Below are 72,089 nucleotides of genomic sequence, written 5' to 3'. Positions count from 1 at the left end.
ATACTGTGTGAAATGCCATGCCAAATTGCGACATTATTAAAGTTTTATATAAGCTCAGCATTATTCTTGGCATTTAGATTCTACACATCCTGTTGTAAAATCTAATCTTCATGGACATTTTGTCTGCTTGATTGATCCTGGGAATCTATGCTCCCAAATATCTCATCTCACAGAAGCAAGCCTGCATCCATTCATTCATGACATAATTACTCCCTTCCACAAAGATATATAATTTCATATTTACTGATATTGGATGTCATATACTTCTTATAGTCCATCCCCTTCCACTTTATATTCTCCACAGAGATTCTGGATTTAATGTTACGTAATGAACCGGATTTAATAAGGGAAGTCAAGGTAAAGGAACCATTTAGAGGTAGGGACCACAATATGATACATTTTAAGCTGCAATTTGAGAGGGAGCAGGTGATATTGGATGTGTCAGTATTACAGCTGGGCAAAGGGGACTACAGGGCATGAGGCCTCCCGCTGGCCAAAGTTGACTGGAAGTGGACCCTAGCAGGGATGACAGTGGAACAGCAATGGCAGGAATTTCTGGGAATAATCCGGTAGATGCAGGATCTTTTCACTCCAAAGAGGAAGAAAGATTCTAGGGGGAGAAAGGGGTGACAAGGGAAGTCAAGGACAGCAAGCTTTTAAAGAACAACAAGAGGCTAACTAAAAAGACAATATGGGGAGAAAAGATGAAATACAAAGGCAAGCTATCCAATAATATAAAAGAGGATAGCAAGAGTTTCTTCAGTTATATAAAGAGCAAGAAAGATGCAAGACACTGGACCACTGGAGAATGATGCAGGCGAACAGATAATGGGGATTAAAGAAATGGTAGAGGAGATGAATATTTTTTTTTGCATCAGTCTTCTCACCAGCAACATGCCTGAAATTCAAGAGAGTCAGGGGGTGGAAGTTAGTGGAGTGGCTATTACTAGGGAGAGGATACTTGAGAAGCTGAAACGGCTGAAGGTGGATAAGTCACCTGGGCCAGATGGATTGCATCCTAGGGTTCTGCAAAAGGTGGCTTTAGAGATTGTGCAGGCATTGATAGCTATATTTCAGGAATCACTTGAGTCAAGAGTGGTCCCAGATGGTTGGAAAATTGCCAATATTATTACCGCGCTGCACAAGAAGAGAGCAAGGCAGAATCGTGGAAACTATAGGCCGGTTAGTGTGACTTCAGTGGTTGGTAAGATTTTACAGTCCATTATAAAGGTTGAGGCCACTCCCTTAACATTTTGTTCCCTTCACCATTATCATAAAGCATCTGCAGTGTTTACCACCAACAAAAGGCACTAGTCATTCATCCAGGCTACTCCAACATCACCTCCCTAACCACTAAGAAAAGCTTGGGTTGCAAGTGCACATGAAGACCACCACCTGCACATTCCCCTCCAACTTGCTCACCATTCTGATCTTGAAATGAGTTTAGTTTAAAGATACAACGCGGAAACAGGCTCTTCGGCCCAACGAGTTGACACCGACCAGAGATACCCGTACACTACCACTATTATACCCATTTTCCTGAAGCCAAATTAACCTACAAACCTACACGTCTTTGGAGGGTGGAAATCAGAGCACCTGGGGAAAACCTACACGGTCACGGGGAGAACGTGCAAACTCCATACAGACAGCACCCGTAGTCAGGATCGAACCCGGGTCTCTGGTGCTGTGCCACCCGATAGCCTCATGCATACCTGGTTTCAATCTCAAGGTCACACTTAGTGTGAGACTTTCTAGATGTCATTCGAGGAGGTCCTGCAAAATGCCAACGCTTCCCACCGCACCATCTAACCAGGAGAATGGAACAAGACAAACCCCAACTGCTCACAGATAACAAAACCATGCCCCAGGTTGTGCTGACAAAGCATTAGCTTTGAGGATGCTTCTGAACATCCATCACTCACAAACAAAAAGTATTGAAAAGTAAATAATCAAAAAATTATAAGTTATTTTTTGAAAATAACAAATCAAACACACACACAATAATTAAAATATAACTGCAAACATAAGGAATAGAGAGAACTGAAGCCTTTCATTTCTCCATTGCAAGTATATGGATTGGTGGGTATTGGATCACTAATCTGGTGAAGGATTAGTTACTGCAGGGGATGGGGAGAAACAGTTATGATCCCAGGTAGGGAGGGTGGGGGAGGGGGGGGGGGGGGGGGGGGGGCCAGGTTAGAAGTTACCTAGAATTTGAGAAAAATGAGGTGCTGTTTTGTGTGTGGCATCATTCTTACCCAAGATGTACTTGCGATTTAACGTTGGCAAAGATTACAGGAGCTCCTATAAGGAGACAGTGTGTGCATTAGGCCTGTAGTTTAGAAGAGTGGGAAGTGGTCTGACTAAAATGTACACAATTCTGGTGGCTCAATGAGCTGGATGCAGGGAGAATGTTTCCTCAGATACTGTAACTTCCAGTGTCTGAAACAACCCTATTCTTCTGCCACATTCTGATTTATCAGCTGCAACACTGGCAACGTCAACAGAAAGGAATTTTGGACATGGTATTGTCCACGGGAAACCCGATCATTCAGCTGCCAATTTCCCCAGAGATGCTGCCTGGCCCCGCCGAGTTACTCCAGCATGTTGTGTCTATCTTCGGTGTAAGCCGGCATCTGCAGTTCCTTCCTGCACACGTGTCTATCTTCGACGTAAACAATCATCTGCAGTTCCTTCCTGCACAGTGAGCTGAGCCGCTGGTTTAACCTGTAAATGTGCGGAGACACTCGTGGAGAATGATGAATAAATCTCCATCATTGAACAAAGAGACACAAACATAAATCACACGATTCGTTACTTTCTGCCCAGCGTTACCAGATAAAACAGCTGTGCAAACACAAGCCGGTGCACTCCAGCTGCTTTGCACCCTGGTGTCGTGTTAGGGCCAACGGCTAACATCAATTCTGGAAACAAGAGACTGGAGGGACATTGGCTCCTGACTCCGCCTCTGGGTCACAAGCAGCTGATTTCCGCTTTTCCTGCTTCAGCTCCTTTGTGCCAGAAAGAAAGCTGGAGCGAAACACCCAAAAATATCATCAACAAATCCACCGCCAGGATGAGGAGCCAGACGTTGCTGTTTGTGGGAGCTGTGCTGAATGTGTAACTGGTGCCAGGTTACTGCAGCAAACAGACACGCACACACCACACATGTTTACTTTTGCTCATGAATTGTGTTGTTTCTCCACAATCTCCCGACCGCAGCCATTCTTGTACAAGGTATTTGTTTACACTGAATGGCCGAGTTAATAATGAGGGGGACAACAAGCTATCAATCCCAGGAGCGGTGCAGCCAGCCAATTCTGGATGATATCCAGCTTTAACTCCATTTGTCATTATGTCCGCTACATTAACCCATACACTGCTGGGTTGACAGCAAGTCAGACTCCCTCTAACCGAGCATAGAAGTTGGCCTCTTCCTGCAACCTCCCCGCTCTTCCAGGTTGTAACACCCTCCCTTCCAGTCACCCACTCACACATAGGACATGGAGCCTCCAAACTGGTCTCACCTCACTTGGTTAAAGGCTGCTCCCCTCTGCCAACATTGTGCTGTACAGCATGGAAACAGGCCTTTGGGTCTACTGGCTAATGCCACCCAAATTGGCATTCTGAGCTAGTCCCACTGCCTGCAATTGGCCCATATCCCTCTAAACCCTTGTGTTCAAGGCTGTGGGTCACTCAACCCTTTCTTCTGAAGTATACCAATCCTTCCCAGTTGCGTTTGCACCCTTAAAAGTGTCAGCTTTAACGTTGATTAAGTTTATTAACCTCCTTTACTCCTACTTTTAGAGTGGAACTACCACACACGGGGAACCACAGATGCAGTGGCATTCTGCTCTCAACCCCCTCCACACCCATTCCTGACACCCACCCACCCACCGAGCGAGCGAGCGAGCACTCGACTGTCCACTTTGATCAGCAAACACAAAGACACAAGGACACAGTATTGAGAGTTCAAAACATTCCATATCTTCCTGGAAGACATTATTTAATATTTTAGCAGAAATCCTACTTGGTCCAGGTTGGGATAGCAAAAGAAAGAGAAAGAGAGAGAGAGAAGAGAGAGAGAGCTGTAAAGAGGGAAAGATAGAGTGAATGAAAACATTACAGCAGCAGACTGGCTGTGAAGCATTTCCTTAACAGTTATTGTGCATCCTTGCAACGTTCTGGTAATAACTGCAATCACATAAATAATGAATCAATGCACTGGACTCCAGGGAGAGGCAGCAGCAGGGAGTGATTCTCAGTCAAGGAATGATAGCAGGATGTGGACAAAATTCATGGGTCGACATAAGGGGGTGAGGAAACATTTTACATAAGGAAAGCCGTCTCACAGGGTGGTGAACAACCAGCCTGACTGGGTATCAACCCCAATGGAAGATAGCACTTACACAAACTGGAGGTCCAATTTAGCAAAGGTCATTTCAATGGTCCATGTACCTACCAGAGATGGTCAACAAGATGTCCGGGAGTCACCCCTGGAGTAACCATGATGGGCACCGCACAGAGTTGAATGAGAATGAGCCATCTCCCCAAATCCCACCCGTCCCTTTAAATTGAATATCACAGGAAGAATCTTGGGTCTCAATGGTGTAACATCCATTGTCCCAGCAGTCATCATGTGACATTTACAAGTGAGAAACTGAGGCAACGCCAATTAAATTATTTATTGGGGTACACGGCCATTAGCTGACCACCCAGGACTTCACCCACCACAGCCGACATCACCAGGAGCTCCATCCCTTACTCCTCCCATTGAACTCTACCCTTTAATTCAAGGACCTTTACTTTCCTCCAGCAACCTCCCCACCACAGTCCAACCCCCAGGTTGCCTCCCATTCCCTAAAAAACATAGCTCAGGACCCAGCCCTCAGGATTCTTCCCTTCCTGCTCTATTCATTTACCCTCCCATCCCAAATAGCTGGTGAGAGGGAGTAGAATATTACATTGGTGTAATTCAGTGGTATTCTGGATGCCCCCTTCCCACCACCTGCTCCACCTTCAGGCTTTCCCTAAGGCTCTGGTTCACTTAACCCCCGCCCCCCCCACCACCACCCCACCCCCAGATGATTTTGCATCCTACACATTTCCCCGAGGAATGACAAAGCTTTAATTCAGTTGTGGAATGACTAAGCTGAGACTCATTAATAGCTAGTGGAAGAATGACAATGGAATGGATGAATTGGCAACAAGCTTCCAATGAAGGAGCCAAAGCTGATATACGGAGAAGCTGTTACTGTTACTGGGTGATTCAAACATGGCCGTGTGATTGGGATCGCTCGTGGAGAGTGCGAGTTGCATGAGGGTCGCCTCTGCACTCTGCCTCTCGTCCATCTGGCACAGAGGGAGCTTAGTCGAGCTTCAGAAACTTCCGCACATCACTCGTTTCCACCGCCTCCACAAAATCCTCGTAACCCTGGGAGAAACAAGGGTCCATTGATTACAATACGACATGATAGAACTTTACAGTGCCCTCCATAATGTTTGGGACAAAGACCCATCATTTCTTTATTTGCCTCTGTACTCCACAATTTGAGATTTATAACAGAAAAAAAAATCACATGTGGTTAAAGTGCACATTGTCAGATTTTAATAAAGGCCATTTTTAGACATTTTGGTTTCACCATGTAGAAATTACAGAAGTGTTTATACATAGACCCCCAAATTTCAGGCCACCATAATGTTTGGGACACATGGCTTCACAGGTGTGTTTAAATGCCTCTCTAATGCCGGTATAAGAGAGATCTCAGCACCTAGTCTTTCCTCCAGTCTTTCCATCACCTTTGGGAAGTTTTATTGTTGTTTATCAATGAGGACCAAAGTTGTGCCAATGAAAGTCAAGAAGCCATTATGGGACTGAGAAACAAGAATAAAACTCAAAGACACCAGCCAAACCTTAGGCTTACCAAAATCAACTGTTTGGAACATCATTAAGAAGAAAGAGAGCACTGGTGAACTTACTAATTGCAAAGGGACTGGCAGGACAAGGAAGACCTCCACAGCTGATGACAGAAGAATTCTCTCTATAATAAAGAAAAAAACCCAAACACCTGTCCGACAGATCAGAAACACTCTTCAGAAACACTCTTCAGGAGTCAGGTGTGGATTTGTCAATGACCACTGTCCACAGAAGACTTCATGAACAGAATTACAGAGGCTACACTGCAAGATGCAAACCACTGGTTAGCCACAAAAATAGGATGGCCAGGTTACAGTTTGCCAAAAAGTACTTAAATGAGCAACCACAGTTCTGGAAAAAGGTCTTGTGGACAGATGGGATGAAGATTAACTTGTATCAGAGTGATGGCAAGAGCAAAGTATGGAGGAGAGAAGGAACTGCCCAAGATCCAAAGCATACCACCTCATCAGTGAAACACGGTGGTGGGGGTGTTATAGCCTGGGCATGTATGGCTGCTGAAGGTACTGGCTCACTTATCTTCATTGATGATACGACTGCTGATGGTAGTAGCATAATGAATTCTGAAGTGTATAGACACATCCTACCTGCTCAAGTTCAAACAAATGCCTCAAAACTCATTGGCCGGTGATAATTCTACAGCAAGACAATGATCCCAAACATACTGCTAAAGCAACAAAAAGCTAAAAAATGCTCAATTCTTGAGTGGCCAAGTCAATCACCCGATCTGAACCCATTGAGCATGTCTTTTATATGCTGAAGAGAAAACTGAAGGAGACTAGCCCCCAAAACAAGCATAAGCTAAAGATGGCTGCAATACAGGCCTGACAGAGCATCACCAGAGAAGACACCCAGCAACAACTGATGATGTCCTTGAATCGCAGACTTCAAGCAGTCATTGCATGCAAAGGAAATGCAACAAAATACTAAACATGACTACTTACATTTACATGTCATTGCTGTGTCCCAAACATTATGGTGCCCTGAAACATAGAAAATAGGTGCAGGAGTAGGCCATTTGGCCCTTTGAGCCTACACCATCATTCAATATGATCATAGCTGATCATTCAACTCAGTATCCCGTACCTGCCTTCTCTCCATACCCCCTGATCCCCTTAGCCACAAGGGCCACATCTAACTCCCTCATAAATATAGCCAATGAACTGGCCTCAACTACGGGGAGACTATGTATAAACACTGATGTTATTTCTACATGGTGGAACCAAAATGTCTAAAAATGGCCTTTATTAAAATCTGACAATGTGCACTTTAACCACATGTGATTTTTTTCTATTACAAATCTCAAATTGTGGAGTACAGAGGCAAATAAATAAATGATGAGTCTTTGTCCCAAACATTATGGAGGGCACAGTATTTATTGCCCCTTTGTGGTTCTGCTACCTCACCCACACATTTCTCCTGAATTAAGCAGTTTCTTGCAACTAAGTGCATGATCAGGCAGATTTTTTTCATCCTATACTGGTGACGTTTTGCATGGAAACCCACTTCTAGACAATAGGTGCAGGAGTAGGCCATTCGGCCCTTCGAGCCAGCACCGCCATTCAATGTGATCATGGCTGATCATCCCCAATCAGTACCCCGTTCCTGCCTTCTCCCCATATCCCTACCGCTATCTTTAAGAGCACTATCTAGCTCTCTCTTCTGAAGTATCTTGGGATGTTTTTTTTCACTTATTAAAGGCAAGACATAAATGCGAACTGTTTTCAAAGAATGTACAGTTGGGAGGAATTTGGCAAAAAGCAGATTTGGGAGTAAACTCTAGGGTTGCTAATGCAATCCTGAGTCAACAGTGCAATTACATAGTGTAGCGTTGAGTACATAAACAGACCTCAACAAGCTTTGCTCCCAGAAGATGCGTTCACAATAAAATCACATAGCCATGGCCACCTGCCACACATTCAAACACCACTCACACTACTAGCATGCAAACTCACCAGCCCCTCCACACACTCACACTGACCTGCTCCGAGAACAAATGTTACCATAGAAATACACACCCTCCTCAAACACCGATGCCTGGTCCTATTCACTAGAGACACTCCTGACTGCCGACCAAACCTACATGCCCAGGTCAACTTTCTTCTCTATATACCACCTCCATGCTGGAAGCCCACACTATGCACCAACCCCCTACTCCTCACACAAACATAGATCCGTTCCCCATATAAACCCCTGCTCCCCTCTCTGATTCAGATTCATCAAATGCTCCAAATTCCCTGCTTCTAGCAACACTCCACATAAACACCCCAAAACGTCACTCAACCCTCTCTGACAAGCACCCTAAACTCCACTTGCGATGCATATAACCTTAGCTCAATTTTCTAAACATCCAGGTAGAACTTGTGGGATTCTGTTCAGTCACTGGGCACCCAGCACAGAACCAATCAGATAAAGAAAATGTTCATTGTTTCTCCTTCCACAGAGACACAAAAGACAACAGATACTGGAATATGGAGCAAAACAAAAAAACAATCTGGTAAGGAACTCAGCAGGTTGAGCAGCATCTGTGGCGAGAATAAGATAGTCGATGATCTGGGTTGAGACTTTTTCTCTAGACTATAAGAGTGGAGACCAGACAGTCCCTATAGGAGGTATGGGGATGGGCAAGTGATATTTGGATCCAGGTGTGGAGGGGTGGATTGGTGGATGGGTTCAGGTGGGGACGGTAATGTTGACTGGAACACGATAGGTAGTGGTAAACAGGGGCTGCAGATGACGGAATCTGATGGAAAAGGGAAGTGGAACATGAGATCAAATAAAGGAGGTGGGGTTGGCTGATGGGAACAGTGGAGGTGAAGGGAATGGATGACAGGACTGTACGGGTGATGGGCAGATGGAGCGGGTGGGTAGATGGTGATGGGAGGGGAGTGGTGTTGTGGGAAAGATGGATGCGAATGGAAGATCTGGGTGGATAGAGGGATCTAGGGGGAGCAGGTGCCCTGAATGATTATGCCATTGGGTTGTGAGCTACCCAGGCAGGATTTGAGGTGCTGTTCATCTAGTTCAACCGTTACTGACCTGGGGTAAATTTGTGAATCCGGATTTGTACATATTTTTTCTCATTGGCTGACTGTGTTTGGTTGTGGTATATTGGCATTTGTTCATCATTAGTTGTTCATGAATAAGTGAAATAACATTGTTATGTGCTATTAAAGTTGCCAGGGGTAAGCGGGACAAAAAAGGTTGGGAACCCCTGATCTAGTTTATATTTGATGTTGACCTGAAATGTTGACAGTCCATATCCTTCCACAGTTGCTCCCTGACCCACTGAGTTCCTCCGGCTATTTCTGTTTCCTCTTTTCCAGATACTGCCGGGATTTGCAGAGGTTTTTATTTTAGATGTTTCACATCTGCAGTTATTTTTTGGATTTCCATCCAGAGAGATGCGTTTCGTTCTACTTCACTCAAAGGATCCATTCTGAAGGGTGTAAGTATCGAGAGGAAGGTGCTTGTCCCTTGTGTGTGGGGCTGGTGGTTGTTGGGAGGAAGATGAAGGGTGCTCACTACACCCCAGCCTTACCCCACAGTGCTGGTCGCCGTTGAAGATCTGAGGAGGCAGAGCGCTGGGGTTGCCCGACTTGCTCCTCATCTCCTCTTTCAAGGAATTATTCTGTGCAATGTCGATCATTTCGTACTTGATGCTTTTACTGTCCATGACCCGCGTCACCTCCCACTGCTGGGATTTCACCTACAACAGAGAGAGTGAGATAGCAGCAAAATATCAAATATCAACAGATCATTCAGTGATGTGGAAATTGAGAAAGCCAGAGAATCAGCAAACTGTCTGCCTTTCATCAAACAGACACAAGGGGATGATTTGCAGTGAAGCACTTTCTGCAAATTTGAAACACGACACCACTAAAAGGGAGTGGGGTGATTATTTGGCTGCAATAAAATACTCAGGGTTACGAGGCCAAATAAATCGGCTAATTTAATACTCAATCAAGCGTCACAGTGTCCAGGGCCTTGCAATGTCACAGCAGGCATACGCTCGGTTTGCTAAGACTATATTAAACTCCAATGTGTTAGAGATTTTCTGCCCAGATTTATGCAACAACTTTCATTTTTGTCTTTTTTTTTCCTCTCCTGTGGCTTCAAGATTCTATCATTAAGCACAAAGTAAAAGACAATCACATTGGTGTGGGCCTGGAATCTTGTATCGACTGGTGCAGAAAGCAGCAGCAGGCTTCCTTCTCTGGACCTCATTTAACAAACAAACCAATGCCAAGGCAAGGCAAATGTACGAGCTGTTTTCAGAGTGATTTAGGTAGGAAGTCCTTAACCTAGGAGTCTTGGCAGCAAAAGCCAAACCCTTCACTGGTGCAGCAATTAAATCCAGAATGAGAAGAGAGGCCGGAGGTAGGGGAGCACGGATAGTTCAGAAAGTTCTATCCTTGGTGAAAATTACAGAGAGGGGCAAGGGTGAGAATGGCAAAATCAAGCCCTTGCTTCACTGGGAGCTGGTGTAGGATCAACAGGGGGTGGTGACAAACAGGAGAGTGCAGATTTGGATTATCTTGGGCGAGACAATGTGGAGATTGGTGATGGGCACCAGACAGAACTGCGCTCAAATACTGTAGAGGCAACCAAGGCATAGATGAAGCTTTCAACTGCAGTGTCACAGGGTGGAAACCATTAATCATAGTGATGCCACAGATACAAGATCCACAAAGGGTTACAATGACACCAATGCTAATAGGTCTGTTGGTTTGAGAGATGCAAGGGAGAGGCGTGGAACTGGTTACTGATGAGTGGAGTTTGCATTGAAAACAATCAATCTTTAAGAGATATTGATTAATTAATTGCTTTTAATACCATTCCAGTCATTTTCTCCCGATTAGGATTTATTTTATAAATTGATTGAAAGTGTGATGGGATTTTGAGTTCTCACAACACACACATAATTCCACAATTCCATCATTAGAATAGACACCGACCAGAAAAAAAAGTGTTTTTCAGCTGGAATGAGTTGGGGAACGTCCAAACCAGTTGGCAACATTCGGTAAATGAGCTAGGGTCAGGACGGGTCAGAATCTGTGTGTGGGAGGCTCAGTTCAGATTCGAACAGAACAAGCCTGTCTTACAAGTCAGCTTCGCCCATTCTTTACAGATGCACCGGGAGGCCAGGAAACAGCTACATCCAGAGTGCTCTCAAAGCTAAACCTGAGCCCCAGGCATCAACTGGCGACCAGGCCTCGAGGGCAACATTTCCAGGGGACATTTTCAACAGGAGTCGAGCAGTTTTATGAGAAAATTGAAATTATTTAAATGCTTCTTTATTATGAAAGCCCAGGTGGCTGAACTGAAAGCAAGTTTTCATAGGACATTGCGAATATGATGATCTCAATTTCCCAGGACGGTCCCTGGATCAAGTTACCATGCATAGAGTCTGTCTGCAAAACTGTGGCAGATCTACCAACTAGTGGTCAGGGTCAGGATGAACTGCGGGCATGAATAATCCTTAGCTGCAAGCATCTGAGGAGCCCAAGTTGATCGCACTCCCTACCATAACGATGTCTATAACACTGAGAACCATACACGTGGACCCTGATGCTGCAGATGAATGTATGTTCTGTAGGAATCTGTGATGTGGAGAAAGCTTTCTCACCGCCTTTGTTGTTTCTATATTACTTTGCTGTTTGCCAGAAGCAGACGGTGGGAGGAGGGGAGGAACAGAGGGTCATCAGGGGATTGAAACAGGGTGATAGAGATACACAGCACTCCATACTGACAAGGCTTGCAAACCTGAATTATGCAACTGTTATTTACAACTAGTGATTCATTAATAACTGTCTCATTTATTATTGTCTGACATTTCAAACGAGAGAAGCTGGGATCTGCTTCAAGCAAAGATTAAATGAGACAAAACACATGTTGTATGGAAATAGGAATGGAAATGTACATAATTACGAGGCCTTTTGATAAAAGAGAAACCCCTTCCAGTGGAACATTCAGTAACCAAAGCTCATATTGTTAGGATAATTGTCAAGAGCACAAAAAGAGATATAAAACATTATGATGACTGGGTAGAATAATCTGAAGGCACAACCTGAGAAAGCGATAAAACCAAATTCAACAACGACTTCCAAAAAAGAATTAAATTGGAAACTATTTGGGGAGTTGTAGGAAAAGAGCAGACTGGAGAATACATTAGACAACGTTTTCAGAGAGCTGGTCCATTGGCGATGGGCGAGGTTGCTTTCTTCGGTAACAGGGGATTGATTTCCCATTTCTGTTCTGCATTTCGGAAATTCATCCATGTTGTCGTCCATTCCTGCTCTTTATTGATCAGGATGGCATTAAATCAATGACGCCTGTAAATCTTAACCAAGAAAGTGATATTCTGACAGAAAGTTAACATGCTATATGACTCGTGGACAAAAATCTCCAAAAAACCAAGCATGAGTAGAAATTCACTTTTTCTATTGTAAAACTATACTGTTTACACACATATATTAAAATAGATTTAAATGCTACAAACCATTGAGCCTGACAGTCTTCATTACATTGAAGGTATAACACAGAAATTGTTCCCTTCTGGCTATTAATCGTGTGTGTTTCCACCCCCCCCTCCCCCTCCTAAATCCTCAATTTCCTCCTCCTTCATTTATCAAGGCTCCTCCTAACTAATTGCTTTAAGATTGTGCACTAATAAGTTTGATATTCTCAAGGCTCACTATAGAAATATTTTCCAAATCCCTGTTTGATTTGATGCTGACTGCCTTGTACTAAACACCTCTTCTCTGAATAAGGAAACACAATCTGTGTTTGCACTAATTGAATCCTTACATGATGATAATAATCTCCATAAACTCATTGGTTTCTCCTTTTAAAAGGGAGCCATTACATTTGTGACACTTCCTGGTGCTCATAAATCTATATCCCTACTTACATTGTTTAGGTTCTTCAGATTCAATGCACATGCCCTCTTTTGGGAATATCCCTGGACTTGGATTTTTTTTTTTAATAAGTTTCTAAACCAAAGAAACAATGGAGCCAATATAGCAGGTCACATCACCCTTGTGCATAGCAACTCACACAAGAATTCCAGCTAAGTAATACATCAAATTCTCCTGCTTCCATGGTCCCGTGCCACAGAAACCTTCTGCAGGACACTATCCTCCAGGATGATTCAGTTTCCCCAACTCCAAGGTCATGCACATCGATTTCCATTGTCTCATCTCTGGCACATCCTTTCCTTCAATAGCCTTGACTTCATGCTCTAGAATATCTATCTATCTGCTTCTCTTTTCTATCTAAAAGGTGCTCTATAGAAACACTGCTATTTGATCACGATTTTGACAGTTCACCTAAATATTTACCCAAGTGATCTTCTCTCGTATTGTTTGGTAGTCCATGAACAAGTCTTGTATTCTTGAACCACAAATAGCAGTTCAATGTATACAATAAACGATTTATTTTGAAATATTATTTTGCACACAAACAAATGGGAAGTAGATATTGTAAGCAGGCATAACCGAGCATGTTGCTGTGCATTAAACTCATTGTTGATGGGTTGGGTCTACAACATCATCATGAAATGCCAAGGTTTGACAAACCTGGATGAATGTTTTTTTTTCCCTCTTCTAAATTTTCTCCTGAAAAGGGAATCGTTTTAACTAGACTGTATAACAGCTTACAATTCACTTTAAAAAAAATCCAAGGGGGAAGCCTGAATATGTCCAATCTTAAATTGCAGGTAATCCAAAAACAGATTGTTAACTCTAATTAGTTCAATTAAAAGTACCTTCCCAGGGAATGCGCTTTTAGTTTGCAGTTTTACTCAAAATTCTACATTTGTCATAAAACACGCCCCAGTCTAAGCATCACACATAACTGTTTGTTGCACAAAAATATTTTCTGGAGATGGGGGGGCGGGAGGAGGAGGGCGATATTCAGAGAGATTGTGACATTTCAGAAAAAAACCTATTCCATAAAAAACACAAAACCCAGGACGGACAAGTCGTGGTTAATGTTGCAGTGGCTGAGTTACAATGGTTGAACAAGGAAAAACCGGGTGTCAGGACAACAAGCTGTGTACAAATATGTATGAATGAAAAGGGTGGGAGGCAAAACTCACAGCTGAATTACAAGAAAGGAAATTTTAAAAAAAAAGGAATGCTAGAAATGTAAGTGGCGTTTGCTTTAATCTAATCACTGGGGGAAGTGCGGAGGAAATCTTGCTCGGTTACTGAACATCCTTCGAGTGGAACTCTCAAGGCGTCCAATGTGCGCAGTTCCTTCGCCACTTTCTGCAGCTCCATCACCGGGTGTGTCAGTTTCTCTGTCCCTCGCTGTTCACTAACAATGGCCCGTTTTCAGCATCTCCCCACCATCCTCACCCCCGCCCTCCTCACCACCATCACCCCTTCTCGTTCTTCGCCCCCACATTCCGTGGCACACTCACCTCCCTGGAGCCAGTAACAGTTGTGTAATACACTCTTATACTCATTTCGGCGCCGATGCTCTCGCTCTCCCTCTCGGACACAGATAGATACTAACATCCAAGCAGCACTTCGCCATGTGATTCACCAGGCCAATAGCAACACCCCCCGTTCATCGCGTCAGACTCAGGAGCAAAGATCCTCCGCTATAGGATCTTTGCTCAGGAGGTCGAGGGACCGTCTTTGAATGTAAATCAAGAGTTCTTGTTAGCTTCACTCACCCTGCAGCTCCGCGTTTAGAATTACTTCGGCCTTCTGTTGTCAATACACTAAAGGGGCCGTTACAGCCAAATAAAAGGGGTGGGTGAGAAATGAACTGTGGTTAAAAATCATTTTGTATTTGGTTACACAAGTCAATTTGTCCACTAGTTGAAAACGTTATTTTTGAATTGGCCCATACATGCACAGGGCTGATTCATCAACGAGGAGATGAAAGTCTGAAGGGTCCCGATACTAAACGTTACTACCCCATAAAATAGACACAAAGAAACCGCCGAGTTACTCCAGCTTTGTGTCTATCTTCGGTTTAAACAGCATCTGCAGTTTCTTCCTACACGTTACCTACCCATGTTCTCCAAAGACGCTGCCTGGCCCGCTGAGTTACTCCGGCACTTTAGGTCGTTTATTAGCCAAAAGTAAAACTTCCTTTACACTGCAGGGTGGGTTCCATATAGAAAAAAGCTCATGATGTAATCCGTCCTGTTAAAGTAACAGACCCGGAATGTGTATCTATTATAAATGTAATTTAGTTCGCCGACTGGTTAGCACACAAAAACTTCTCACTGTACCCCGGTACACGCGACAATAAACTAAAATACCATGTTTACGTTTCCCAAATGTCATAAATGTGGAACATTGAGTAAATTATGCACGTCAGCAACTCGAAATGTAAATATATTTCCAATGGTGTAGGCTTTAAAAAAAAAATGTCTTAATGTAAATATGTTTCTCTCTGAAAAAACGCTTGCCCTGTTGGGCATTTCCAACGTATTGTATTGTATATCTTTATTGTCATTTCCTGAGTATTCGCATACCCAGAGGAAACAAAAAAACGTTGCTCAATCAGTGTCCATTCAGTGTGCATGAAAAAATAAATAGAAATGAAAATAAAAATAAACGTTTTAGTGTTTTCCAGTGTTAATTGTGTTTTACTGTGTGGAATGCAGAATGATGCACACTGGCGATTAATTCAGGACCACCTGATCTGTATTTCACCACATTGCATTCAGTCGGCAGCAGATTAGCTGAACCCGCCGACTTCTGCGAAGAAAACAGGGTTGCAGCTCTCTCCATTGCGCAGGTGAGTCGCCCAAACACCACAGAATAGCCGAGCCCCACAATAAATGTGAGCTGCTCAAGTTAACATTTTCAGATATGACATGTTGTCTTACAGATTTGTTTCTTGTCCTTGTTTCAGTAACTCCGGAATCACAGTGAAAGTTAATTTCATCTTTCTGAAATTAAGCTACAATTGGTTAACACGCAATTTATTCTCTCATTTTATGATGGCAAGATCTGCATTTTATTCAAATACTAGACTAAGTGGGACCCGTTGGGTCCCAGCTTTACACGGGAGGGCTGGTCCCCCAACGCAATATTCCACCTCTCCACCAATTCCAATATTGGTGGCCAGTGGGGGGCTTTCTGGAGCGCTGGTATGGGTGTTGTGGGCTGAAGGGACTGGTCTCCAGAGGGCTAGTATGGACATTGTGGGCCAAAAGGATTCTTGGGGTGGCAGCTCACTCACGGCTGGTGGGCTGGCAGTTGACTCACGGCTATTCCTTGAAATTCCATTTCAAGCAGGGTGCAAGGCCACCAGATTCAAGTGCAGTTTCCTACCACTTCAAGCAGGATGCAAGGCCACCAAACTAAAGTGCAGTTTCATACCACTTCAAGGAGGGTGCAAGGCCACCAAATTCAAGTGTAGTTTCCTACCAGTTCAAGTTGGGTGCAAGGCCACCAAAGACAGAGTCATGATCTCTCCCTCCCCCATCTTGCAGAGACTGAGCCATGCCCACACTTCCGGGTTTTATAGTCTCAGGAGAGACAGGAGAGAGAATCTCAACATTTTTTAAACACTCATAACTCTTTTATTTTTCATCGATGGGAAAAATTCTCGGCACCTGATGAACGGAGGGGGACTCTGAGTAAGATGTCCAAAATCACAGCCGTACCTTGTAGCGTTTTTTTCTAAAATCAATATACAGCGCAAACAGGAAGTGGTCAAGATTAGAATTTTAATTATATAGATATTTTAGTTCCTATGACAATGACTTAAATTTATACAGAAATTATAGTGCAGCAAATGTGCATCAAGATGCTTCATAGGCACCAGAAAAAATGTAAATGATATTGGGACACAAGCTACATTGGTGGTGCACAAGGAGTCAATAGATATCCACGTGTTGTACATTTGGTGGCAGCTAAAGATTTGGAGGGGGGGCAAAGCGTTGAAGCTTTCTAAACACAAATGAGAGCCACAGATTTTGCTGGAAAGGGACATTTTTGAAAGGGACATTTTTGCAACAAGATTTTTGCAACAAGATGCCTTGGAAGAGCTTCTCCCTCATCCTTTTTCCTATCTCATGACATGCCACCACAGGCAGAGAACTGTAGGAAAGAAATTCAAGCAAGGTGTAGATATATTTTGTTCCAAAAAATTTTGAAACCCAAATTAATACAAGCCAACAACAGACAGATACCACACGTGCAGCCAGTTAAATAGAAAATTTTATTTGTAAATACAAACATAATTGCATTTAATAAATTTATAAATAATTCCAGCATTAGAAACTTACAAAATGTTAATAAAAATCAGTATAAATAGATGTCTTTTCAAGGCAATTGAGAGGGTTTGAATTTGACCATCACAATAAACCCTGCTCAGGTAAATTGCAAGATAAGTTCTAAGGAACTATGTTTATGGCTCAATGTGCAGGGCACATTTTTCCAGTTGTACCACAGAAATGATTCCTTATATGCTGACATCTTTATATTTTTCAGTATGAAAAAACATTTCATACTATGGTAGAAGTTCAGAAACGATTCAACTTTGCATCAAATATTATACAAAGGAAAGCTATCATTCACAGACCACTGGACAGCGAGAGATTGGTGCCACTTAGATCATTTATGTTATTTCTGTTAAAAAAAAGCACATTTTTTTCTCCCCATGAATGCAGCAAATTATCTAAAAACAGGCTTATCTGTCAGTATTAGACAAAAACACAATGAGCAGATGAGCCTGTGGTGAATCTACAAATCTTTCAGTTAATTTTGTAAGAGAATAAAATTGATGAACCAATTAGCATTGCTCATTAAAAGGCAAGAATCCTGTTCACCAATAAATGATCAATGCTAGATCGGGCTCCAGATCCACTTTATTCAAACATAAATACAGCACCATTTCCCACACTCTCACTTCCCAACAGTTAACCAGAACAGATGCACAATCTGAAACTGTGTCACTAACATACTTAGTGCAACTCCGTTTCAAAATCTTTCAACAATTCATCAGAATAAACTCCAATTCCCAAGGTCCCAGAGAGCATTATATACAATCCACACAAGTCATTTATTTAATATTTTTCTGCACAATTTAAGTTCCAGTTTTGGTTGGGGGAGTCGCATTTCAATTCTTAACACACTCAATCTGCACTTGGTTTACAGTATCTATCAACACACTGTGTGGAAACACAAAAAGGTATAGTTCTCCACAGGAGCGGAGAAATTTGCAGGTGGAATTCCCAAAGTGAGAATACATACAAGGCCCATATAAGGTTGGGAAGGTAATTCACTTTGAGTGCAAAGTTCACCAAAAGAAAGTACATTTAAAAAAGCTAGAGACTGATTCAACCCAGTTGGTGTGGATCAGGAGAATTGTATGCACTCATACCTGTCCAGCTGTTTAAGTATCAGTTGTAATGGATACCAAGTTGACCGAGAGGTATCACAGTAGCCCATAAGATTAAGGTGGAAACTAAAAATGCTACCCCAACTTGTCAATTCATTGTCATTCCTCCTTCTGAATTGTGTTTAAATTTGCTGATAAATCTACAAGTCTGCACATCAAGTTTCACCAGTCTGCGCACCACACCCGTCTCTAAATGTAGCCAATAAAATTTCCTCCAAAATTAATTTCATTGCCTGCTCAATATGGTTTTTCGTTCCCTATACTGGCGATAAAAAAAACTGCAAACTTCAGTTTAAGTAATTTGCCAGACGGAAATACAACTGAGCATTGGTGTGAGAAAAACGTACTCACTGTACAAAACTTAACAGAAAATTCGGAAAATATGTTGGGCAGCATCTGTGGAAAAGGAAAGTTAACATTGTAGCCCTAACAAAGTTCTGAAACAGATGCCACACAATGCGATAATTCCCCATATTTTCGAGTTTTGACTCTACAGGTTTTCTACCTTCATGAGAAGATGACTATTCACAAGGACAGTTCACAAGGCAGATGAAGCATTTCTCTGCAGCTCGAATAGTTACCACAAACACAGCAGCAACACCAGGAAGACTGCTTCTGTCACATTAAAAGTGGTGTAAATCACAGCTGTGATGAGATCATTGCCATTATAATTTACGGGAAAGTGCCAATGCGGCGAGTTTGTGATCTATTTTCTTGAATTAATTTCAATGAAGGCATTTTTGTCAGATTGTCTAACACAAAGATCCTGAATGGTGCCCCCCCCCCCCACCCCCACCCCACCACATTGCATAAATTCACTGTGTGATACAGTTGTCTCCCATGTCCTGAGCATATCGATCTGATATCATTGTTCGCAACTCGTCAATGTCTCTGCCCAGCTGCCTCACTTCAGCCAGTTTCTTGGTCAGTAGCTCAGTGTTTTTGCCAGTCTCCCTCTGTACTGGAGTAATGCATTGCTGAGAACAAAGAATCAAACACAAGAATATTATACAGTGACATGGTAAATATCATTTTTCCCAATTTATATAGACTTGCTCTTTAACAGACTTCCAGCCACTCCAGCTCCATGACTCCATGCCTGATCATTGTGTAACCTTAATTCCTCTCTCATTCCTTCTACTGCATTTAATATGAGGCGGCAGGCTGAGAGTGAAATGCTAATTTCAGATAGTCAATGTCAAGAACCAATACTGTAGATTATGGGGTACTGCAATCAGAATACGGTAGTGCCCTAGTCGATCCTGAAAATGGCTTAACACAGGCTTTTCCTTTTGGAATTGTTGGCCATAGCATGATTTAGTCCATTGTGCCTTCCATGTGCCTCTCACTGCCTCTGTATCTCATCTGCCTCATTGATCAAAGCTCAATGGTTTCCATAAATTCTAACTATATATGATCAGAACCATGATCAGCAAGATCCTTTCTGGTCTTAAGCAGCAAAAAGCATTTATTTGCATTTTTTTTATACCACAACATTTATTTTACATGTTAGTTTGTAAATGCAAATGAGATCATTTATTTGAGTAATTAAGCTTTTTAATAGCACGAGCAATACAACTGTTGACACAAAGTTGATCACACTCCTCTTAATCACTTTCACCTTTCAAAGCAAATTTTCAGCGAGCATGAACTCATGAATAAAACACTCTCGACGGTTGCAAGAAAATGTTATTAATCCATTTTAAGATATATCACAATAAATCTCTCAACTCTTGATTTTCAATCTTCTCTACTTGAAATGCAGGGAACTGCGAAGTAGGAACTTAGGGCAGCATGGTGGCGCAGCGGTAGAGTTGCCGCACTGTATCTCTAAACTAAACCACTACTACTGGCTTACCTTCCTCAGCCAAGCTAATTACATCCACCAATCTCAAGTTTCATTGTCTGCTCCCTGGGACACGCATTAGTGTTAATTCCCCAGATAACCCTTCTTGTATTTCACTTTCATTAAGCTAATTTGGCCAATTTAATTGGTTTGTGTCTTGTTTCACATTTGAAAATTGGACTGGCACCTGCCAGAATTCAAGTGCAGTAAAGTGTTGAAAATAAAACTAGGGTCTAAAACTGAACTCCACAAATAAGGTCCTTCTGTCTGCTCAATAATGGTTCACAGCTGCGGCAGAGATGATAGGTACTCAAAGTCAAGCATGAAAATAAAGTTAGCTTGGGAGAAAGATCAACTGCAAGAACTCACATTCACAGTTGTTAGTTAAAAGCAGCTCAACACGAACCATGTATTAAAATGGTGAAGGGGGTATTGGGGATGGGGAAGAGGCAAACTGCAATTCAATATAAACAAACGAATGGGCGGGAAATAGAGGCCTCAAACCCGAGAATCTTAGATTGTTAATGTTTTCCCTTTTTGATGTGGACAAGTTTGTTTGGTGCATGGTTGTTTCTTTTACTTTCTCTCACATTTACGTAACATTTGCTCATTTCATAAGAGAAACCCCTCAGCTTGGTGAGGGAGGTTGTCCCGTGGGTCTCACCGGGGTCACTGTCACCAGGCGGCTCATTACCTCACTGCTGGTTCTCCTCTAGGGACTGGAGACAGATAGAGCGTCAACGACAAAGTAAACAGCCTCCAGATATTTGAGGGTTCATAACGTTAAATTATTGATTTTCTGTAGTGGCTATCATGTATAAAGTGGAAAACGCTACAAATTAATTGAAAATAGCCAACCTGCTCACCAATATCAGATTGCAACCATTCTGTGAAATAATTTAAATCAGCTTTCTATTCTTCCATGATACAATATATATATATATATAAGCTTCTTATCCTGAAAGTACTACTGATGCTGGCGGTAAGGCATTCTGTAACATGACAGAAATGTCATCAGCACTATCACCACGTTGACGATGGGGTGGGTGGTAAGACATTGTAGTGGCTGCGCTGAATAAACTCAACTGAATCTCATTGCTCAATATCAAAAGTACAATCAATCAAAACATTTTTTTAAAAGCTCATTCTGCAAGTATCCTATCTGCATTCTTACCAAGACTTCACATTCTTGCTGAAATGTATTAACCAGAATCAGATGCAATGTTCAAGTTTTGCATAACCAGCATTTAAAAAAATAAAAATAAAACAGGTCCAACATAATTTCCCTGCTTTGTACTCTTTTCATTTATCATTTTAATAAATACACATGCTGTCACTTTGAAGGACATATACAGTGCCCTCCATAATGTTTGGGACAAAGACCCTTCATTAATTTATTTGCCTCTGCACGCAACAATTTGAGATTTATAATAGAAAACATCACGAGGTTAAAGTGCACACTGTCAGATTTTATTAAAGGGTATTTTTACACATTTTGGTTTCACCATGTAGAAATTACAGCTGTGTTTATACATAGTCCCCCCATTTCAGGGCACCATAAATATGGGACACGTGGCTTCACATGTGTTTGTAGTTGCTCAGGTGTGTTTAAATGCCTCCTTAATGCAGGTATAAGAGAGCTCTCAGCACCTAGTCTTTCCTCCAGTCATCCCATCACATTTGGGAACTTTTATTGCTGTTTATCAACATGTGGACCAAAGTTGTGCAAATGAAACAATATATTTCGAAGCAACCATCTACCTTTTATCAGTCCAAAACACTGCTTATTGCCTTAATCATGGATCTATAATTTCCTGGGCTTCAATTTTGTCAGCCATCCTTTTGCACAATAGTATCAAATGCCTTCTAAAAATTCATGCACTCAACATTTATTGCTTTCTGTTCAAACCTTGTGTACTTAAATCAGGTTAACGATAATTTGGTTTTGACAATCCTGTGCTGTCTCTCCTTTATCTATTCCTTTATCTAATTTTAAGTGATTATTACTTTCCCGGATTGTTTTTCTTCCAAGCTTGCTGCAACCAAAGTTAAACTGTCCAGCTTGCATTTTGACATGTCTTTACACATTTTTGATAACAAGGTTGATACTTTTGCCATTGTTCTCTCTATATCTTTTTTATTCACTCTCAGTATATGGATGTCACGGGGACAAGGGGCAGTTAAGAATCAATCACACTGGTAGCTCTGGAGTGACACGAGAGATCAAACCAGGTACGTACAGCATATGTCGTTTCTTAAACAACATCAGTGAACCAGGTGGAGATTTACAACAACCCAGCTGTTTCATGGTACTTCTGATGCTCGTGATTTATTCTAGTTAATTAGCAGAATTTATATTCCGTTGCTGTGATGCTAGATTTAAACTCATGTCTCAAAGTTAATAATTAAGGCCACTGTACACTAGTAAACGTAACAGACCCTTTATGCCCTTTTGTCGGAGGATTGGAAAATTATGTAACCTCCGTCCCCACCACCCCTAGATTCACCCACCACCTTTAGCCTAGATGACCCAGTTACTCTATACAGAGAGCCTGACTCTGCCTAGCCTTGTCGTGCGGAAGCCTCGAGTCAAAGCCTCAATGCCAACTCACAAAACAGCACATGCACCTCAACGCACACCTTTCCCCAAACAGCTGCTGTCATACTTTCACTTCTTACTGGTTACTATGCCTCACAATGAGCTAATCAAACAGCATTGATTTAAACAGCCCCACCACTGCTCTGTTCCACCTCTGCTGTTTATTTTAATATTACTTCCATGCATTTTTTTCAAACAATTTTCTTCCTCCCCAATAACTTTAGCTCTTGCTGCTGGTTCTTGTAAACTTCACAGTCTTCTGATTTACCACTAGCCACTACTACTTTGAATGCTCATCTTTGATTTATTATTTTCCTCAATCTCCCTTGTAACCATGGATAATTTACCTTTCTTCTGGGATCCCTCTTTCCAATTGGAATAAATCTGCAGAGCATTACTAACTAGCTGTTTTAATATCCTCCACTCCCCCTCCCCCACCAATCTTTCTGTCTATTTACTCCACTCCAGACAACTATCTGCAGACATTGTCATTGCACTGATGAAGATTGAGCACATTGGTTGTGGACCCCAGGTGTTCGCTCACAAACTGCATCCAGAATTCTACTATGTTGTGATCACTACTCCCAAGTGGAAGCTTAATTACTCCTACGTTGTTATTAACTCACTACTAGGTAGGTCTGTTGCATAGTGGTCAAAGAGACAATCCTCAATGCACTCCACAAATTGCTCTTTAATGGTTACCCAGTTTGATTAGTCCAATCAATATGCAAATCAAAATCACCCATATTGAAGTTCCCTTTTTACATATCTTTGATATGCTTTGTCTTATTGAGAAACACCATAGGGACATATCGACTACTCTCACCCGTCTTCTTTCCCTGCTGTTATTCCCACCGAAAGTGATTCCAAAGTACTGCATCTATACGCATCATGCTGGTACCTTTTATTGACTGATGTTACCCATCTGGACAGGGGGGTGAGGAGGGGTGCAAACTACAGTAGCTGTATTTGTACATTTTATTGCATGCAAGCCACACACACACACACACACACACACACATACACAAAATGAAATGGGCAGCAAATGGCAGATGATGCTTAATAGGAGGAAATGCAAAGTGATTCATTTTGGAAGGAAAAATTGAGAAATTTACAAAAAAAAGGATATGGTTACAAGGTTGCAGAGTAAAGGAGGCTTAGAGTATAGGTGCAAAGTAATTAAAAGTGGCAAGGCAGATGGTGAGTCAGTTAATAAGGCATACACTGAATCTTAATTATAAATGGTCAGCCACAGCTGGTGTAGTGTGTTTAATTCCAGTTGCCTCATTACAGAGAGGATGTTGACACATTGTACAGGACCCACAGATTTATAAGAATGGCTCCAGGGATGCAAGGTTATAATTACATGGATGGATTAGGGAAGCTGGGACCACTTTCTTCAAAGGGAAGGCCAAAGGGAGATCTGATAGAAATTCCAACATGTTGATAGGTCTGGACAGAGTGCATCGGAGGAGAGTATCCCCCACTGAAGGAGGGGTTCAAAGAAAAGTAGGGATAAAAATCAGGAGTGACACAAGGGAAAACTCCCATTCATCATGAGGTTGGAATCTGGAATACATTGCCTGCATATGTAACAGAGACAGGTTCCAAAAGAGCCCTCAGAAGGAAATTAAATAAATATAGGAAACTTTTGTAAGCCTGAGAAGAGGTTGGAGTGGAACTAGTGATTTGGACAGAAACTTTGGTGCTGTAACAATTCTATGATTAGATCATCCTTCAACATTACACCTTTCCACTCTTTTCATTGTTCTTCCTAAATCTTTCTCTTGTGGCCTGCTCCATTTTAACACTGTGCAACTGTAAGGCCTTCTACACTACTATCTACCACTCCTAATCCTTCGTGAAATCTTAATACCCTTAATAAAATGCTGTTTTTTCCCCCAAACATTGCCAATTTAGTTTAATCTTGCCCAATCTGACTATTTATTTTTTTTAAACTTTGGGATTCAAAGTTTTGTTGCCGGGTCTACTAATGCAATGGCAGATACTATGATATTCCACCCATCTATTTTTAGATATCTAGCTACCCAATAATTACATTGTTCAAAGAGCACAAGGATACACTGAATACTTACATTGTATACCAAGGAGGAGAGAGAGGCTTGGATCTTTGCCTTGGGTTCTCTGTGTGAGGATGTTGCAAATTGCTTGTAGATCTTGCAGATTCTTGGCCAGCTCTCTGTGCAATTTCTCTGATAGCTGCATGCACTCCAATGGTAGTTGCTTACTTTGGTCCAATTGTCCCAAGTGCTCCTGAAGAGTCAAGTTCTTTTCGATAAGTTCCTGATTCTGTGCAGAAAGCTGAAATACAGAGCAATGTTAAAGTGATTTTGAGAGTTTGGTATTCAATTCCTCTGGTAGATCAAACATAACTGAAAGGTGCCAAGATGATGAAATGACAACATAAAATTAAATGCATATTAAGCAAACAAAGCAGTGTACAATGGAAAAAGCCAAGCAACCCCAAACAGTTTGAAGCTCCATAGCTCTACCATGGTGTAAAATAAGCATTTATAAAAGATGGTGGCCACTTGAATGCCCCATTCTCACCGAGGCTGCAACCAGCCCAGCATTCTGACATTTATTTCCTCAACATTGCCTTTTTTAATTTACATTTGCATTGCAACTGTTGCAATAATATCTTGAAAATAGTTTGTCACATCTATTTTTTTGTAACATAAAGGTGAAAAGAGCCATATTAATTTAAAAAAATTACATCTTAGCTCACCAAGCTAAAAGGAGGTCAAACAGTAAGCGCCCAATGCAAACTATCTATCAGTATCAGTTGAACCACTGGTTCAGGTGGTTAATGAGACTTGCCAAATAAACAGCCTTGCCCAAATCAGGTTTGTTTTTAATTACAGCAAACAATAATTTTGTATAAAAAAAAATTACAATGTTAATGCCAAAATAATGTCAACATAATTGAGATCAGTCTTTGGAATGCAAATCCTCATAGGAATCACTCCTTTCAAATATCAGTTGTCTTTGATTAGGCAGAGGCTATTGATTCTTTGATTAGATTAATCCTATTTTTTTTATTTTAATCTGCTCACATTACCTACTGTGTAAAATAAGGTTAAAACTTTGGCATGTGTCAAACCGAACAAGTGACAGTTAACCATGAGTTGGTTAATTAAGAGGTGGTCCATGCACTCCATTCACTTTGCTTCTACATTGGTCTAGCCAATTCCCCGACAGTGATTAGACCATTCTTTCTTTGCTTCCCTATCTCAGCCCAGCTGTGCCACTGACAGAGTTCCAGAATCAGCCTGGGTGCTACCCTGGTAAAGTTCAGGATGTTCCTTCAGCCATGTCCCTCCATTATCTTTCTTCCACCCTCCAAATACCACTTTGCAAAGAGTCAGATAAATCTTTCCTTGTATAAACAAGGCTCTGAGAACACACAATGAATATATCAGATTAAAAAATGGCATAAGATAGAAATCTTAAAGATAGAATATGCTGGAAACACCCAGGTCAAGCAGTACCTGTGAAAAACAGATTTGGTATTTCATGTCAAAGATTATTCATTAAAAGTCATAAACCACCTGAATAAGGAGGTAATAGATGGTGGCATTTCATGGAGAGGGCAGTTTTACCAAGTGCTAGCTAAATAATTTAGTTTAGTTTATTAATGCCATGTGTAGTGGGGTACAGCAAAAAGCTTTTTGCTGCATGCTATCTATCGAGTCAGTGAAAAGACCAAACAAGATTACAATCAACAGTGTAGATACAATATAAAAGAGAATAATATTCAGTGCACGATAAAGTCCAGAAAAATCTAATTATAGATAGTTCGAAGGTTTCCAATGAGGTAGATGGGAGGTCAGAACCGCTCTCTTGTTGGCGCAAGGACGGTTCAGTTGCCTGATAAGAGCTGGGAAGAAACGGTCCCTGAATCTGGCAGTACGAGATTTCAAAAGTCTGTACCTCTTGCCTGATGGGGGAGGGGGGAATTTCATATAAAATGTAGATGCACAGCTTATCTGATAGCTACAGTCCAAGACACAACAATGCATTTTATTCTGCCTTGAACTGCTGTAAACAAAGTGGTATATGTCAGGTACAAATAGCAGAGATCAAGCAAGTCCCTCGAGTACAAGGGGTGTAGTGCACTTGAGGAAATCAGCAGAGCAAAAAGTTTTTCAAAAATCCCCCTTGCCTATGTTCACCTATTACCAGCCATGCTCTGCCCCGTCCCTCCTCTTTTCCAGCTTTCTTTCCTGCCCCATGCAATCCGAAATGTCACCCATCCATGCTCCAGGGATGCCACCTGACCCACTGAACTCCATAAATTGTGTTCCTTTCTTTTGCATAAACCAGCATCTACAGTTCCTTGTTATTACAAGGAATGCATGGTGAGCTAACCAAGTAGATACAGAATTGGCTTTGTAGAGGGAATCGGGGTGTGGTAATGGAGGGCTGTTTTCAGATTGAAAGCCTGTGACCAAAGGTGTGTTGTAGCGATTGCTGCCGAGTCTCTTGCTGTATGTCATTTATATATTAACAATATGGATGAGAATGCAAGTGGCTCATTTAGAAAGTTTTGCGGGTGACACCAAAATTGCCGTGGACATTGGAGGTGGTTGGCTGTTTACAACAGGATCTAGAGCAACGGGGAAAGTGAGCAAAGGAATAGATGGCATTTAACACAGCAAAGTTAACGACAAAGTGATGCATTTGGGAAGTTAAACCAGGGCAGGACTTGTATAATAAATGATAAGAGCCCTGGGGAGTGTTGTATAATAGAAATCTAGGGGTACAAGTGCATAGTTCCCTCAGAGTAGTGACATAGGTAAACAAAATGGCAAAAAAAGAGCATATGCTGTGTTGCCTTCTTTGCAAGGGGCATTGCATACAAGCATTACGATGTGTTGCAGTGTATCAAACACTGGTGAGACTGCACCTGGATTATGTGCAGCTCTACAAAGGTTATGATTAAGCTAGATGAAGTGCAGAAAAGATTAAAAAATATTGGCTTGAGTTTGAGGAGCCTGATTAGGCTGGGATTTTGTTCCCCTAGAACCAGGCGGCCAAGGGGCACTGATAAGCTGGATGGTTGGAGTCGTGACATCATGACAATGTTGGATGTACACATCAATGATTGAAAATTGAAATTAGTGAAAATAAAAGGATGAAACTGTTTAATACTTGAGTAAACCAACATAAAGGAGCATAGCTGTAGTTATTTGAAGCCACTTATTTCAGACGCAGGATTCATCTCGAGATCTGAAAGCCTGTATTAGCTGTATTTCTCACCTCTTTCATTGCCTTTCTCAATAATTGTGATCCATTCCCTTTCTCTGACAGTTCTTCTCGAAGACCTTGGCTTGTCCCCTCTTCCTGAACAACCCGTTCCTCCAGGGCCTACGGATCAGTGCAGAAAATAAAGTCATTGAGCTATGCAGCACAGAAACATACCCTTTGACCCAACTTGCCCATGCCCACCAAGATGCCCCAACTACACTCGTCCCACCAGCCTGTTTGGCCAATATATCCCTCTACACCTTTCCTATCCATGTACTTGTCCAGATGTCTTTTAAAATGTTATTATAGTGCCTGCCTCAACGACCTTTTCTGGCAGCTCAATCCATATACTCATCCGCTGTGTTGGCCCCTCAGGTTCCTATTAAATTGTTCCTCTCTCACTTCAAATCTATGTTGTTAGTTCTTGTTTCCCCAACTCTGGTTAAAAGACTGTATTCACCATACCTATTCCATGATCTTGTACACCTCTCGGATTACTCCCCCATCCTTCTGCAATCCAAGGAATAAAGTCCTAGCCTGCCCAATCTCTCCCTGTAGCTCTGGCTCTCGAGCCCTGGCAACGTCCTCATAAATGTTATTTGCACTTTACCCAGCTTTAAACCATATTTCCTATAGCAGCATGACAAAAACTGAAACCAATACTCCAAATGTAGCCTCACCAAAGTCATGTACAACGTCGTAACACAACGTTGCTAGGGTCCTGACCCAAAAAGTCACCAATCCATTTTCTCCGGAGATGCTGCCTAACCCACTGAGTTACTCTAGCATTTGTGTCTACCATTGACAAAAATCTGCACAAGCAGTCCCTTCTTATTACATTCCAACTACTATTCGCAATACCATGACTGATGAAGGCCAATGTATCGAAAGCTTTCTCAACCACCCTATCTACCTGTGACACCACTTTCTAGGAATTATGTACATGCATTCCGGGATCCCTCTGCTCTACAACATTCCCTAGGGCCCTACCATTCACGGTGAAGTCTTGCCCAGGTTCGATTTCCCAAAATGCAAAGCCTTGCACTTTTCTGTATTAAGCTCCATTAACCATTCATCAGTGCACTTGCCCAACTGATCAAGATCCTGTTCTAATCTTGATAACCATCCACTTTAGTGTCATCTGCAAACTTATGTTTGTATGCAAGTTGCAGTTTCGACCCTCTACAACCTTATGTGTTCTGCACTCATCCAAACCATTGCTGTAAACCCCAAACAGCAATGGGTTCAGCACTAATCCCCGAGGCACACCAATAGGGACAGATCTCCTGTCAGAAAAAACACCTTCCACCACCACCTTCCATGAAGGCAATTCTCTATCCAGTTGACTAGTTCTTCCTGGATCCTATGCAATCTAATCCTCCACAGCAGCCTACAATATGGAACCTTATCAAATGCCTTGCTGAAGTCCATAAAGACAACCTCTCTATGCCTCTGCCCTCAACCTTTTTGGTTACTTCTTCAAAAAACAGATTTGTTGGGCACGATCATCCAAAGCCCATCCATCCATATGCCTCTATATCGTCCCTGTCAACCACAGATGTTAGGCTCAGTGCTTTATAGTTTCTAGACTTTTCCCTACTATTCTCAAAGTAGTTTGTTATTGGCAATCTTGGACCATTAGAATGGCTTGTACAGCAATAGGACTTGGTATATTAGATACGCTCACCAGATGAAAATCTCCATACTTTTCAGTGTAAGTGCGCAAGTTAAGAAGTAACGATTCACCTGCCTGAATTCAACAATTTTGTACCAGAACTGGACAAGATTGCCCATTTGGAAATTCTTCCCAATATTATAGGCTGGTATTGAATGTCACTCCCGAAGCTCAAAGTGGTGCATTCACTTTGTATCAGAAATCAGATTTGAAAGTCTCCTTACCTGTATTTGTGAGGCAAGCTGTTCCATTTTCCTTTGTTGTTTATCGACAATCTAATAAGTAAACAATTAGAAGCAACATTCATAAAGAGCATGATTTATCAGATCTTCAAATCACTACACGGAATGTCTGCATATCCAATTCTCCACCTATATTTGTAAGCAGGACAGTAGGGCACATACGGAGAAAAATGTGAGAGCAATGATCATATTTTGGTATTTACAGTGAATATTTCTTAATTCTAGATGCTTTTTGCCTTGAGTACGATTACTCTCCTGCAGCTCCAGTAAAATATCCACTAGAAAATGAATTTCCCCAAAAATGAAACCCTATAACTCTCCATCAACAGGGCTGCAGTGCTCCATTTCTAGACATACCACATATGAGATCATTAAGGATTATGAGGACAAGTCCAATTTGGCTGATTATTACTCTAATGAAATTTAGATAATTATTATCCAGACCAAAGCAGTATTTATTCTCTAATAACTTGATCAACAATACCTAATTCGAGTTTAGTCTGGACCACATGGCTTCAAAACGCAAACCACAGACTTGGTTCAAAGATGCAGAGATGGATTCCAGAGGTGAAATGACAGGTTCCTTCAAATACCAAGGCAGCATTTCAGAGGGCAGCATCAGCACTGGTAAAATTAGCAGCTCAATCCATATATACTCATCATCCGCTGATTCAATAGTCCAATAACTATTTTATCAATTACCCAGCTGCTTGGAACAATCTAGATGACGAATTGGTGGTGGTGGCAATGCTGGCTGAACCTACCATTTTATAAGCAAGCATAGAAAATGAAGAAGCTTGAAAACCACAGAAAGTGAACCCGCTTTAATGCCCAGTGCAAAATAATTAAGGGGTAGAACATGTCCACAAAATCTAGATTTTAAAATAAATAGAAAAGAAGGAGAGAAAATGTGCTGAACACCATATTTGGATTCCCATAGAGGATATGAATGGCTGGTGCCCACTAAAATACCAAATAGGCAAAGCTGATCGAATCTATAAATAAACTAACAGAGGCATAATATCAAAGTATGGAATAAACTGAAAAAAATCACGAGCTGCAAATGATATTGACTATTTAATACATTCTGCAAACAAACATTAAAGAAATGTGACAAACAGGAATAAAGCCATCTACAAAGGTAGGTAAAACTTTAAAAGGAATTCAAGGGCAAAGTTTCAGATATTCAGACACACATTTTGAAAAGTAAATCATGCCAATAATCCCTTATTAAGAATACCAAGTTCCAAGATTTGCAAGTGGGTCGAGGAACACATTATCTTGGAGGCAATGTTGAACCTAATAGCACTGGTTAGGCTGCAATTAGAATCCTATGGCCTATTCTAGGTGACCCAGTTCAGTAATTGTGCAATTTGTGCAGAAATTAATTAAGCAATTGTATTAAAATAATCTGGGGATGAGCTTTCATTTATAAACAGACAGGAGAAACTGGATATTAAGTATTAAGATCAAAGTGATTTGACAGAAGTGCTCAAAGCAAGGATGAAGTTGTAATAAACTAAATCTTTGTCAATTTTAGAAAAAAAGTTAGAGCAGATTCTGCAATTAGCCTTTGAAAGATAAATGACTATGCCAAATGCATGCGGGATAAAGTAAAGAAATGAGAATGTGGCCCACTCTTTAAAGGTGCTTCCACTTAAAGATCTTTTGTTTCTCCATCTTTCTTGACGTCCTTCTAGACGACTACTGCGTTATGGCCACTGAGTTATTCTAGCATTTTGTGTCGACAGAATTCACAATTCATGACTCAAAATTTTGATTTCCAGAATGAAATTCACTCAAACTTTGTGAAAAAATAAATCTAGATTCTCCGACTCCACATTTTTCACTTTTGGACCCAAACAGTCTCTACTCTTTCCTTGATTATCCTCGCATCTCTAAAGTATTTTTAGATTTCTTTTTAGTCCGTTTAGTGAATGTCACAATTTTTAAACAGCCAGAGAGATGGTTGAAGCAGGTCATTCAGTTTACAATGTTATCTGTGACCGCTCAGGAAATTTCAACTGAGTTCTCGTCATTTTGTCCAGATTATAGTATGGGGGGGGGGGGGCAGACTATCAGTTGCTGGAAAATCGGTGTTCAACCTATATGCAAATAACTCAGCAAGAATAAAGCTGCCCGCTTGATTCAGAACCAATCCACCACCGTAAGTGTTTGTTTCCTCCACCATCAGTATACCCTGGCTGTAAAATCCATCCCAATTACTTTCTTGCTCCTCTGAAAGCATCTCCACCAAAGAAGGCCAAAGTCAGGAACACCATTAACTATAGGTTCCATCTAAAGTCACACGCACCATCTTGACTTGGAAATATAATAATTGTTGGAACCATATCCTCAAGTTAGTACTCCCACAGCCGTAAACGTTAGTGATACCAGAATAAACTACAATATTAGAAGGTAATATCTCACTTCTGCTTCAAGTCAATTTGGGAGTGCAAGAGATGCTCACGTGACGCAAAGGAACATTAAAGTAATTAGCAAATGTATACCAGCCAATCTTCAAATTCCACCTAACGGTGAATGCTCACCTTCACAGCTCGTTCATAATCTCCTTTGAGATTGTTGCTCTCACACTTCAATGTCTCTACATTCAGGATAGGTAACCGCACACCATCCTCCAGGCATTTTGCAACTTTCTCCTGTAGGCTGAAAAGAGAACAGTATGGCATGAAATCTCTGCCCAATTTACGATAACAAATGTGAAGGATAGTTGGTACAAATCTGGAATCAACGCAGATGTTCACATGGTCAAATGCACTAGAGATTCTTCCAGGGTATTGAGCAGTCAGCAACAGCATGTGGTCATTTGTGATGGTCATGTATGATTATAATATAATCGTATTTAACTGGGGTGACATAACAGCTTTCCTCAACAATCCAAGGACTAAAAAGAAGAGTGTTTGGCAACAGGAGAAACTCAGCGGGTGAGGCAGCATCTATGGAACGAAGGAAATAGGCAACGTTTCAGGGAGAGACCCTTTTTCAGACAGTCTCGAGCCGTAATGTTGCCTATTTCCTTCGCTCCATAGATGCTGCCTCACCCGCTGAGTTTCTCCAGCAATTTTGTCTACCTTCGATTTTCCAGCATCTGCAGTTCCTTCTTAAGCGTTTAGTAACAGGTGATTGTACTCTTTCGAACAGTGGATGCTGGTAGATGCAAATCAATTATGCTGGCATTTCCTTCTTGGTATGGTTGAATGTAGGAAGTCCAGAAATCAATAAGAAATTGAGAATAAGTTTTTTTGTAAAAATCCAGCTAGTTCGCCAACATCCATTATGAAAACGGGAAATAACACATTTGATACCCAGTCTGGGTCATTATGCCAATGATAGAAATTTACTGATTTCAAAAACTTCTGTAAACTTTGGACTCCTATTATAAGTCTGTTATATTAGCTTCATTCCAGCCTTCACTCCTGAACGTAACAAAGTCATTGCTTTAGATACCCAACTTTAGCAGATGCTGGGGGTTCAGAGATTCATCAGCACTCAGACTGGTGACATGATCTTCATGGTCTCTGCTAACAGAGACCAAGCAGCCAGCCAAACCATAAACAGTACAGCATCAGAACAAGCCTTCAGCCAGTGTCAGTGCTGAAGATTACGCCAAGACCTACTCGTACCTGCCTGTTCATAACCCACATTCCTCCATTTCCATGTGCCTATCCAAAAGTTTCTTAAATGTCACTATTGTATCTATTGTATCTGCCTCCACCATCCAGGCATTCACCACCCCGTATGTGTTGAAAAACATTTCCTTTAAACTTTGCAATTCTCACCTTTATGGGATGAAGCAAGAATAGGCAAAATTAACTCTACTTTAAGAAAAAAGAGATCTACTCTATTAATGAAAATCTCAAACCACTGAGACACGTTCCTAATGCAGGCAAATGGGGTTAATATAGATGGGTAAGAAGAGTGGCCTGAATATTTTAGGTTGAAGGATCCGTTTCTGTGATGCAAAACGATGACTTCTCCATTCCCACGCACAACCATTATGCGGTTCATTATTTATCTTTTCAGAATTCCATTGATATTTGAATAAATGCAGACAATGCAAGTGCTGAAAATTCACAGTACATCACTCAGAACTAACAAATTTAGAGGGTAGGTGCGTATCCTTGGCTTTTACTCTTGGTATTGTTACTCATGAGTATGGCTATACTCATTCTGGTTTTTCAGTGTTGCATAGCAAACAATTGAAAAGTTGTTGGCTATAAAATTGGTGGAAAATAGTCCCTCTAGTGCATTTCAGACTACAGACCCATTCCTTTTGATAACCACCACGGCAACAACAGAACAATAAGTGCAAGTGCCAGAAGGTTGCTTTACCCATGAACAGTGGAGACCAGCTCCATCTCCTTCTGCTTTTGGTTTTCCAGAACGTTGTCCTTTTCCCTGCAGCGAGCACGAGCTTCTCCAAGTTTGGCCTCTAGATCCTGTACCGTGCCCTGCAGCAGATTGGTTTGCTGCTCAGAGTCATTCAGCTGCAAAACAGAATATTTGATCCACGATATCAGACACCAGCACAGTCAACAAATATAATACCTGCACATTCCCCCTCATCAGCCCAACTTTCCTGCTATTATCTCCTCAATCTTTTAGCAGCCCTTGGATGCCAAATGCCAAACATTGCCTATTCTGCATGGAGCCAAAAATCAAACAGGAGACCGACTTTAAATGAAGTGCAAATAGAGGCAAGTTTTGTTGGTAAACGGCAGGATGAGATAAAGGTAATTGCTGCAGTACCAATATAGTTATTTGCAGGATTTATACCTACAGATTGTTATACTTATATTCGTGAGGCCTGGCACACTATGCCATGGCTGGATCATTGTATTAGTACAGCTGATGCACGTGCCTCATTGGAGTGCATGAGGATTCTGTATGGGGCAGCAATGACTGATCATATACCTGTTGCTATGTCAATAAATGTTGAACATCTACCTGTGGTCTCCAGAGATGGAAATAGCTTTAACACAGAAAAACTGGACTGGTCAACCCTCACAAAGAAAGACATCTTAGCCTATTATGCCCATGCAGACAAATCCTTATGCAATATTCATCTATCTAAAGATGCAATAATGTGTAGTAATGTTAATTGTAAGGATATGAAGCATATGAGAGATATCTGCTCCATGTATAATGATATAGTAAGCGCTTTATATGTAGGCAGTAAGCCCTACTGCAAGCATAAAAATAAGACACAAAAAAATCAGGCTTGGCTGGAATAAGTATGTAGCTGAGTATCATACTGAAACCCATGAAGCCACTAAATCATGGGCTATGGCAGGTAGACCCCGACATAGGCCTGTGTTTGAGTACAAGAAACTCACTAATGCAAGATACAAGTATGCTGTCACTTCACCTGTAAAAATGAGCAAGCTATGAGGGCCGATTCCATGGCTAAGAAGCTGCTAAGTAACAATGATACTGATTTTTGGAAAGAAGTAAGATCTTTTAACAGCTGCAAAACATCTCTACCATGCACTGTAGCTGGAATCTCCGGAACAACTAATATCGTGGAGTCATGGCGACAACATTATAGTACTTTATACAACTGTGTCCAAGGTGATTTGTATAGGGTGGACAATATTGAGAATAATGACTCAATGGTGATGTCACATGAGGTGTATCATGCCATGAACAAGCTGTCCAACAACAAAGCAAGTGGCTTGGATCATATTTCTGCTGAACATCTTAAGTATGCAAGTATGAGGATAGCTCCTCTTTGCTATTTTTTTACTGGCTTTATGATTCATGGCTTGTTACCAGACTCAATGTTGTCTGTTCTGCTAGTGCCAGACATTAAGGACAAAGTTGGTAAAGCAGGCAGCCTAAATAATTACAGGCCCATAGCTTTAGCCAGCATAATGTCAAAAGTCTTGGAAAGAATTCTGCTGGATAGATTTAACGAGTTTGTTTACTCCACAGATAACCAGTTTGGTTTTAAAGCAAATGACAGATGAGGATATTTATAGGCAACGACGTATGCTGTATGTACAGGCGAATATTCTCTTGCGTAAGTTTGGTGCGTGTACAGATGTGGGGAAGATGTCTCTGTTTAGGGCATATTGCACACCTGTGGTCAAACTACGGAGTTTACAGAGCCTAAAGGTGGCTTATAATGATGCCATGAGAACACTGCTAAGGAAACCTAGACGATGTAGTGCTAGTGAAATGTTTGCGGCTGCAAGAGCCAGTGCTTTAGAAGCTATCCTAAGATCCTAAGGACACTCGATTGACTAATCTGCCAGTACATTTTGCCATTTCTACACTGTAGCCATGGGCAAGTGACTGAAGAGGACACAAGTATATCACAACAGCCCAAAATAATGAAAAACTGTACAAATTGAGACCAAAATAAGCCAAAAAGCAAAAAGGAGATTGGAAAACTTGCTGTATGCCTATTGTCAAAAAAGTAAAGGTTCTTTGGACATTGCAGTATTTGCATTAATCCAAACTGACATCGTACATTATATTTTCCTCCACACATTTCAATTCTGATCACTGAAGCTCAATAATCTTGCACAACAAAAATAAACTACTTGCTTCTTCTAGAGCTCAGTCCCTAATTTCATTAGAACAGAGACCAAACCGTATGATTGCAAATACAAGGCAGTCAGTCAAGGCAAGAGAAGCATGCATTAGTCCAGCACCTCATCACTCTTCCATATTGTTCCACTGTATTTTATAATTTCTTCTGAAGTATACTGCCAACAATCTTATAAGAAAAAATCTTTACTGGTGCTAATTAGGTGACATGATAGATAGAAAACCTGGAGAACTGGTTCATCTCTAAGAGGAAGACAGAAGCTCATCAATGCCATAATTCAGCCATGGTATGGAGATGAGAAATCATTGGAAACTGTCAGAATCTGGTCGATTCCATGCTAAATCATTTTAAAACCTCGACTAAGAAAGTGGTGAACATATAATGTATCAAAGTGGTAATGGTGCGATAATAATGGATAAAATGTAACTCTGCAGTATGTATATTCACGTTATATCCAGGTGTATGCATGATTCAATTAATCTGCACAGGGATTACCTGTTACAAAGCTATATGGCTGTCGACAAAAGGCATGGAATTTATCAGCTCTTATGGTCGGTTGTGTACATTGGTGCTCACCATCTAAGTTTGTAAAACTACAACTATTAATGTAAACTTAATTTGCTCACCTGTTGGCTCTGCTTTTGATAATCATCCAGGGTGGGCAAGTCTGCAAGATACCGCTCCAGAGTTTCAATTCGTTGCTGCTTTTCCCTATTTTGTTCTGCCTCCTTCTGACACTTCCGCTTGAGGTTGTTGATGTGTTTGTCACGGCCTCGGACCTACAGCAAATCAAAGCCAGAATAATTAGTATTTAAAAAAGTTCATATTCTGTATGTACTGCAGATTGGAAAAGGGACAATGTTTATTTTGTGTAAATTAGCGAAAAAGTGGAAAATATTACGTGTGACAGTGCTAAACTAGACAGTACTTCACATACCAATTCATGAACAAATGTGCACTTATATGGACACAACAGTAGGATCAAGGAGACAGTTGCATCAATTAGTTGTCACAGCTGAGACTTTTGTATTTTTAAATTTGACAATGCATAAAGAAATTGAGGCAAACATTGATACCATCACAGGTGACCACCCTACGAGCTACCACTAGGGTAGTTACTTTCAAAGTTTAAAGGGAAATACATGCAAAGTTAGGTTATACTTATGCGTTAAACTAAGATCAGAGGCTTGAGGTGTATGCTATTTTGTAGCACAGTAAACTCTCTTTTTAACAGACCCCCCTTATAACAGATTTCAGTTATGGTGGAAGGAACTACCGACACTACCCTGGCTCGCAAGGTGCATCAACGAGACATTCTTCACTCGTGTCGTAGCAACTTTCTTCAGGCCGCCACTGCACAATATTTACTTTTTAAAACGCCTCAATCAATGTAGTGTACACGCATTTGCAGCATGGCCATTCACACCTTGCTAATAAGTGGCACGTCACATTTGATCTGATAAAATCCAGGCCCCAACCTTCAAGAAAGCATCTGACGGCCTATCCTAGATATTCAATATCTGTCACGTCTTCTACCATTCGTATTCTGAGAGGAACCTCTCGCCAGAAACTCAACTGGATGAGCCACAAATATCATGACGAGAGGTCTCAGAAGCTAGGTATCCTGTCATGTGTCCTGTATCCTGTGTCACTTCCAGACTCCCACAAAGTCTTTCCACAACACAACCACATTCTCCCCATATCTGGAAGAATGCAACTTCAAAATACATGCCCAACATTGAAAACAAACCACCCGCTTGATTGTTTCCCCTGTCACCATCCTCAACAGTAGAATATTACTAAAGGTCAATTAAGATAGTATCCAGTCAGAAGAAAGGTCTCGACCAGAAATGCCACCAATCCATGTTCTCCAGAGATGCTGTCTGACCCATTGAGTTACTCCAGCACTTTGCCTTTTTTTTTGTAAATCAGCATGTGCAGTTCCTTGGATCCACAATTAATACTGGTCTTTCCATTACTGCAAATAAAATAAAAAAGTCTGAAGAAGGGTTTCGACCCGAAACGTAATAATAATAATAAATTTTATTTATGGGCACCTTTCAAGAGTCTCAAGGACACCTTACAAAAATTTAGCAGGTAGAGGAAAAACATGTAACGTGAATGAAATAAATAGTAGAGACATGACTAGTACACAAAGTAAAGACAGAATTCAATACAAAACACAATAATAAGGCAATTAATGCACAGATGAAAAGGGAGGGGGACGTGGGGCTAAGGATAGGCAGAGGTGAAGAGATGGGTCTTGAGGCGGGACTGGAAGATGGTGAGGGACATGGAATTGCGGAGCAGTTGGGGGAGGGAGTTCCAGAGCCTGGGAGCTGCCCTGGAGAAGGCTCTGTCCCCTAAACTGCGGAGGTTGGACTTCTGGATGGAGAGGAGACCGGCAGATGTGGATCTGAGGGACCGTGAGGGTTGGTAGGGGGAGAGGAGGTCAGTGAGATATGTGAGGGCCAGATGGTGGAGGGCTTTGTAGGTGAGGGTCAGGATTTTGTAGGTGATCCGGTGGGAGATGGGAAGCCAGTGAAGCTGTTTGAGGACTGGAGTGATGTGATGCCAAGATTTGGTGTGGGTGATGAGTCGGGCGGCTGCGTTCTGGACCAGTTGGAGTCGGTTGATGTAAGTGGAGCTGATGCCAAGGAGAAGTGAGTTGCAATAGTCCAGTCGGGAGGAGATGAAGGCATGGATGAGTCTTTCAGCAGCAGGCGGTGTGAGAGAGGGTCTGAGTTTGGCAATGTTGCGGAGATGAAAGAAGGAGGTTTTAATGACATGGCAGATGTGAGGCTCAAGGGAGAGGGTGGAATCAAAGATCACGCCAAGGTTGCGGGCCTGGGGAGATGGGGAGACAGTGGTGCCGTCGATGGTGATAGTGGGGTTATTGATTTTGCCGAGTGTGGCTTTGGAGCCTATGAGGAGGAAAACGTAGCCTATTTCTTTTGCTCCATAGATGCTGCCTCACCCGCTGAGTTTCTCCAACATTTTTGTCTACCTTCAATTTCCCAGCATCCGCAGTTCCTTCTTAAACCTTCCATTGATTATGTTGCTTTGCTCTCTCTGACTTTACTTTCAAATATTATATTTACAACTACCAATTAGTTTATACTAGTCTTTGAAGATGATCACGGTTAAAGTGGATTGAAAGTACTGTTCCCATGTGTGAATTAGCCAAATCAATGCAGTGGGTTTCTGCAACTTGAATTCAATTTGAATTCACATGCAAGCAGCACCACCCAGTGGCAAACTGCAACTGTGCATGTCTAGTTAAGATTTGGTTTAGAGATTACAACACAGAGGCCAAGTCACTGGATGGATTTAAGAGAATTAGATAGAGCTCTAGGGGCTAGTGGAGTCAAGGAATATGGGGAGAAGGCAGGCACGGGTTATTGATAGGGGACGATCAGCCATGATCACAATGAATGGTGGTGCTGGCTCGAAGGGCCGAATGGCAACCTCCTGCACCTATTTTCTATGTTTCTATACAGGCCTTTCAGCCCATTGAAACCACTGCGACCATCAATCACTCATTCACATTTGTTCTAAGTTAGCCCACTTTCTCATCCATTTCTTGCACACGAATGGTAATTTACAGAGGCCAATCAACCTATAAAAATGTCCACATCTTGGGGACATAGGAACAAACCGGAGCACCCAGAGGACACCACACGGTCACAGGGACAAAATGCAAACTCCACACAGACAGCATCCGAGGCCAGGATCGAACGTAGGTCGATCACGTACCGGGAGGTACCACCCTCCTGATCTCACTGTACTGCCCTACCGGCTCCAAACTAGATTCCCGTAAATTGGAAAATTGCCAACACATCTGTGGTTTCTGCCTGTTAAATCCAGCAAATTAAAACAGACAAAATACGAGTTAATCACCCATCTCAAAACATAAAAGCAGATGCAAATTATGGATCACTGGATTCCATGTTTTCGATGGATAAATCTTCAAATAAAAGTCTTATGAAACCACACAGCTTCACAAATAAATTAGAATAGAACGTCTGGTTTGTGGATGGGGCTATTTAAGTTTAGAGCCACCCCATCCTGTCACCACACTTGCCTTTTCTTCCATTCTCTTCATATCATCCGAGTGCTTCTGTGCAGTTTCTCCGATACTCTCATTCAGCCGGCAAAGCTCCACTTCTGCCGTTGCTAACTTTTTCTCCATGTCCAATTTCTCACTTCCCAAAGCCTCTGAATGCTCAGCAAAACGTGCCCGTAAAAAAGCATTTTCCCTGAGACATTCCTGTGAAACAAAGAAATCCCCAATTTATTATTTTTGTTTACAAAGAATCCTGTTTAAATTTGATGAGTGAAGTAGCTCAAGTATTTGAACGTCCAAGTTTAATTGGAAAATATAGATAAATAGGGTCAATGATTTTAATTCCAAGATATATGCCATTCACCACCCACTGTCACAAATAAACAGCTGGAAACACACAGCAGGTCAGGCTCCATGGAGAATGATGGTTCATTGTTCTATGTCATTGGCATCATTCTGCAGTGCTACAAGACCTGCTGAGTATTGCTACACCTTCACTTTTATTTCAGATTTCCAGCAAGTTTTTTGAAAGTTTGTTCAAGGTTCCACCCCTTCACCCTTAATCCTCCTACTGTTTTCTAGATTCACTGATGGTCTGAAGGTGGGTCCAGACATAAAACATTATATATCAATTCTCCTTCCCAGATGTTTCTGATTTGCCAAGTTCCTTCAATTTGATATTTGCTCATCTTTCTAAATCTCCCCTTACCCCCATATTTTAGGCTTGCAAAATCTAATTTGTTTTAGAGACTTGGTCTTATCCTAGGGTTCATCATTTAAGCCGTAGTACCTGCAGTCGGAGTATGCAGACATCGCTGAGTGGTACAGTACGTCCAAACAGAGCACTTTGAAGCTGTAACTCACTCTCCTTCATCTTCTGCTCCAGCTGAGAGATCTGCTGTTTCTGCCTATAATGCCAAGCAAAGAAGAAATTGTGACTGATACTACCTGTGCAACATTGTTTAAAGAGTCCAAATTCAAGATTATTAAAACAATGGGCAAGATTAGCATGTTTGCTGATGACACAAACGTGAAGATGGTTGTGAAAGATTACAGCAGGATCTGGATCGATTGGCCTGGTGGGCAGAGGAATTGTTGCTGGAATTTAATACAGAGAAGTGTAAGGTGTTGCATTTTGAGACGTCTAACAAGGGCAGGACCTACACAGTAAATGGTAGGCCTCTGGGGAGCGTTGTAGAGCAGAGGGATCTATGAGTGCAGGTGCAAGGTTCGTCGAAGGTCGAGTCACAGGTCGATAAGATGGTCAAAAAGGATTTTGGCACATTGGCCTTCATCAGTCAGCATTGAGTATGGAAGTTGAGAGGTCATGATGCAGTTGTACAAGACGTTGGTGAGAACGCATTTGGAGTATTGTGTTCAGTTCTGGGCACCATGTTATAGGAAAGATATTGTCAAGCTTGAAAAGGTTCAGAAAAGATTTACAAGGATGTTGCCAGGACTAGAGGATGTGAGCTAAAGGGAGAGGTTGAGTAGGCTGGGTCTCTATTCCTTGGAGCACAGGAGGATGAGGAGTAATCTTATAGAGGTGTACAAAATCATGAGATGAATAGATCGGGTAGATGCACGGAATCTCTTGCCCAGAGTAGGGGAATCAAGGACCAGAGGACTTGGGTTTAAGGTGAAGGAGAAAAGATTTAGTAGGAATCCAAGGGACAACTTTTTTCTCACAGAGGGTGGTGGGTGTATGGAACAAGCAGCCAGAGGAGGTAGTTGTGGCTGGGACTATCCCATTGTTTAAGAAGCAGTTGGACAGGTTTGGAGGGATATGGACCAGGCGCAGGGAGGTGGGGCTAGTGTAGTTGGGACATGTTGGCCGGTGTGGGCAAGTTGGGTCGAAGGGCCTGTTTCAACACTTGTATCATTCTATGACTATGATGTATTTTTCATTCATGCATGTAGCTAATTGATTGGGTTTACATTATAATGATATGAACTTAAAATCATATAGTTTGTAACAGCATGGTTTCAACGCATCCGATACAGGGAACTTAGCCTAGCAAAACAAACTATTTCTTACAAGAATCCCCATGAAATCTGGAATAATATAAATTTCCATTATCTCATTAGATAACCATATAACAATTACAGCACGGAAACAGGCCATCTCGGCCCTGCAAGTCCGTGCCGAACAACTTTTTTCCCTTAGCCCCACCTGCCTGCACTCATACCATAACCCTCCATTCCCTTCTCATCCATATGCCTATCCAATTTATTTTTATATGATACCAACGAACCTGCCTCCACCGCTTCCACTGGAAGCTCATTCCACACCGCTACCACTCTCTGAGTAAAGAAGTTCCCCCTCATGTTACCCCTAAACATCTGTCCCTTAAGTCATGTCCTCTTGTTTGAATCTTCCCTATTCTCAAAGGGAAAAGTTGATCCACATCAACTCTGTCTATCCCTCTCATCATTTTAAAGACCTCTATCAAGTCCCCCCTTAACCTTCTGCGCTCCAGAGAATAAAGACCTAACTTATTCAACCTTTCTCTGTAACTTAGTTGTTGAAACCCACGCAACATTCTAGTAAATCTCCTCTGTGCTCAAAATATTACTCAATCTGAAGGGCTGTAGACATATCTGGTGTGAAAAGTGGTATGATGAAGCAATTGCTCAGATTAGGTAGTTTGGAAAATCACACAGCAGCATGCAATCAACATTCAAATCTGCTACAGATGAGTTGAGAATACTTGCCAAAACATGCAATACTTTGTACCTGGAAGTACTTGTTCGGAACGAGTACATTAAACCTTACTATGCTTAAACCCCTACTGTACCCAGGGAGAACATTTAAAAATCAATACCAAATGCAGATGACACAACCCTGATTGGACTGATCCAGAATGGGGAGAGATCAGCCTACAGACAGGAAGTGTCACAGCTGGCATCCTGGTGACATCACAACAACCTAGAGCTCAATGCTCTTAAGACAGTGGAATTGATTGTAGACTTTAGGAGAGCTCCCTCTCCCCACACCCCACTCAACATCAACACCACCACAGTCACATCTGTGGAGTCTTTTAAGTTCCTGGGAACCATCATCTCCAAGGACCTTAAGTGGGCTACCATCGACTCCACAGTCAAAAACAGAGGATGTACTTCCTACGGCAGCTGAGGAAGCAATCTGCCACAGGCAATTATGGTCCAATTCTACACGGCCATCGTAGAGTCCGTTCTCACCTTCTCCATCATGGTCTGGTTTGGCTCAGCTACCAAGCACCACACCTGGAGGCTGCAGCAAATCATCCGACCAGCAGAGTAGGTTATTGGCTGCAACCTTCCCTCCATTGATGAACTGTACACTGCAAGGGCCAGGAAGCGAGCGGGCAAGATCATCTCTGACCCCTCTCACCCTGGCCACAAACTCTTTGAATTACTTCCCTCTGGAAGGCGACATTGGATTGTCAAAGCTGCCACAGCCAAACATAAAAACAGTTTTAATGCTCGAGTAGTTGCTCTATTCAACAGCCAAAAATCTGTAGTCTCCCTTTGATTGATGATATTTTGTTGGTTCACATGCTTGATCAATGGTGTTTTATCATTAATGTTTTATTATTATTATTAATGTTTAGTGTTTTCAGAGTCATTCGTAACTGTCACTGTCTGTCATGTTGTTACTTGTGGGTGGAGCACCAAGGCAAATTCCTTGTATGTGAATACTCGGTCAATAAACTTACTTACAAATGGGTATATCTGTCTTTCTCACAGCCTGGTCTACCCCAATATAATGGATTTTTACAAACACATACTGCATATACCTTTCAATCACCAGTTCCTTTTCTTTCAACAAGCTCTCATTTGCTTTTATAAGTGGGTCCCATTTGCTAGGTTCATGGTGTATATAAGGAGGATATATAGTGGGATATTGCTGAGATCCATGGTTCAAAACCTAAAAGGAATGAGAATGAAAAGATTAAATCTATTGGAAGCTGCATAAACCTATAATAACAATAATACTTCTACTAGTCTCGATTCAAAAAGCTTGTGCAAACGTTACAAGAGTCATGTCTCAAAACAAGTGCTCAATTCCTGCATAAAATCTTACTCCAAAAAAAATTTCAATTCAACTCAGTAATTCCATCAATCATGGATGTACTAACCCACCAAAGCCAAAAGAAAATGCAGAGAATGAGAACTGGTGTCAGCAAGGAACTTGCCACATTCAATTTCTCCATCTGAACTTACACTGTTGTTAGAGATGCAGCACATAGCTCGTTGACCAAGTGACAAGTGCATCTGTAGGCAATCTGGAGGCATGCCACAATGGAAATGCCATACATCTTCAATCATAACAAAAAAAAGTCTCCTTTTCCCTCACACCTGGTTACAGAAATTTCTGAAGCACAAAATGAACATAACTGCTTTACCTGCACCTGTTCCACTTGTACTCTTAGACTCTCCAACTGTTGTTGCTGCCATATAGTCAGGTCACAAGGTCTATCTATGGATCGAAGTTTGGGCTGCTTCCCGTGCATTTGTTCTCTCAAACCTATTGGACCCCAAAGTATTTGCTGTGATTGTAAACTATGGAGTCCTTCAGGAACAGAGCCCCCTCCAACATTTGGCTGCAAGCAAGGTCTTGGTCCAAACTGTGCAGTCACAACTGATGCAGATTTACTCTCGGGTAAAGATTTAAAAGTCATGTCACAACTATTGTAATTATCCTCATTTCCAGCACTGTTGATGTTAAGATGTTCGTTATCCTTGATACATCCTTGAAACCTGTACTGGGAATCACCACACATTGTCTCCAAAAATGCAGACTGATTTAAGGTTGGTTCAATATGAGGAGTTTCAAATGTTTGCATACTTTCCTCCAATCTCAGATGTTCAACATTTGGGTGTGAAGAATAGTCATGCAAATTCAATCCAGGTCTGCAGGAATTTGTTGAAGCTACAGGCAAACCTCTCACATTAACAGAAGAATCTTCTATTTTTCCAGTTCTAGTCACAAAACTGGAAATTCCATTCCATTTGGATAATGAAGAACACTTCTTCCCAAACTTTTCATCTCTTCCATCTGACGGACCACTCGGCTGTATAGACATGGAACTGAAGACTGAATTACTCTTTGGATGGAGGTTAGATGGCACATTGCCAGATGTGGAAGGCATGACATGGGCAGTGGGGATGATGGACTGTGAGCATATGGGTTTGAAGGAAGAACTCTCAGTGAAGCAGCAGAAATCTGTGCAAAGTGAAAGACAAAATGTAAATTATTTTTCTGAAGAATGTCCACCATTCACAACAGAGGGCTCAATTAAAAAAAGACAGTAGGGATAGTGGGTCCTTGCATTTATCTCTTGATATTTTCAGGTGGCTATTTTCATACACAGCTGCATATGCAGTTAATCAAAAATAATAAAAAATGAAACATTTAAGCCCTTTTTATACTTGGTTTGCTTTATACTGCTTTGATGATAGAAATTATGGAGTTATTTAAATGTTTCAAAAAAATGAACTGTAATTTGCATTTTAAAATTTCAAAAACTGAGTCCATAAAATCATACAGCATGGAAACGGGTCATTTGGCCCAACAATGAACAAACAGTGCACACCCTTCCATAGTAATCCCATTTCCCAGCACTTGGTCCATAGCCTCTTATGCTAAAGACCAAGTGCCGGGAGATGGGATTACTCTACGCAAATTAAGCACTCATCCAGGAACTTAAATGCTGTCAGCGACCCAGTGTGCTCAGTGTTTTCCAGGCATCCCCACATATCCCTTCTAAAATTCGTCCTCCTTACCACAAATCTTTGCCCTCTTGTTTCATCTACCTGAAATGGGAAAATAAATTTTCCCAATATCTACACCCATCAAATTTAATAAACCTCAATCACATTCCCTCTCAACCTCCTCCACTCCAGAGAACAAGCCTCAAGTCTTCAGTCTCTCCTAATAGAAATGTTCCATCCCAGGCATATCCTGACAAATCCCCTCTGAATCCTTTCCAGCGCCATTACATCCTCCTCATAGTATGGCATGATGATCAGAACAGCATACATTACTCAACGAGATGTCTGATCAAAAATGTTTAGAAAGTTGGAGCATAACTTCCATACTTCCATATTCAATGCCCCAACTATTGAAGAGCAGATGCAGTATACCTTAATCATTATACCAGAGTCTGAAGAAGGGATACGACCTAAAACACACCTCTCCATTCCTTCCACAGATGCTGCCTGACCCTCTGTATTCTTGTAACACTGTTTTGCTCAAGATCTACAGCTCCTTGTGTCTGCCGTACACCTTCGTAACCATAAACGGCAAGGGTCATGGCAGAGCACCGTGAGACACCACTATTAACTGGCATCCCATCACAAAATCAACCCACTCACCACCATCTCCTATGCCAGGCCATTTTTGGATCCCGTTCACAAACTTTTCATGGATGCCATGGGACCTAAACCTTTCAACTAGTCTCAAGTGGAACTTAAAGGCTTTACCAAGGTCCATGTAAATCACCACTTCTGCCCTGCCCTGCCCTCATTGATACACTTTGTTAGTTCTTTAAAAAAATTCAATCAAATCAATCTGGCAGGATATGGCCATGACAAAGCCATGTTGGTCATATCCGATTAGGCCCTTCATTTCCAAGTGATCTTTAAGCCTCACAGATTTTTTCCCAGTAGCCTCGCTAACACTCAACTTAGATCTATAGTTACCAGGCTGTTCCCTGCTGCCTTTCTGAAAAGGCGGGCCATATTTGCTGTCCTCCACTCATCTGGTACCCCAGCTGGGTCCAGCAAAGATTTAAGAATATCAGCTAGACTTACAGCAATTTCTTTCCTTGCCCCGTGGAGGGGCTTGGGATAAATCCCATCCAGTCAAGGGGATTTATTCACCTTTAAGCCTGCTAAGGCATCAATTACCACAGTTATCAATAAGGTATTAATTTATAGAGACCTCCACCTACCCCTTCATTGAATTATCCAACTACAAACCTTGTGTTTTTTTAGAATAGTTAATAGTAACAACATTCATTTAGAATCTCACTTATACCTCTGACTCCAAACACAATGTGGTCGCTAATGTGCTCTACGTTTGCCCTAGTTGTTCTTTTGTTGCTAATATACTTTCAGAATGTCTCCAGATTTACTATAATCCTGTTCGGCAGTAATTTGTCACGATGCCTCCAGGGCTTCCTAATTTCATTTTAAAGCAGCTCCCTGAAGTTTTACACTATTCATAGCCCTCCATGACATTAATTCCTCTACATGTCATATGCTTTCCTCCTCTGTCTCGCCCTCAATATATCTCGATAGCCAAGGTTCCTTTACATGTTGTCCCTGGCTTTTACCCTTATAGGAATATGTTGGTCTTAACTTTTGCCATTTCTCCAACAAATGGTTCCCATTGTGCAGATGTTAACTTACCTCTCAGTACAAGCTCCCGCTCGACCTCTGCCATGTTAATGAAATTGCCTTTATTATTAATGAAATTGGCCTTCCCCATCTTAAGATCTTTATAACTAGTCCATCCTACCCTTTTCCATAACAGCTTTAAAATATATATGATCCACCACTGACACTCCCGTCAGTTGACTAGCAACATTGCCAAGGTTCAATAATTCACTCTGTCTCGTTGGAATGTCTGCGTAATGTATCAAAATTCTCAAATTACACCTACTCAGCCTTTACCGCCAATGCAACCCCAGTTAATATTCGCAAAATTGAAATCCCGAGTTGATAACCCAATTTTTATTGCATCTCTCTGACATCTGCCTACAAATCTGTTCCTCTATCTCCCATTGACTGCATCAACATTGGCAGAAGGATTACTCCTTCCACAATTTAAAATTGGATAAGGAATATTGCACAAGAGCAAATTTTAATTGTCACCTTGTAATTGTAAACTCATTTAGAAACTGTTACACTCCGTTAATCCACAAAGTTTGGGATATTGCTGGTGACAGACTAGAATGTTATACCAATAAATATTACTACATATTAAATTTATTTAAAAAGTACAGTCACTGAATAAATTATTTCACAAATCCAGTCAATTTAAACTAAGTACAGGAAATAGACTGATGTGTTGAAGGGACCTTGGACACCAACCAGTGTGTTGAAACAAGCATGCATACCAACCATCTACAAGAATTTAAGATACTCTCCAAACAATGTTTAAATGGGAAACAGAACTTCACACTTGCAAGGTAGCTAAAATTAAGGAACAAGTTTCATTAACAAACTGAAATAAATCCTAGAAATGAGATCCAAAGTGCTAACAAACTTAGAATCTTACCAAATAAGTCTTACCTTTTAAATCTGAAAGGCCACACTTGTCTAAAAAAAACTCAATTTGTGCAGCGCCGTCATTTAAAATAGTCAACAAACCAATTGTTTGTTCCAGCTTTCACTGAAACTCAAGCTTTGGTCAGACATACAAACAGTTGCTGACTGACACAAGTTTTCATCAGGATCAAACGAAATGGGAGAAGAAATGCGTAGCAATATTCCATTTTAACGGTGAGCACATTGACATTAAGAGAGCTGCTGGTATAATTAGAACTGCTTCTCAAGTTTCATGAGTGACAGTGCAGAGCTTGTACAGTCCCACAGCCTCAGTCAGATATGGTGAATACAGTATTAGGATTTCAGCAAAATACATCCTTGAATTATACATATCACAAAGATATAGATAATAGACAATAGGTGCAGGAGTATGCCAATTCGGCCTTTCGAGCCAGCACTGACATTCACAGTGAACACGGCTGATCATCCACAATCAGTACCCCGTTACTGCCTTCTCCCCATATCCCTCGACTCTGCTATCTTTAAGAGCTCCATCTAACTCTCTCATGAAAGCATCCAGAGAATTGGCCTCCACTGCCTTCTGAGGCAAAGAATTCCACAGATTCACAACCCTGAAAAGGTTTTTCCTCATCTCCATTCTAATTGGCTTACTCCTTATTCTTAAACTGTGGCCCCTGATCCTGGACTCCCCCGACATTGCGAACATGTTTCCTGCACCTAGTGTGCCCAATTCCTTAATAATTTTATGTTTTTATAAGATCCCCTCTCATCCTAAATTTCAGAGTGTACAAGCCCAGTCGCTCCATTGTATCAACATATGACGGTCCCGTCATCCCGGGAATTAACCTCGTGAACCTACGCTGCACTCCCTCAATAGAAAGAATGTCCTTCCTCAAATTTGGAGACCAAAACTGCACACAATACTCCAGGTGTGGTCTCACTAGGGCCCTGTACAACTGCAGAAGGACGTCTTTGCTCCTATACTCAACTCCTCTTGTTATGAAGGCCAACATGCCATTCGCCTTCTTCACTGCCTGCTGTAACTGCATGCTTACTTTCAGTGACTGATGAACAAGGACCCCCCAGATCTCATTGTACTTCCCCATTTCCCAACCTAGCATCATTCGGATAATAATCTGCCTTCCTTGTTTGCCACCAAAGTGGATAACCTCACATTTATTCACATTAAACTGCATCTGCCACGCATCTGCCCAATCACCCAACCTGTCCAACTCATCCTGCATCCTCCTCACAGTTCACACTGCCTTGTGTCATCTGCAATGCAAATAACTGTGAATTTCAAATGTTGAGTTTCAAAAAAAAAGTACACAGTCATTTACATACTTATTCAGAACAAGACCCGGAAAAGAATTTGCATTGCGATTCTTACAGCGCTGAGAAGCATGGTCTTTCATCACCACACAACTGTACATTTCTACCATTTTCCGAATTTGTTCCAGGTTTTTATGAATCATATGCTTATCTTTTAATTAATTGGGATTTAAAAAGAGATTTGTGGATGTCCATCGAGTTAAAAAAGAATAGCGTTATTAAAATAAGCACAGGAACAGCATTAATTATCCTATCCTATGGCACAAACTGTAGCAAAATGTAAGTCACATCGCAACTAGTCCTGTGAAGGACACACATGGACCCATGGTGTAACCAAAATTTCATTTGACTAAACCAATGTATTACAGAATGCAATTCGATGGATCTTCCAAATTAGAGTAGTTGCCAGTATGGATGCAGCAAGGTTCAACACAATCCCAGTTTCATCATGTCCTTTTGCTCTTTTTTAGTTCTCCTTTCATTGTAGGCCAAATAGCAATTATAAGGATACTTGTTCTCAACTTTAACCGAATGCATACTTGGGAATCTCTAGGATCACCCAGTGACAAGCTAGCTTTATTTCAACAGTAATATTATTACAATTCAAAATATATATTATTAATTCTGTAGCACAGCCAAAACACAACTAAAATAACTTTATCTTGCATTAAACATTATTCCCTCTCTCATGTATCTGTAAACTGTAGGTAGCTTGATTATAATCATGTATTGTTTAGTTCAGTTTAGTTTAGACACAGCGTGGAAACAGGCCTTTGGCCCACCAAGTCTGCACCGACCCGCACACACTAACACTATCCTACAAACACTTGGGTCAATTTGCGATTTTACCAAACCAATTTAGCCTACAAACCTTCACGTCTTTGGAGTGTGGGAGGAAACTGGAGCACCTGGAGGAAACCCGCAGGTCAAAGGGAGAACGTACAAACTCCATACAGCCAGCACCTGTAGTCAGTGGCGAACCTAGGTCTCTGGCACTGGAAGGCAGCAATTCTACTGCTGCACCACAGTGCCATCCTGTCTTTCAGCTGACTGGTCAGCACACAACAAAAGGTTTTCACTGTATCACAGTACACGTGACAATAAACTTAACTAAATTAGATACAAAATACTGTTATATGGATGAAAATCGGAATGCTTCACGAAGTTGGAAATCGGAACTAAAAAGAGAAAATGCTGGAAACATTCAGGTCTGGCAGCATCTCCAGAAAGAGAATCAGTTAACAATTCAGGTCCAGGATCCTTCATCAGAAGAATGTTAGGCATCTGGGTGCTGTTGTTATTTTACACTAGTAATGTCATTGGCAAACCTAAAGCGAAAGCTAGCACAATAATCTACTAAAAGATAACACAACCACAATCCAATTCAATCTCCACTCGATAATCATCTTGCATTTCTGACATTGTAACCCAAGACCAATTTTCTTCCTGCCTAACAGCTAACTATCACAAACGTTAAACTGGTGATGTCCATGATGTGCAGACTTTAAGCAGTCATTGCATGCAAAGGATATGCAACAAAATACTAAACATGACTACTTTCATTTACATGACATTGATGTGTCCCAAACATTATGGTGCCCTGAAATGGGGGGGGACTATGTATAATCACTGCTGTAATTTCTACATGGTGAAACCAAAATGTATAAAATACAATACAATACCGTTTATTTGTCATTTGAACCTCACATGAACTTCAAACGAAATTTGGTTTCTCCAGCCATACAAGAAAAGAACCAAGACACACACCAACACAATTTACACAAACATCCATCATAGCGAATCTCCTCCTCACTGTGTTGGAAGGCAAAGTCTTGTCTCTCCCCTGCTCTCCATTCCTCTCCCGAAGTCAAAGTCAAAGCCCCCGGCTGGCGCTAGCAAGTCCCACGGCGACTTAAAGCCGCGCTGAGTGATGTAAGGCCCAGCTCCGGGTCCCGATGTTGGAGCCCCCGGCGGGCGCTAGCAAGTCCGCGGCCATTAAAAGCCGCACCGGGCGATGTAAGGCCCCGCTCCAGGTCACTTTCAACCCCGCAATTCGAGCGGGAGAAGTCGCCGTTGCCGGTGCCCCGCAAAGCGGTCTCCCACTGGGGACTCGCGAGCTCCCAGTGTCACCATCCACCGGAGTTGGGTCGCAGCAGCGCACCACCACAGCTCTCCACGCTCCGAAGCTGGCCAGCTCTACGATGGCAGGTCCGCAGCTCCGCAGGCTCTGTGACTTGAGCTGTCGTTCCGGTTGGAGGCCGCTCCACGGTGCTAGGCCCCAACGGCAACGGAGACCCGACAGGGAAAAGTCAGGTCCCCGTACAGGGAAGAGATCTAAAGGTTTCCCCCACCCACCCACCCCCCCGCCCCCCCACACATACACAGTCAAAAACCCACCACAAACTATACACTCAACAGGACAATGAAATAAAAAAAAGACAGACAGACTGCAGAGGCCGCTGTGACGTCGGTCGCGCCGCCAACAATAAAAATGGCCTTTATCAAAATCTGACAATGTGCACCTTAACCACGTGTGATTTTTTTCTATTACAAATCTCAAATTGTGGAGTACAGAGGCAACTAAGTAAATGTTTAAGAAGGAACTGCAGATGCTGGAAAATCGAATGTAGACAAAAATGCTGGAGAAACTCAGCAGGTGAGGCAGCACCTATGGAGTGAAGGAAATAGGCAACATTTCGGGTCAAAACCCTTCTTCAGGCAAATAAATAAATGATGGGTCTTTGTCCCAAACATTATGAAGGGCACTGTACATCCCACACATTTCAACTTACCATCTGTGCTCTCAGAACAGGATGTGCCCAAAGCTGTGTCCCCACTATCAGCTGTACTGGGCCTGCTTTCAGTCTTACGCTGGCACTTTTGTGAAAGTATTGGCGTTTGCCACTCAGTTTCACAATAACTTGTTCTCTGTATATCGGAGTCTGTGGAGAAGGGGATTAATATTAAAATTCAATGTCTGCTTTAATGACAACTGCATTTTGATTCCATTCCATCAGATACAATGGCAAGAAATAACATTTAGAAATCCCTAGATAAAATGTATGGAAGATGGAATTTTAGAATAAAATAAATCAATGATATTGCATAGCTGGAGAAGCAGAGCTCAGGCACAAGTACATGATAGTGGAAAGCCGCATTTCTGAGATAGTTCACTTCCTGAGGAAGTATTTCATTTCACCACAAGGAATAAAAGAAATCCAGACTTCACTGGTGGAGTATCAATCTAAACTCTGACAGCGCCACACCAGAGAATAGAAAGTATGTCAATGCTGATGGAAAGCCAAAATAAATCAAAATTATACTTAACTATTTGGAATTAACATTTCAAGACTGTGACCTTTCCATAAGAGCAGTTCTAATCATAGGTTAATGATCTAAAACCTCTAATTCTTGTTTATCTCTCCACAGCTACAGCACGAGCAGAGTATTTCCAACAATTTGTTTTTATTTCATACCAGGAGATATTAAATATTTTAAACAATTTAGAGAATAATTAAATATTTAAGAGGGATTTAATGGATTCTAGAGTTCAGGGCTTTGACAAGAAGAGACAGAGACATCAATTAAAACCAGGGATCGTCAAGAGCTGGAATTGAGACAGTAGATATCTTCAGTGGTAAAGGAGTACAGGAGATTAGAGCCAGGAAGTGGATTAATGAGAACAAGGATGACAATTTGAAGAGTTGCGTAGCACCAAGTATGAGCAATGGGCAAATTGGGACAGGTTTTGGATAAACAGAGTTCAAAGACAATAGCCTCCACCTTCCCAATAATTAGTAAGAGTGCATTCCAGCTGTAAATGTACATCAACTACAGTAGTTGAAACAAATATTTCCATTTGGGATGCATGCATCGTTGAAGTCCCAGTGAAACTGCCCAAAAATATTTCCATAATCTCAACCAAAACTTGAACTTGGTAAAATTGTACAGGTTATCACCCTATCAGCTGGAGAAAGTAAAAATACTGTTATTGATGCAATGAGACACCACATCCAAGGTCAAGGTACACTGCTGAAAAGGCAGAGAGGAAAGGGCAAAGGAAATTTTAAATGGTACCCAACAGCTTCAGTTAAATTGGCATCAGCCTCTAAGCCATCAAGCATATTCCGGTCTGGACATATTCCAAGTTAGGACTATTCTATATGGAAAAAAAGCTAGATTCTATTCTCAGCCAATGTTTAACGTTCTGTTCAGAAAGGTCACTGGACAGCAACCAAGTGCTGGAGGCCTAGCTGATTTCACCACAGTCTATTTCGAGGCACATTGAAGCACAACATGGAGATTAAAACAGCTCATGGAATTTTGTACGTGTACAATTTCATTTAGCCATTCCATAAAAAGGACACCCTAAAATAACCCGCATTTGTACTTTCAGGAGGCCTCAAGGTATCACAAAAGAGCACATGGGATATGCAAAAAGACATATATAGGTAACAGACAGTAAAAATAAAGCGGTTCATGTTCAGTTGGGGAGCCTATAACTAGCACTTGGCGGAAGCATAGGTGTTGGGAGCACAGCTGTTCACAGTCTGTATCGGTACTTTGGAGCAGTGATCCAAGTGTAACATGATCAAGTTTATTGATGATACAAAGCTAGGTGCTGATGAAAGTTGTAAGAAAGATGAAGAAAGGCTAATAGAACTATAGATAAGACTAGACCAAGTGCAGACCCGTTGGGTCTGTTCCCCTAACGTGTGGTTGTGGGGTGGGAGGCGGCATGCAGCGTCACACACTAACTACCCTCCCTCCCGCACTCACGCTAATGGAGGGGAGGGGAGGAGGGGGGAGAGAGGAGAGAGAGAGAGAGAGGGGGAGAGAGGGGGGGGGGGAGGAGAGAGGGAGAGGGGGGGGGGAGAGGGGGGGAGAGAGGGGGGGAGGGAGAGAGAGGCTAGGGGGGGGAGGGGAGGGGGGGGAGGAGGGGGGGGGGAGGAGGGGGGGAGGAGGGGGGGGGGGGGGGGGGGGGGAGGGAGAGGGGGGGGGGGGGAGGGAGGGGGGGGGGGAGGGGGGGGGAGGGAGAGGGGAGGGAGGAGGGGGCGAGAGGGGGAGGAGGGGGGGGGGGGAGGAGAGAGGGGGGGGGGGAGGAGGGGGGAGGAGAGAGGGGGGGGGAGGAGGGGGAGGAGAGGAGGGGGGGGAGGAGAGGGGGGGGAGGAGAGAGGGGGGAGGAGGAGGAGAGGGGGGGGGAGAGGGGGGAGAGAGGGGGGGGGGGGGAAGGGGGAGAGAGGGGGGGGGAGAGAGGGGGGGAGGGGAGGGAGGGGGGGGGGGAGAGGGGGGGGGGAGGAGGGAAGGGAGGGAGGGAGGGGGGGGGGAGAGAGGGGAGAGGAGGAGAGGAGGGATGAGAGAGGGGAGTGTGAGAGTCGGGTAAGAGGAGGAGGGGGGGAAGGGGGAGGGAGAGGAGGAAGGGGGGGAGGAGAGAGAGGGGGGGGGGAGAGGGGGGGGTGGGGGGGGGGTGGAGAGGAGGGGGGGGGGGTGGGGGAGGGTTGGGGGGGAGAGGGGGGGGAGGGGGGGAGGGAGGGGGGGGGAGAGAGAGGGGGGAGGAGAGAGAGGGGGAGGCGCGTGGAGAGGAGGGAGAGGGGGGGGGGAGAGGGGGAGGAGAGAGGGGGGGGGAGGAGAGAGGGGGGAGGAGAGAGGGGAGGGAGAGAGGGGGGGGGAGAAAGGGGAGAGAGAGAGGGGGGGAAGGAGAAGGGGGAGAGAGAGGGGGAAGGAGGAGGGGGAGAGAGGGGGGGGAGGAGAAAGGGTAGAGAGAGGGGGGAGGAGAGAGGGGGGGGAGAGAGGGGGGGGGAGGAGAGGGGGGGGAGGAGAGAGGGGGGAGGGAGAGGGGGGGGGAGAGAGGGAGAGGGGGGGGGGGAGGAATAGGGGGGGAGGGAGGGGAAGAGAGAGAGGGGGAGGGAGAATGAGGAGGGAGATTGAGAAGGAGGGGGGGAGAGGAGAGAGAATGAGGAGGGGGAGGGAGAGGGGGGAGGGGGGGAGAGGAGAGGCGGGGGGGGGGGGGGGGGGGGGGGGGGGGAAGAGAGTGCCTTTTTACTTCAACCCAAACCCAAAAACAACCATTTGCAGGCAATGCTTTTTTACCTCTAACCATATTTTCAAACCAAATTAAGGGTACTCACAGTGCTGTAGACATTTGTCAGTGTCATTCAAATCTCTGATTGAGGCACACCACTTGCAGAGACTGATTGAGGCACACCACTTCCTGGTTTTATAGTCGCTCCCCCTCCCTCCAGCAGGGGCAGCAAAGAGAATGGGGAATGTTGTAAAAACATTAATATCTCTGTCAATTTTCATCGACGGGAAAAATCCTCGGCACACACGTGGCGGAGGGGGGCTCTGAGCGAGGTGGCCAAAAATGACGGCCGTAGGTGGTGGCGTACTCTCGGAAACCGCAGCACAGAAAGCCGAAACCGGTCAAGAACAGAGTTTTAGTAATAAAGATAAGTAATGGGTGAGGACCTGACAGATGGAATAGTGAAATGGAGAAAAATAATGTTTGCAATGAAAAAATAACAATTCACAAGAAATCCTAATTTTGTACCCAGGAGCTATGGCTACATTTTGAATTGAATGGAATTAATGCATATGTAACTAATGCAGATAAGTGGGAATGAATAACAGATTATCTTAATTTAGTTTCAGTTCAGTTTAGTTTATTTAGAAAGCTGGAGCGAGGATCACAATTGTTTCCATTTCTCATGTTTACACTCACTATAATTTGAAAAAAAAGTTGTATATTAAGGGATTCTGTTCTATTGAGCAATTTCAAAAAGGCCCACACAGAATAATATGGCAGAACACAAGTCAGTTAACTTTCTGGTTAATGATGACCACCAGAATATTGAAAGGAATTGAGAGACTCATGCCATTGAATGGAATAAAGTGATTGATAATGTCTTCTCTTGAGAAAGTATTGTCTGGCACCTGTACAACTAAACGTTACATTGCGTTGATCAGCACAAGCCTGAATTATGTCCAAGTCTGCCAAATGTGAACAGAAACCCTTTCAATATCTGCTGCAAATACGTGTCCATTTTAATGTATGGTTTTACAGGGCATTTCATTGATGAAGCAGTTAAAAATGGTTCAACCTACCAATGGTGCAAAGGATCTCCTGAAACAATATTCTAGAATATCTTCAAATAAACATAATAAACTCCTTTTACACATGGAACAACAAGAACATGTGGAAGTTTTACACAAACCCTATCCATTACAATTTTACCTGAACACCTTACTGCTAAAATGCAATGTGTCACGGGTGGTCTTATTCAGCTCATATTTGGAATTAAGGTTCATTTTGCCCATGTTGGTACCATGCCTGTTATGAGGGCTGAAGTTAATTTGTTCAATAACCCAAACAAAGTCAAAAACTGATAACGCAATGCTCCTTGAATACCTCAATTTCCATGTACTGCTGGTATTTTTTGTACACTGCCAAATTAAAACACACACCTGCCCTACAATCATTTGGACACGGCAATATGCAATTTATCCCCTCCAACCAGTGTGAATTTCCCACTCTAGCTTGAATTCTAAACAAATAATAATTAGTTAACACTCAATTTTCTGCTGCAAAGTTTATTTACTCAAAACATTTCCAGAAAGCGGAGCACATTTAGACCCAATTAGCATAGATGACACTGGGATAAGTGTTTATGCCACCAATCCTCATTCTGCTCCAAACCATTTTACATTGATATAATCTGCCAGGACCATTATACTAGTAAATCATTGATACACAAGATTTTTGGCACAAAAAGCCACTTTGAATTGGTGGACACGGTGTAAAACGTGCTACATACCCAGAAAACTAAAATGCAACAAGCACCCACCCACAAAAAATCCTTATTACCCCGCAGCCTAATGGTAGCATTAAATGAGCAGATATAACCAAAGAGATATATACGTTAACACCACATTGTGAATTATGAATCTTCATTACAAGTACTGTTTCTTTTCCTGAAGTGGAGCTACAATAAAATTATGCAACCAGCATACAAAAGGACTAATTCAGTGCAACATCATGAGAATACTGGGAGTGACTCTCAAATATTTATACCCCTAATTTATACCCTTGCTTTTCGATGAAAAAAGATCATACTAATAGCCAACTTAGATAACATTTTAGACTCATTGTTATGAACCTATTTACCTAGATACAAAATGTTTAGTGTAATAGAATATGTGCATTATTCTCAAGGTAAAAACATGAAGTATTTCAAATTTACAGGCAGTATAATTAGTTTTGAAAATAGATACCTAGGAGGGATGATATTTCCTGATTTCTTTTCTTTCTTATTTCCATAGATGCACAAAGAAGCTTATTATTGCTTACAACACTAGCAGAGATTCTTTGCAAGGGCGAGGCAGATTTCAAACCAGTCCCAACTTATACAGTTTCAAAACTAAATGGTGCAGTCGCAGAAGATAGACACAAAATGCTGGAGTGACTCAGTGAGACAGGCAGCATCACTGGACAAAAGAAATGAGTGACATTTTTCGGGTCGAGACCCTTCTTCAAACTGATCTACTAGTGCTGTAGCAGGATGACAGAGGAAAAATAACAGTGTAAAGGTTTCTCAACTTGAAGTATATTAACCTAAAGCTCATTTTCCGATTCCCTTCTCTTTATCGTGTCGTTTCAAATGACAATATCCATTTAGACAAGGTGTCCAGCGATAAACATCCTAGTCTGTCAGAATCCTTGGTAGATGGGAAGGAATAAAGCTAAAAAGAGGCAAAAATGGAAAAGGCATGGGTAGTTATGGGCGAGTACTGGTTATACCTGCAGTGATTTAATTATGTCATCTTAACTATGGAATGATCATACTCCAAAAAGGAAAGTTGTTCTTCAACAGTATTTTGAACTTTTCATCCAAATTACGAACTCTCATTTTACAAACATTGCCCGACTTGAAATAATGAAGTGTTTCAGTGATGCTCACCTCATCATTAAAGAAACTTCATTTATGCCAACCTTCAGTTTCATTTACAGCGAGAGCAGTTCAACAGGACTAAGAACGCTATTCATTTGTGAACTAATCTAGCCAATTCAACAGAATAAATGGCAATGCAATAACACCTGAACAGACCAAAACAGTTTCAAATTTGAGAATACAAATAAAAGCCCAGGAGATTAACAGCCAAATGCACCAACCAATCAGACAATTTGGAAACAAGTATTTTTTAATTGATTCCAGTTACATACATCAAATACAATGAGATAAAAATGGAAGATGTTGGTGCTATATACACTTACACCCACCCCTCAAATATTTTTATATTGCAAGACCCTATTTCACCCTGTTTGGCAGCAGTACTTTACCCTATTCTTCTGCAAGGTTCTATTTTGAAACAATGCTCACATTTTTAGTTTATGACAAAATGAGGCCCTATGGACATGCTTCTTGACAGATGCCTTCTGACCCATGTAGATCCAGCATTCTTTATTTCAGATTTCCAGCAAGGGTAGTATTTGGCAGCTACAGCATTATTTTCATTCTTCTTCCACCTTCGTCTTCTGCTTGCATCTCATCCAAACAGATCAGCTGCAAAAAGCGTTTAATACCCTTTCTCAACCCGCACCACTAACTAGTATGTCATTCAATTTCTAGATCTTCCTGTCGGATTCCCTTTGTTCTCAGTATTCTTCCCCCTTTTGGTAACTTAATTTAATCTTATTCTCCAACTTTGTTGGTGCTGAAGATCCATCGACGTGAAAAATCAACCGTTCTTCTCTACAGATACAACCCAAACTTCTGGGCATTTATGTTTTTTTAATTATTGTAGAAAGGTGTTTTGCTACAACAAGCAACTCATAGGACACATTTCTGTGTGTGCTGACTGCCAGAACAGACCCAATGTTAATATAGTCATGCTGCAAATTATGTTTTTGAAATTTGTAATGTATTACCTTTTGTGTTGTTCTGGTGTTCAATTAAGTCTCTATGCTTCATAGAGGTAGCCATGTAAAATGAGTTCACCTGCATACAATTAAAAAAAATATTAATAGTTCAGATATCTTTGTAAAAATAAAATAATATATTTAAGTGTAGAAATGTCATAGTACCACATTAATGTTTAAACTCCAACTTGTAGATCCGCACAAAAATCCGTAAACACTTTCTAGAGACTTAAAGGTTTATCATTTTAACTTCTCTATTATTCATTTCCCTCTTGCTTTTTCAGTACTCTTTTTCACAGAAACAATGATAATGGCTACTCTTAGTCACAGATGTGCAAATAGAGTCAAGATCCAGGAGGAAGTATCATGCCAAAAAAAAACAGCCAACTACAAACACATCCCGTATAAAACTCTTGGTTTTAATTTATATTGAAAACTTGTGTGAAAATATACTATTTGTTTTGATAAACAAATTATAGATTTATCAAAATAGGCAGAAACCACAAGGGAATTCAAATAAATAATTAGTTAAAAAATACACAATAGACTTTGAATAAAGCCCTTCGGGTAATGGCAGACATTTAACCGAATCGAACAGCAAAAATGATTAAGTAGGGAAGGGTAGTGGAATTTATCTACGTGGACTTATGTAAAGCGTTTGACAAGAATCTCCTCATAGTAGGCTGGTCTATAAGATTGTCACGTGGTATCCTTGGTGATGTAGTAAACATTATACAAAATTGGCATGGTCATTGAAGACGAGATGTAACGTTGGATGGGTGCCTTTCAAATGAACAGGCTGAAAATACAGGGCTGATTTTCAAACAAAAATTGGTGTAACTTTGCAGAGCAAGATCGTCAAAAGATACAGATAAGTTGGAAATTTCAGTGGAGACGGAGATTAATCTGGACAGGTATGTGTAGTTGCGTATTGGGACGTCAAAAAGGTAGAGAAGAACATTTACAGAAAATAGGATGTTTAGCAACATCGATGTACAGATGGGATCTTGGGATGCAAGTCCATAGTCCCATGAAAATGATAATATGGATAGGATGGATATGATGGGCCATGTGGCCTGTTCCTGTGCTGTATTGTTCCATTTTCTAATGTCATATATAAACATGCATTCACATAATATGTCACATTAAAGAATAAATCCCACATCAGATCCTTGCAAAGGTTACCCATTAAAAAACACCAAATATTAACATTTTTAAATGTGCATTTAATGTCCCTCAGCTACACACCAGAAGCGAATGCCAGTATTTAAAATAAATCATAGTGTTCATGGTAATACCCTGATTGATCCAACCCAAAGTATAATTCAGAGAAGCATTTGACTAGGCCCCTCCTGGTAGGCTGGTTGCAAAGATTAGTCATGGTATTCAGTGAGATGGTAAATTGGATACATCTTGGGTACAAATTGTCTTGGCCATAGACCAATACTCAAATCAAGAACTTCACTATTTTTTTCACATTATGTTGCCACACAAATTGTATTCCTGTACTTACAGGTATTTATTTGAGAAAAGATAGAAGTGAAGAGGTGCACAATTATAATTCTATTTTAAGAAGAGCTTTAGAAAAGCTCCTTTTTGAAAGAGTCAGGCTTGTTCGGACATGGATACAAATTTTTTTTATAGTACACCAAATGACTGTAAAAGATTCTCATATTATATGTATTCTCGCATTATATGTAATCAGAAATGTAAAATTCACTGTTTTATATAGCTGCTTGGTTGTAGACAAAATCCAGACACAAAAACTAGAACATGTTTTAAAAAAAATAAAGATTAACAAGAGTTGGTAAGCAGCGATACAGAAAATCAAAGTGTAGTGCATGCAGAAACTTGCAGAAGGTGGGGAGGCGATAATTGCAAAATTTGTTTCACTATTTTAAATTCTACAGCACAGGAAGCAAATTTTACTCACAAGAAGCACTTATTCTACCACATTTTGAAAAAGAATTACATTGAGATACCTAACGACCTCATAAATCATAATAAATTTAAGCAGCCCAAACAATACAAGATATTCACCCAAATGTCGATGATGAATCACAAAACAACATTCTGACTATTCAATAGATATACTAGCCATTTAACATTCTATTCAAAAATAAAACAATACATAAAATCATTGCAATTCTCTATTTTGCAAGTGAAAAGTTAAAAAGCAACTTTTAAAAATGTAACATCAAAACAGCATTGTGTTTTCCAGATAATCAATAGTTTCTTGGAATCATGTCTAACTTACCAAAAATGGAAATACAAAGATTTTTATAGTTGAGACATTTCTGCATAGTAAGAATAATGTCCAGGTTGGGGACATCTAAAAGACCATGAGGCAGATCATTCGGCCCAGCCAGTTTGTACACGTTTTGTCAGCATATATGAATCTTAATGAGGAGGGTGATTAGTGAGTACCAACAAGTAGATTTTACTACCTTCCGTTATAGCTTTAGGTCTCCAAATGTTGGGATTTTACCTTGAACTCGATTGTACTTATCATGGAATAAAGTCCCCAATATAATTCATCACTACCTTTCATTTTTAGCATGTTAATCAAAGGGTAATGCTCAGCGGCAGATCTCTGCCCCATGGCACTAGCTGGGAAATCAGGGACACTTCAGGCATTTGCGTATGCAAGAAGTGCAGTCACCAAATAAAACTAATTTGGCAGTGGAATGGAGATAAAGTAGATGCACATCAAGTAGTGAAACCAAATCTGTTCAACAGGCAGAGCTGATGTGGGTGGGTAAAGGGACATGGAGATTAGAAACATAAACTGCTTCTATTAGATTACACAACAATATTGGCCAGCTGGAATGTTGAATGGCACATGGAATTTAATCTACTAACAAGTGTGAGGTGATGCAGATTTAAAAGGCCTAATAAGAGTACACTGTTAATTATAGAGCTCTTGGGACCATCGAGAATCAGGGACCCTAACGTTCCGGTTCAAACACCTAAAGGTAGATAAGGAGGTAAAAAAACATTCAGGAAGCTGACTTGCACAAACCAGGGGAAATAATGCAAATTCAAGGATGTCATATTACAACTTTATAAAACTTTAAGCCACAACTGGAGTACAGTGTGCAGTTTTAGTCACAACATTATACTAAGTATGTGATTGCACCAGAGGGGGTGCAAAAACAGCTTTTTTTTTCCACGAGTAGTAGCTCTACTCAATAACCAAAAATCTGTAGCGTCCTTTTGCTCTGGTATTTAATTTAATTCACATGTTTAATCGCTAATGATTTATTATTGTTTTAAGTGTCATTCTTAAATGTCACTGTATGTTATGTTGTCACTTGCGGGCAGAGCACCAAGGCAAATTCCTTGTATGTGAATACTGGGCCAATAAACGTATTCATTCATGAACTTATTCATTCATTCAAAAGTAATTTAGCCAGAATCTGTTGCCTGGGATGAAAGATTTCACATGCAAGCAAAGATTGGATAAGCTGAGGAAGGACCTGTTACAGGTATATAAAATGATGGGAGGCATAGAGAAGATAGATGGTGGCTAAAACAAGACAGCATTGGATTGAAGAAGATTAGAGGAAATATGATGAAAATACTTTTTACCACAATGGTTGCAATGCGAAATGCACTGACTGAGAAGGCGGAGGAGGTAGGTACTCTCAACAGAAAGTATCTAGACAGGCACTTGAATCAAGTCATATAAAAGACCAAGTGTAAATGGGATTTAAAAGCTGTATGACTCCAAGATACTATGGCGAGATAGAATAGCTGTTGTGAGGCCTCAGCAAAAAACCTGTACTCAATAGATGCATCTCACAATCACACTGAATAGTCGCCCCAGCCCACCCAAGTCATGTAGCAATAAAATCACTAGTAAATGCTTAACTGTCACATGGGTTCTAGCAGAGGGCTGAGCTCCTCAATCTGACTTCCAACATAGCAATTACAAGCTAGGGGTTTGCACCGGCAATCTTAGCAATGCATCTCCATACATCAACCTACCCAGGGAATAGGTGTTCCAAATGTATTTGCACGTTGAAGTGACAATGCCTCAACCTTCTTTGTAATTTGCTAATGGTGGCCTAACAACCATGTCCTTCCCTGCTCACAAACACACCATCACTATGACAGTGAAGACATCGGGAGGTCTTAATATGCAAAGTTGAGCTACTAACACAGGAACATTAACAAAAGATACATGAAAATCATTTACCCCTTCTATGACATCAACTACAGCCAGCTAATCACTACTTCACAATTTACTTCAGCCTTTTGTCCTACTCTTATCAACCAAGGTTAGGCATCGCAGGCCATCTGTTCCATCTTTAAAACATGGCACACGAGCAGTCCTCCAGATAAATCATCATATCAAAACAAGGCAACACTTTTCTTTAAAACAACAGAATGGCAAATATTCAAGTTTGTGAACATGCTTCAAGGTAATTCACTTAAATCAATTAATTATTAAAAAGGAGCTTAAAATATTTGCATATTTGGCCAAACAAGGATGCTTCAAAACACTCAGCTTTAGTTTATATCAAAAAAGTGACAAGAAGAAAGTATGCACACATATTCAGTCAATAAGGGTACACTTTGCAATAAAAAAGATATATACCTGTACAAGGTTTCAAGCTTATTCCAATAAATGGAATTTAACCCTTGAAAATTCATATCACAAAAAGTTATAAGAATTTGGAACAAAACACTTCTGTTGATTTTGTAATCAGATTATACTGCTTTATTGATCTCTTACAAACTATACTCAACTCATATACAATACTTTTTCCTGCAACAAAGTTAGCAATTCATGGAGCCACACATGCTCACTAGATATAAAATGACTTGCAATCTTTGCCCAAAGTGCCACTATTTCCAAGCTCAGATAGAAGTCATCAGTAGGCCAATTGAAAAAGTGTAATAGCTGTCAAGATGAGGAAGTACTGTGGACAACAGTCTGAAAAGTTTATGGAACATATCCCAATCCCATTCCACCCATTAAACAGAAGAATGACATAACCAAATAATTTTTAATACCAATTTGAAGTTCAACGATAAATTCCACCAACCAACGAGTCACTAATTAAAGCTTACACAGAAAAGCTGGAGAAACTCAGCGGGTGCAGCAGCATCTATGGAGCGAGGGAAATAGGCAACGTTTCGGGCTGAAACCCTTCTTCAGACCTCTTAGTCACTAATTAAAACCGCTTTCTCTTTAACAGATGCTCAGAAATGTTTTCCATTGATCGATTTCAAGTCTAATATGATTGCTAACATTACGTCCATCTAACACAGGACGACAGGGCAATGATATCTAAAATAGTGAATCAAATTTCATTTTGAAATTCTCTAAATCTTTCTATCTTCAAAAGTCTCAGAGGAATACATCATCGAAAGATAATAAAGATAAGGAAAATATTTCCATAAATGGAAAGAGAAGGCGACACAGTGGAAGAGTTGCTGCCTTACAGCACCAGAGATCAGTGTTCGATCCTGACTACAGGTTGTGTCTTCAAGGTGCTGCGGCTTCCTCCCACACTCCAAGAACGTACAGGAGCGTAGGTTCATTGGCTTTGGTTAAAAATTGTTAGTTGTCCCTAGTGTAGGATAGTGTTACTGTAAAGGGTGATCGCTGGTCGACGCAGACTCGTTAGGCTGAACGGCTGTTTACCGCATGCGTCAAGAAACGCAAGTCGAAAAAACATATATACATTTTCCTCCAAGGAAAGTTTATTCTTCAGTTCAAATTACAGGTAGTGAGTTGAGAGTTCTGTAAGGGAGAATTTCCATTACCTGAACAGCTGCAACACAGGAGTCACCTGTACAGATTATCTTGCCCCTTTACTGCTATTCATAAAATCAAGGAGGGTTAAGAGAGAATACATCGCATTTACAATCTGTCCCGCGAGCCAGCCAGCAATAGAAAAGAAAAAGTCAATTTCAGATTTTAGATTCCGTTGTTAAAAAGATAAACAATTTGGAAAGGTCAGTTGTAAGCCAGTCTATTCAAAATACAGCCTAATCGAAAGTGCCAGCAATTTGTAAGAGATCACAAAGTAAAGTGTTACATCACATGGCCTTTTCATGGGCCTACAACCTCTAACTTCCATACAAAAATCTTCCAGTATTCAGCATAATAGCATTTAGTGGATTGAGATATATGATTAGATGTCCCATCAATATTCTTGCTAACAGGATGGGTTAACGCTTTACAATAAACTAATTGGCAGACAAATATGCAGTTTACATCACTCCTCCAAATGAGAGACGTGGTACAATGGGTACAATACAAAGCAATTTAGTCTCTGGAATACAGCAAGGAAAACCTTTGGCTGTAACTTGATACAGCCTTTGGAGAATTGGAATTCAATGTCACAAATCCCAATCAATCTGTGCAGGCAGACTGAGTGGCGCCATCCTGGACACACTGGATGCTCTTCACACAGGAATATCACTGTACAGATGCATATTTATGTGGTAGCAGTATCACATAGGGCAGAAACAATGGGACCACTAATCAGACAAGATTCATTAACTGGAATAGGAGAGGGTGAGGAAGAGGAGGCGATGGAAGTAGGAAAAAAGGGGGGGGGGGGAAATGGAAGAGAGAACACCTAAGCTGCAGTCCTTTCTCTGCTTACGAAAACACTGATTATTGCAGCTCGTTCAAAAATTGTTAATATTTGGTGCAATTATTGGAATAAGGGAAAAATATCATCAGTTTACAGTCCTTGAGAATGCTGCAGCTCCTCAAGTTTTTGTATGTGGCATATAATCACCAGCTTTGCTGAAGTAGTTGAAAAGATACTGAAACCAAAATGACATTTTTATTTCTGATTTTTAATCGATGTTATTTTAAGTTTTAATTTTAATTACTCTTTGTGGAGAGAAAGAGTATAGTTGTAGAATCACCTGATATGTGGCAGTTAAAATGAAAGAGGTTAGATAGTGTACAGACAGTTATATTGCGGTGTGAAAAAGATTAGAACAATGCTCCATCCATAAACTTCACCAAATCCAAATAGAGGAGAAACTCAGTGTGGTGGGAATGTGCAATTCACGATAACAGGAAATGATCGAAGCAAATATAGGATACATTTAAACACAATTGGATAAGCACAAGAGGGTAAAGGGTCAAATTATGTTGATAGAATTGGAATGATGGGAAGGCAAGTTATTCATAAATGCCAATTTAGACACAATGGAAGAATAACCTGTTTCTGAGCTGCAAGTTCCAAATAACATACTTATCCAAATTTTCATAATGCGATGCTGCAACATCTGTGTATGCATTAAGAAACTAGTTGATTTACACTATTCCCACATGAACTCTGCAAGAGCAAATCTCTGTCATCCAAAAGGCCACAATGCAAGAGTCATTTGTACACCAGTATATTAATCAGAAATTAGGCTTACCCTTCTCTTCTTCCTGCAGTTTTTGATGTTGTTGCTCACATCACCACTTTCTAATGCTTCTCCACCGTTGTGCAGTGGGATGGAACACCTTCTGCCCTTTTCTATTTGTATTGATTTAACCAAAACATCAAAAATAGCTTCATTTCACACGTGTAGGAAGGAACTGCAGATGCTGGTTTAAACTGAAGATAGGCACAAAAAGCTGAAGTAACACAGCAGGACAGGCAGCATCTCTGGAGAGAAGGAATGCGTGGCGTTTCAGGTCGAGACCCTTCTTCAGACATTTCACATCTCAGGATCAACTAAACTAAAGGTAAACTAAAAGGTATTGTCTTTGGCCACCACACTCCTCCATAACGCTGCCTTCAATGCTCCCATTTCTCATTTACAAAATGTTCTGAACACACCTTCACACCCATATGCTAACCACACCTAGCTTTCACTCAACATCTGAGAGGCCATCAAACATTTTGTTCAACCATTCCTCGATTCATAAAAGGGTTGCATTGCTGGAAACATCTCAAGTGCAAATCAAAAAGGATGTGCAAAATCCTTTATATTTCAGTTCAATGTATTTCTAAGTGGGCAGTAATGTACAATTTGTTTTAGTTGAAAAATAATTGTGTAAAACTGAAGAGACATACCCCAATGAGACAATGGCATTACAAACATCCTGTTCACTGACAGGACAGATCTATTAAATAGCTGCACTTTGGATCACAGGTAAAAATAGCCCATGGACTCAACATCAACTCTAGGCCTCCAGTAGTTTCACAGCATTAGGTCAATTATGAGCAAGGAAACCCACTCTGGTTACCATCTATTGCTCTCCCTCAACTGCTGAATCAGAGTCTGCATTGAACAACACTCAGAAAAGACACTGAAAGTAGCAAAGACAGGTGTATTCTGTGTAGGGGATTACCATGTCTATAATCAAGAGTGGCACCGCTACAGATCAAAATGGCTGAGTAATGAAAGACAGCTGTCAGAATGGATCTGCATTTACTTGACCTCACCCTCACTTATGACAATGCATTTGTAGCAGTGACCATCGCACTGATTGTGGGACATCTTCAATCTGATCGCACCATTTAATACATTCTGCTAAATGAGAGAAACAGATATGGCAGCTCAAAACCATATAATTGTGAATCTGTGGCTCAGCACTTTTCTCACATTGGCCCGAAATTCAACTAGACCAGCAAAACAAACACCACGGCGATGAGAGCAGGCCAGATGCTAGTAATACCGCTTCACATACAACAACCCCCCCCCCCAAGAAACCTGGAATGCTGCATCTTATTCATTCAAAATTAAGTAAACGGCTTTCTAAATTAGGCCACAAGACATCTTATCAACTGCTATCCAGAGGTGCTCCACACTGCTAGAATAAAAGTTCTGAAATACATTATCTTACTAATGAATCACCAGAACAGATTGAAGTTTCAATCCGAAGAGATGTTGTCAATCTGGCACAGTGGATAACTCGCCTTCTCAACCATCCAAATACTTTCTAGTTATTTAAGCGACACAGCAACATTTTATGGAAAATTTTAGTTGAATCTATTGCTGCTTTGGCAAAAGCTGCTTCCTTTGAAGGAAACAATAAACCAAGGTCAAATCTGCCTACTCAATTAGAAGATAACAGCAGTACCATAGTCTGGAATGATACACAGCCTTTTATTTCAACAGAACATTGGTTACTTATTTTTAAATAATTAATTATAATTTAATACACGATTACGCAAAGCTTAGTAAAAGCCAAACCCAAATACTAGATTGATTTGAAGTGCAAATGTATCTCAGTTTAGCAACATATGTATGCAATTCTGCAAATACAGATGACCTTTAGAGTGTCTGCCAGGACAGCATTGATCTAATGAAAGTTAGCTTACCTCAGATATTATACATATATTTAAGATAAAGATACCAGACAACACCTTAACAATTGTTTTAATATTTCACGGAGGCAACTTTTCCAAAGTATAAACTGCAATAATTAGACGTTAATTCTGCCAACATAGCACATTTCTGGGCTTTTAATACTAAAGAACAAAGATAAACTATATTTCATAAATCAGGAATAAACAATTTAGAGCCACAAATGAAAGACTCATTATGGGGGAGTAACGTCAACAGGATACATCACTGAAATAAATGCATTTAAATTAAGATTTCAAAGAGCTCTCCCCATCTTATAGACTGCAGTTCGTTGTGATTATTATCACAACAAACAAAGCTAATGCCCACAGTTCCAAGATCCAAATTATGTAAACATTCAAAATATGTCAAAATCCCTTTACAAAACAGTACAAAAACTCAATGCATGCACGTTATATTCAAAATTGTTTACACCAAATTGAGACTAGTTACAGTGCGTTTATTTAAATGCAATAATAACAAAGGAACAGAATAATATACGTCAGGCTAGTGAGAGACTTGGACGAGCTGGTAGTGGTGGCAATGCCAAGCATCAGCTGTTCATCCCTCTTTCTGAAGTTCACAGATTTTGATGGTGTTGTTGATGCAATTGAAGTGCATCTTGCACATGGTACAATCTGCTGCCAGGGTACATCAGTGGCGGAAGGAATGAACAAAGCATAAAATCATGAGGGGAATAGATTGGATGAATGCACAGAGTTTTACCCAGGGTAGGGAAAATGAAGAACCATAAGTTTAAGAGAGGGGAAAGATTTAATAACTTGAGGGGCAACATTTTCACACAATGGGTGGTGGGTATATGGAAAGTGCAACCAGAGGAGGCAGGTGCTGTAACAACATTTAAAAGACATTTGAACATGTTTATGAATACAAAAGAGCATTATGGGCCAAATGCAGGCAAATGGGACAAGCATAGAAAGTCATCTTGGTCGGCATGGACAAGTTGAGGCCAAGGGACTTTCCATGATGTATCACTCTGTCAAAAGAGGCCAATTACTTTTGCTTGGTAAAAAGTAAAAGTCAGCAAATGTTCAGCAGTCAGACAGCAGCTTTGAAAATATGAGGTGTAGAGGGGAATGGGGCTACAGGGGGTAGCTGGAGGAGGTGTAAGGGGAGCAGAGGGAGGAGGACGAGGGGGGCAGGAAGAGACAAAGGTGTAGGGGGACGGAGGTGTTGTAGGGGAAGGAGGTTCAGGGCAATGATTGGGGAGTGATGTGGGTACAGGGGGCACGGGCTGTGTGGTGGTGAGGGGGGGGGGTGAGGCGAGCTGTGGGGGGTGAAGGGGGGAGGCGAGCTTGGGGGGGTGAAGGGGGGAGGCGAGTTTGGGGGGTGAGGTGTGGGGGTGAAAGAGGGAGGTGAGCTGTGGGGTGAAGGGGGGTAAGGAGACCTGCGGAGATGAGCAGGAGGTGTTGCAAGGGGGTCGTGGGGAAGAGGCGCAGCCGGACCAGGGGAGGTAAAAGGGAGAGGGAACGGGGAGAGGGAAGGGGCTTCAGCCAAGTTGGGGGTTTGGGGTTTAGAGAAGTGAGGGCCTTGACCCATAAAAACGACGCGTGTTGGGTCACCCTAACAACGACCACAGCTACATTAAAGTTCCAGCCACCCACACTCGTCGCTTCACATTCACAGCCCTCACCTCACACTCGCCGGCCGGTTAGCTGCAACACCTGGAAACATGAACATCTGCCGCAGGGAGACCGGCGACTCTCCCTCAACGCCGCGCTGAGGAAGCCGTTACTCTACCGTGCAACCAACCCTTACTCCCCGCCCACTACTCCAATTGGCCGAGCGCGGGCCCCAGCTCTGACATTGGCATTGGAGCTGGTGTTTATTGGATACGAGAGCTGTCAATCAGACCCGTGGCCGCCATGATGTTTGGTTGCGCACAGCACAGGTTACAGCAGCGAATACGGGACGCGATTCAAACTGCCGGAAACCGTAATATACCAGCAAGCGGCGCTTTCATCCCGATACCGTAATAAGTGAAATCAATGCCCCGTTTAATTGGAGCCATAGAGATTGCAGATGCTGGAAACGAATACATGAACAACGTGCTGGATCAGCGGGTAAAACAGTTTCTTTGGAGGGAAAGGGACATTTCGGGTCGGGACCGGTTTTCAGCTTAAACTTCCACAAATGCTGCCTGTTCTGCTGAGTGAGTGTTTCTAACACTTTCTGTTTTAGTTCCCTCTCATTTTGAAACCCCTCTCTGAATAGTTTTGACAGAAGATTGCAGAACTGTGTGGCTAGAAGGTGGTCATGTTAAATATATCATATCATTATTATACTAACTTTGATCATCTAACCAAATAAATTTAGTTCCATAGGCTTATTTTGAAGAGGCAGGTGTGGTGCGGCAGATTGCTTGTCTGATCAAATCATTATTTAGCAGGTAGGAGGGGTAGATAATCAATCCAGCGGCTTTCCCTTTCCGCACTAAAGGAATATGATATAGTTGGAATTACGTAAACATGGCTCCAGGCTGAGAGCTAAACATGCAGGGATATTTAATATTCAGGAAGGCTAGACAGAAAGGAAGTGGAGGTGGCATTACTGGTTAAAGAGGAGAGGAGAAGCTGCGTGGGAGGGTGAGCTGAATACGAAACTAACAGACCAGCAATGGGACTCGACCC

The 72,089-nt window shown here is 41.5% G+C and overlaps 2 protein-coding genes across 2 annotated transcripts; both read right to left on the bottom strand.

Annotated features, from left to right (window-relative positions):
- Window positions 1-3,964: 3,964 nt before the first annotated feature.
- On the bottom strand, window positions 3,965-14,518 carry sh3bgrl3 (SH3 domain binding glutamate-rich protein like 3). The gene is made up of 3 exons (XM_055656423.1): window positions 14,364-14,518; window positions 9,477-9,644; window positions 3,965-5,434 (listed from the first exon to the last, which is right to left on the bottom strand). Exons 1-3 carry the CDS (start codon window positions 14,406-14,408, stop codon window positions 5,369-5,371), a joined length of 279 nt encoding a protein of 92 aa, XP_055512398.1. The 5' UTR covers window positions 14,409-14,518; the 3' UTR covers window positions 3,965-5,368.
- A 2,594-nt stretch (window positions 14,519-17,112) lies between these two features.
- cep85 (centrosomal protein 85) lies at window positions 17,113-71,235 on the bottom strand. Its single transcript, XM_055656419.1, is given in 15 exon segments — window positions 17,113-19,254; window positions 19,256-19,290; window positions 24,855-25,080; window positions 28,042-28,149; window positions 29,929-29,979; window positions 32,496-32,613; window positions 34,300-34,454; window positions 37,150-37,302; window positions 40,608-40,793; window positions 41,380-41,497; window positions 44,369-44,499; window positions 44,978-45,798; window positions 52,994-53,143; window positions 60,127-60,196; window positions 71,093-71,235. Coding segments are annotated over 14 exon segments (2,433 nt in total). The 5' UTR covers window positions 60,182-60,196; window positions 71,093-71,235; the 3' UTR covers window positions 17,113-19,128.
- Window positions 71,236-72,089: the final 854 nt, after the last annotated feature.

The sequence above is a fragment of the Leucoraja erinacea genome, chromosome 26 (genome assembly GCF_028641065.1).
Source record: "Leucoraja erinacea ecotype New England chromosome 26, Leri_hhj_1, whole genome shotgun sequence".
NCBI lineage: Eukaryota > Metazoa > Chordata > Chondrichthyes > Rajiformes > Rajidae > Leucoraja > Leucoraja erinaceus.
The sequence above is the reverse complement of the archived record's forward strand: the minus strand, read 5'-3'. Positions and strand labels throughout refer to the sequence as shown.

Coding starts and splice junctions, on each gene's coding strand:
- sh3bgrl3 (XM_055656423.1), bottom strand. CDS start 14,408: ATGAGTATAAGAGTGTATTACACAACTGTTACTGGCTCCAGGGAG. Junction 9,645..14,363: donor CTGTTACTGGCTCCAGGGAG/GTGAGTGTGCCA, acceptor TCTCTGTTGTAG/GTGAAATCCCAGCAGTGGGA. Junction 5,435..9,476: donor ACGGCGACCAGCACTGTGGG/GTAAGGCTGGGG, acceptor TGTTTCTCCCAG/GGTTACGAGGATTTTGTGGA.